This window comes from Ylistrum balloti, unplaced genomic scaffold, assembly GCF_031769215.1.
Source record: "Ylistrum balloti isolate Yb309-2 unplaced genomic scaffold, AGI_CSIRO_Ybal_v1 Utg370662, whole genome shotgun sequence".
NCBI lineage: Eukaryota > Metazoa > Mollusca > Bivalvia > Pectinida > Pectinidae > Ylistrum > Ylistrum balloti.
In genome coordinates, this window is record NW_026782401.1 from 218,085 (window position 1) to 290,173 (window position 72,089).

At 33.3% G+C, this 72,089-nt stretch overlaps 1 protein-coding gene across 1 annotated transcript; it reads right to left on the reverse strand.

Annotated features, from left to right (window-relative positions):
* Positions 1-561: 561 nt before the first annotated feature.
* On the reverse strand, positions 562-60,448 carry LOC132557355 (homeobox protein Hox-D9-like). The gene is made up of 2 exons (XM_060221846.1): positions 59,694-60,448; positions 562-3,443 (listed from the first exon to the last, which is right to left on the reverse strand). The coding sequence occupies exons 1-2, from the start codon at positions 60,163-60,165 to the stop codon at positions 3,148-3,150; spliced, it is 768 nt and encodes a 255-aa protein (XP_060077829.1). The 5' UTR covers positions 60,166-60,448; the 3' UTR covers positions 562-3,147.
* Between the last annotated feature and the right edge of the window lie 11,641 nt (positions 60,449-72,089).

A 72,089-nucleotide genomic window follows, 5' to 3' on the forward strand; every position in this document is an offset into this window, starting at 1 on the left:
TCGCGGTATAAGAGATCCCAGATATGGCTTTTCGTCCACACGTCTGTTTTTACTTAAAAAAATGTCACAGTTGTGTTTTCATCTGTCCACCTATCCATCTTGGATTTGTTCAATAATACCAAGAAATGTGTCCTCTTGAAAAAAACAGTCTTTAGGTTTAGGAAAACGAATACAAATTTTTTCTGATATGAGAGATATCGTGTGAAGCATGTTTGCAATCGAATAATTTTACAGAGCAATGTTCCAGATCTATGAATTCTGATGAGTTATATAATTAGCATGTTGCCAGTATGTCGCTGTCGTTTCAGTCAGGTAATACCACAGAGTGCCGCTTATACACGGAGTTATCATATCAATGATACTTTGGAGATCACCGGAATTTATCACTTTTTCTTTGGTGTCGCTGTGTGGTAGGATCAAAAGATTAAACATCATTTGTTGTCGAGTAATCTTCGAAATTGAAATATTTTTTCTTCGTCTGGAATTTGAATTCCTGTGAGGTAATAAACCTTGCTTCATTACGAGTTGTCTAGAACGTTAAGTGTCAACAAACAAAACAGCCATAGTATATATGCTTTATTTTTCATTTGAAATGTTTCGTATTTAATACACAAATGACGTCACATCTCTACTTGGAGATGTAAGATAGCACTTTAAAGGATACATAACTTACTCTACAGTACACACTGTCATTCATACACCCATAATTAGGAATCACTTAGCTACTCACAAAACTAGGAACATCACATGAACGAGTGGTGTAATCCATGAAAGTGTGATGAGTTCATTTAGTACTGAGTTAATAATTCGTAGTTATATTTCAGTTCTTACTATCTAAAACATCGTATAACTGTTCCAATTTATATGAAGATATTAAAAAATTATCTTAAATGAAGTATTAGCCTAATATACTCTACAGCAGTTTTGGAATATTGAACCCCGCTGTTGAATTTACTCTTTAAACTTCCCGAGTCAATCACAAGAAGCCCATTTCATACATTAAGGTATCTTAAATTCCATTTATGATAGTTCGAACTGATATACATTTCTTTTAAAATTATTACAAATAAACCTAGATAAACATTATGGATCATGATTAAAAATACATATTTGACAAATTCTTGAATTTCTATCTTATGTTCTTTGATCGGGACTAATTTGTTGCTGACGACCTAATAACGAATTAAGTGGAATAAATAAATTGATGAACTATTTAACAATGTTAACATGACATATATATGTGGTTACAACACACTGACTTCCGTTTCAATGACCACCACGTGGTCGGAGATCTATAGCTGTCAATCAAGGTTTATATAATATATCAATTATTACAAGTCAAATGATTATTCATATCCCAAACTCGTGCGGAACCTTCAATCTCATGTTTTCTTTTATTTCCCATTTTTCTTTATATGTTTCAGATTAAGACGTTTCGTAATTCATGCATGGTTTCCATTCAACATGGTAATTGCAGTTTCAATTAAAGTTTGTGGAACTGATAAGTTTGATTTAGAGCGACTAAACCGCTTTTAAATTAATAAATATTACGAAATTGAGGAGCGGGATAGAAAATCTATAGTAATTAATGCAACAGATTAAAGATTTGAATTAAGATTTTATTGATTAGGAAAATATAGGTGTTCAGAAAAAAAAATGTGTCACATAGATAATTTGATAATGGGTCATGTAAGTTTGCATCAAACATATACGTCCATGATTATTTCCAATACGTAATACTGTGACTTTCATTTTCTATCGATATCACCAGTGAGAAAACACCAATTCTGACTTCTAGAAGATAAAGGTTACAAAACATGTACGTGTCTGGCTTCAGATGTTTCTATCGATTTATGATTTAACTAGCGACCTCTATCAAAAGATCGCCATTGAAGAAAAGATAACTCGTTCACCAGTCTGCCTTCAATTTAAAAAAAACAGACTGGTATCGCTGGACATTGGCCTAAAGGGTAATACCATTTAGATATTATCTTTCATAACCAACAAACTGTGAACAAAGAGAGTCTACTTAGTCATATCGTACTACAGAAAATACACACTACTATAACCTCGGCAGAATAGTATACTTTCAATGTAGTATAAAAAAGTCTGAATTTTACTACTGTTATTTAAGATATTTTTGTGATATGTTATTTTACTGATATTCAAATTTTCATATGTTTTATTACACATAACATATAAGTTTGAAGTTCTGTAGTTTGTTTTCCTGTATGCAGTATTAGCGGTATAAGTATTACCACAGATTAAAGCTGAAAATCGCCATTGTAGTCCTAACACAACTTAATCTAGAAAAAAAATATTCTAAGAGATATACTAAATAATGAACGATAATCTCTGTACGTTATACAGAAAGTAAACAAATAAACATACAATACATTGACAAGACAGACAATCAGGCTATCGAACAGATCGGGAACATCTAATCAGAACACTGACGTCATTTCCGGGAGAAATATATACTTTACTCCACAGTGACGTCATCAAATACCTAGTCATGATAAACAAATACATGCGCATCTGAGGTAAAACAGCGTCCGTTATGTATAATCACGTGATCTAGGGAGATGAAGTTCATAATATGATGAATCTGTCCGTCAAATTATAACTTGTAGCGGAAATGCCTATCTACTCTACAAACCATGGCAACAGGCACAGTAGCAAACGTCTGTCATTGGTGACAACACAGTCAATACATAAGTTGTCATATAGTTACCGACCAGTCACGTAAGTTAAAGCTGGTTTCTTAAACATTTCAACCCCGTGACAGAAGCGTTTCCGCGCCTTATATTGGTCACGTGATCACCTCACAGAAGGAATTCTTCCCTCTAAATTTGCTTTTCAAGTTACTCCAATACTTATGAATTTTGGTGACAATTTCATTGTCCGGGGACAGTGCTGTAATGAGCACATTTCATGATTGTTTCTTTTTTGTCAATATGGGACCATTTTGTATGTAGATGTGCGAAAATGAGACATGTCCTCATGACGTCACGCTAGCACTAAGATTACGTCACATCTCACGTCGGATGTCTTTATGTCACGTGACAACACATCGATTGGTCACAGCTGAGAGACAAAAATTTTCATTGTTTGACGATGAAATGTTGTTTAATGTAAAGCGTAATTTCATTGGGGCATTTGCTGACCCATACATGGTCCTTGGGGTTTTCCCGGAGAGTCTTCTCTTTTTTGGACTTTCTTTGCTTTGATTCTTCTGTTCTGGAACCATATTTTGATCTGTCGTTCAGACAAGTTTATGAGTTGGGATAGTTCCCATCTTCTAGACTTTGAAATATATGTTGAGTTGTTGTATTCTCTTTCGAGTTCTGCTATTTGAAACTTTGAGTACGGTCTCCGTCGCTTCCTCAGTGTCACTGTTGTTGGAGCCAGTGTCGTAGATGGTAGGTGAATCTGCTGCATTTCTGAAAAATATAAAGGGAGGTATGTTTCGTGAATTGCTAAAATAGACTTTTCAGGGTATGATAACGTTTTAGGCAAACTGAACTGAATAACAAACGTTAGCTAAAGCGTATTGAAAGTAAATCAAACATTATACATGCACATGTGTGAGATCAAATGCGATTGCATTGAGAGTCAATTCAATTATATTTACAATAATTTGACCAAAACATGCAACACAGGGATAGAAGTTACATGGAAAAGAGAGTATTCTGGGTATTAAATATCGCGTACAATTGACTCGTCAACAATCCACACAATAATTCGGAGACGCAGTCTGAACGGACTGTCAAGCAGAGACCGGAGGGAGGTATGTGTTACAATTACGTTTGTATCTGAAATGTTACTCCTGTCCGATACAAACATTCTATAGACCTTGATCAACAGAAACATTGGCATGTAACCATATACATCGACGCCGGTTACACCAGTAAGACCTTTTAATTGAAAGTCGATCATCTCTTACTCCTGTTTCTCATCGTGCATCGGTTCAGTCATCAACGAGAACAAACGATTCACTTTCTGTGGGAAAACATTCTCTTTTACAGAGCGAGTGTATTTCATCATGTAGAAAAACATTATCAAAGACAGCAAATACGTGTGAGGAGTATTCCCGCGGGTGGGGCGGTCTACACGAGCAGTGCTCCCGAGGGAGGGGAGATCTGATGCCAGACGTAGATCTAGTGTCTGTCAACAAACGTTCCGCTACAATCCAATCCGGTCACGGTTCAGTAATCATCAGCAGGACCCCATTCATCCTCCCCCTCCCCTTAGTGCCGCTTTGGACTATCCCTCCCTTTGATGAAGATGGGTTCATTTAGAGACATTAAAATATTTTGTCTGAATATGATTCGTCTATCAGATTATAACTTTAAAATGACACTGGAAACGAATCTTTCATGCCTGCTTATCTAATTACTTGTATAGTGTATTTCTGCTTTTAATTTTTGAGTGGTTGTATTGTGGTAAGTGGCACTAGAACCGATCTCGTATAGTGATGCTCTAGTGTAACATTTGTATTCGATACACACACAAAAATATCACCGAGATCATCATGTTGATATTTCTAGTCCAAGGTCAAAAGTAGATTAAAATCATCAACGGACTATAACTTGCGTCTTTGATTTCGCCAATTTAATTAGTTCTATAGACAGAATACTTTAAAAAGTCATGGATAAATCCATTTTGACGAAAACTATTATCTTCTACTCTGTCTACCATTCCCTAGGTAGGTGTCCCGGAAGGGGCCCCCTAAGGTTGCATTATCCAGTTCAAGAAAAACAAAATCAGACGATCCTTATCTTTATCGAAAAAAAACCCAAATATTTTCAAATTAGACTTTTGTGAAACAAACGTGACTAATACTTTGTGGAGTAGGAAAGAAATGAATACAGGTAACGATCTCATTAAAAAATTTTTTTTTTATGATTCGGAGGTCCTTGACTGTTGTTTGGTTCTGCCGATTTCCTTTCCTCATTTCTAATTGTTTCAAATGTCGGTGTGAAGAGCCGACCCCTAACGTGGGCCTCAATCACGTTCCGCTATTCACATTAGTCATGAAACAATTGTATTTAACCCAATTGGAAAAAAAAGCCCGATTGTGTGTATGTGCTTTTTTCTCTTGAAATTTTGAAACACGAATTGTTTGTGTATTTCATTCAAAGAAATAAGATCATAGGAAGATGGACGTACACATTGAAGGAAATTGTTACATTTCTAAAACATTTAATTAAGGGATTTTAATTGAAATATTGCGTTATCCCTAGCTGTTGACCACAAATGCCCATGCATATGTTCTTAGTTCGGACCCTATCTTTGCAATGAATTAATTTGATTGAGGAGATACGGAGATCGTTCCCCGATACTAACACCCAACAACTCTAAAACAATCAGTTTTGACAGAAAAACGCGACTGTATCCGTAAAAATCTACATAAATATATAATGAAGTGTATCTTACAGTTAACAGGTTCATTGGTATTATCTGAATCCTACGATCGAATACATTCTGTATAAATCTAATTTACTTTTGGTAACATGCTCACTAAGGCGTTGTGCCTTCGTTTTGAGTGTTGTTGAGATACTTCTATATTCAACTTTTATTTATTCTAAGTTTTCTTTATTTTTTAGTCTTATCGTGGTGTAAATCTCTGCAGTCCAGTCAATGTAAGTATCGCTTAGCCTTCGATACGTAAAGTATTACCATTCGGAAAATCTCTTCTGTCAATCTTTTAAGTTTGTCAATCTCGTCTAGTGGAAGACTCAAACTAATAATCACCGCCCTTATCCTCATTTGTTCGGGATAACGTTCATATGCGTCGCAATCACCTTTAGTTTTAGGAGTAGTCTTATGTTCAGCTTTGGTTTCTGTATCTAATTCGTTTGCCGAAATCTCGGATTTGGTTATGAGGTTAGTGGACGTATGCATCGCCATTCAAATCACACCTGGTTAGTTATTGTAGGCGAGTTAAATGTACAGGACTACCTCTAACATGTTGTAGTCTAAATGCAAAAAAGTTTAATACACATCAGAAAAGAGAATGTTCTTAAATTATTTATCACAACTGCTTTAGATCGTGTTCGACACATTTAGATGACGGGGTTTTTTTCCTCGCGTAAAAATAAACAAAAAAAAAAGGTTCACTTGTGAAACGGAAACAGAAAAAATATATAATCAGAAAGGAAACGCGGAGGGACCAAGAGCCGGAAAGTCTGCTGTTTGTAGCGTGACCACTGTGTAGAAGGGAGATCACGCTGAATTATTTATAATTTTCTATGTTAAATATTTGATGGCAGATATTGGTGTCCCTGTGGTAACTGGATATGGTCTGGGGTATGTAACTACGAACCGGATCCAGTCACGCAGATCAAATTCCGGAATTACACATATAACTGTTTATAGCAGAAGCCGTTGTTTTATTATTACATCAGTTACTTCCTTCCTTCCTAATGATGACACTTAATGACCTCTTGAACTCATTAAAACTGATTTAGGTGGATCATAGTAAACGCTCAAAATTAAGAGTAATAAAGGATATATAAATATAGTTTGCATACATTTTAGTTTGATGATAAAGCTATGGATATATCTTGCACAGAAAAAAAAACCCATTTTGCAAATAAATCGATACGCGGTACTATGGTTTTCAATTTGATATGGAACACAATTTTTCTTTTGTTATAAATCATTCTAAATGACCTGTAAAATGCAGAAAGTCTCGTAATTACTTTGTCCCCTCCTTCCCTCCACCTCTCACACAACTGTAAAATGCCCAGATCTGGTAAGATTACCTCCCTTTATGGATTAAGTATATGCAAAAGTTTCAATAAATCTAATTCGTTGAATTATGGAGTAAAACCAATTTTTATCTATGACCAGAATTATTTGTAGGAAGTTCATCATCAGGTATCAATATACATATAAGTTTCCCCTTTCTTTTCTAACCAATTCTATGACTGGACACAAAGACCGGTATTTTCGCACGAGAAAATGGAAGACATGAATTTGTATAAATCTACGAAAAAATATAAAGCTTTCAGTACAATATGACCTCTGAATGGTCTTCCACACATATCTACCTTTCATATGTATCTTTATTCTTCAACCAATCATCCATCAGTAACAGCTGTATTGCGAGTTTTATATCCTATCCTATGTCACATTTTACAATTAGATATATACAATATATTTAAATTATCTTGTTATTATTCATAAAACTATGCATTTACTGTATTTCTGTACTGGAATAATCCGCTGTTCAAAAGTAAATATTTAAAAACCTGTGTAGATTCTGATTTGTTTTGATACGGATTTTAGATTTCTGTCTCTATTTGTCGCGTTTTATCTAAAGAGAATTTGCCTGCAAGGTTCGTTTGTCGTACTTCAGAATAAAAATAAAGCCAGATACATCTTATTGATTCGAGATATTTTTTTACCTGGCACCTTGTGTGGTCCGAACGTTTATCAAGATACCGAGATTTTTTTTCTTCTCTGTTTAAGTATTTAGCAATAAAATATTTAGTGAGCCAATGTACAGCCAGCTGTAGACCTAGGTACAGGTATAGTGCATAGAAGTCTCTGTGGGTATATTACTATTGGGTATAGATAACATATTTAAACGTGGTACTTTGTCAGGTGCGCTGTAAATATCGTTATACTGCCATTATTTCTATCATGATATGATGGCAAAGATATGAAAAAATGTCAAAAGAAACCATGGAAATAATCTGACTTGAAATATATTGTCGTTAAGCGAGGGGCATGATAACAAAGGTATAGTTTTGTAAATGTCAGAAATTATCCTTAGTAAGGATTTTTTTCTGTATATAAGTGACAATAAAACGAATGTGCATCGTATATGGAGATATGGTGTTGAGGGATTTTACTTTATGTATGGACAAAGGACATTTTCACGGGCTTTTTCGGTATATAACCGTTGTTTTATTATAAGATACAAGGTTTCGTGTACTGTATACAAAAATGGATCTTATGCAATATTTCATGAAAATCATGCTTAACAATGTAATTCCCGTCATAAACCTCTCTGTATACTGATTTTTAAAATTTATTATTATTTTACTTATTTTAAGATTTCAAGAATTTCACATTGTTCTATTTTTCTCAGATTAGAGAGGAAAAAAATATTCAGCTCAGCATAAGAGATGATATGTATTAGCTTGAGTCAATACTACTGAACAATAGTTGTACTGGGAGTGCGGGGGTGGGGAGGGGGCAATTTTGCGAACGTACCGATTCAAGAAGCATAACCCATGTAAAACGCCTGTAGAAGATATTTATGATACTGCCCATGATCTCCCTGCTGAGTGAGTAAACACAATTTGACGTGCCCACAGAGAAATGGGGTGATGTAAGCGAGAGACTTGATGAAGAAGATGACATTTCTTTTCATTACGAGTATTTAAAATGCACAGTTTTGAATTAAAATTCGTTGTGTTAGTCTTACGGAGAACGTATGACAGTAATCCGTACGTAACACATACCTGGATATTACCAGTCTGTTACATTTTTTTAGGTCCGAGAAATTAATAAATTAATTTTGTGTCCTAATGTAGATTTTGTTTTGATTGTGAAAGAACCACATCACTATATTTTTACGAAGTTACTAAAAATATTAAGATGGAAAACACCCCAAATATTTTGCTCAGATGCTCAAAAATGGTTCAGAAATTTCTTTTGGAAATAATCAGCAATGATTCTTTCAAGGTTCATCAGATGGTCCTGGAGAAAGATAATATGTTTGGCCTATTGTGTAAGGCTTGTTTAAGTCAGAAACAAGTATTAGGGGAGTGGGCCATTGTGCTGTGACCGATGAAGAATATTTCCAACAACTACATATCATTTGAGATCCAAACACGCAAATCTTACAAATTCGTTATGTGGCAGGCGCCTGATGTTGGCCAGTGTCCATCTTAAACTGACCTACCTGTACAATTATATTGCGACGCGTTGAGTAAGGAATGAAGGTCCCATTCAAATTGATATTTATCTTTTGTCCTTAAATTTCTCATATCCAGCATACCTTTGTTAGTAACCTGTGAATACGTTATACATATAGGGTGTGAAAACGCCAAACGTATTCTGAAGATAAAATAAGTTTACTTTTCCTATGAAAGTAGACACACGATTGATACCAATTTTCGGGATGACCATAAAATTATATTTACTTTCTTCTCTCATTGAATAAGGAATAGATTGATATGCGGGCTAATTTCACGGCAAGCTTGATCACAGAGGAGAACCGAAATGTGAACTGCCGTAAAACTAGGCCCATAAATTCTTGGGGCTTTCTCGGAGCATTAAGTTAGCGTGCTGTTAAATTAGAAGATCAAATCCTGACAAATCAGAGACGAGCTATCTTAGACATTTTAGTGTTTGTTTATAAACTTCTTCGTCATGCTCAGATATTTTTCCTTTCACTTAAATCGAGATTTATCTGTAAATCAAACGATTTTTCTAAAGTATGGCGATACTTTTCGTTATATGACGTCAAATTAGTCATGTCAGCTGTGGTTTCGTTCAGATCACCCAGGTGACGAGCAACCGCGCAAGTTTATGGGCGCAACATGGAACAGCACACCCTTGTGATGAAAGAAAGCGAGATTGGTCGATGTCAATCGAAACTCCCTGAACAAACAACATAAAATCTACTACATTATGTTAGGCTGTAGGTCAGCTTTTCATATCTTTGAAATATTTTGGAAGAAATAAAGAGTAGTCGCGTTATTGCTATACTAAACATTTTATGCCTCCTTCGAAAAGATTTGTTTACCATTCGGAATTAATTCAGATTTTGTCTTCGGTGCGATGTAATAAATCAATTTTTATTTATCCTTCATTCAAAAGATTACTCGACAAATAAATAAACATGGTTGTGTGGTGACAATCTATCGCGGCTTTCATTAGTTATAAATTATGTTATGCTTGTATTTACATATGTCATTTATCCTATTTCTTTATTTGTATCAGTCTTGAGAATAGATGGTAGGATAATATGCGTAGATGAAACAACATTTTTGTTTTACTCTATTCTAAAAATGTTTTGTTGTATCATTTTAAGATAAAGATTAAAACATTCATAACTAATTATCTCCTCTACATCAAATGTAAGACATTTAATAAAAATATTTACTATACATAAATAGCATAATATATGTGGATGTAAACGTTAAAAAAGTCTTTTTGTTCTAGTCGAAAATATACCAATTTAATTTCTAGGTAATTAAAATCAAGTGAAGAGCTATCAACGTATTAACGTTAAAAAGGATATGATAAATGAGCTTCATCAGATGTTATAATCACAGTGTTTTAATTAATATCCCATAAGGTTACAGTTATAAGGTTTGTAAAAAGTTAACGATGATATGAAATATTCAAGAAAATCTAAGATCTGTTTTTTTCTTTCTTTTATTAATATATGATTATTGAAAACACAATTATATCTAAATTGGCATTAGCCTTGCGTGGTTGAGTCTGTAATCATAAAGAATAAAGGAAACTTTTGATTTGAGCATTAAAACCAAAGTTTATAGTCTAGTTTAAACGTTTAGTTATATTTATTTTTAAAAATTAGAAAAAAAATAAAAATATGAATCGCTGTTATTATTTCACGCAAAAAGCAACAATAGAATTAAATATAAATAGATCGGATGACATTTCATAATCAGCATATCGTCTTCACAACTAATTAATAAATCATGGTAAATTTCTCCATAAGGTAAGTTTCAACGAATAACATGTGTGATGATTGTTATCTCCCGATAACGATACAAAACAGCACCAGATGTCGCCCTGCGCTACTGAATCGTTTCAAACGTTGTTAGGATCTAACAATTGCTGTTATTTCATGCACATGAGCAATCAAACAAAAGCATATCTATGATTAAACATTAATCTTACATGTATCTTTTTTTTTAAAGATTTAGACGTCGTAAACTTCACTGATTTAACATCTTGGCTCAATCAACTTAAAAGCTTACGTCTAGAATATGTATCTTTTTTGTTTTAGTCAACGACTTTGAAACCAAGAATTCACATAATATAATGCCGGGTATCTATTGTTTAAAATATTTGTATGGAGACGTCCTTGGAATAAATTTTATTCAAATTGCTGTTTTGCGAGAAGAGAAAGATAGTATCGTTGCTCTTATCGGGCCTTATCTGATTGATCTATATGCAAATATGTAATGAATCATTGATAATCAGTTCCCCGTGTGCTTGTAAATAAAATTAGTTTAACCTGCATATGTATCATGTTCACTTGTCAGAAATACAACCCAGGCATGTTTCTGCATCCTGACCTACAAGTTAATCCACTCTCAAGGATTCCTAAGGCAAATAATATATACTGCTTCTTAAACACTAATATCTATGCTTTTTTGACCATGAATTTATCTGAAATTAATTATCAAATTGTAATTCAATATGAAAATAAATAAAAATAATAATAATCTACACTGGCTATCGATGATTTCTAGGACATAGCCTTAATTCTGATTAACCCTAGTTTATATAAACTACACATATATATGTATCATACTGTGTCACTTATATTAGCATTATTGATACAGAGATGCTGGAAAACAATTTATACAAATCCGATTTAAATCCATGACTTTTATCACTGTGATTTTTGCAAGCATTTTAAAAGTTTGATCTCATAAGTTATTCATCAAAACGTAATTTCATGATCATAAAAAAATATCTCCATATAGTTTAATACTGATATAAATAAGACATAAATCCGATTTAATGCATGAGTACTTTTTTTAAAATCTATTTATTTCTTTTATTTGATATAGTGAAAAAAATTTAAATAGTGTAAAACCAGACAAATCTATTTAAATGACAGATTTATTTTGCATGAGAAATTGAATTTTATGTGATAATGGTCTTGTCCTGTTTCATTTTTATACATTATCTTAAAAGTTTTAAATTTAACTATGCATTACCATAAAAACAGTGTATGGCATATATGCGTTTGAATCCACTGTATATCTAACGTGTATATGAACTTATGTCATCCTACAAATAGTATGGACATCAGGGCACCAAATGTTCCAATAATGTCCGGGTACTGGTCATGACCTTTCCGGTCAGTGATGCGCTGTAATGGTAACTATTAGGTATATAGAAAACTTTGTGAAAGATTCGTATAAACACACCCTACAGGCTATACGAAAATCAATTTATTGGTTGGTGCTAAAACGTTTTGTCATCTGCTCCAATCCAAGGCTAGACACATATACACACAACTGGTTATGTAATTTTAATACTGGGTTAATTTATGCTTCTCCAGAATAATATCACTTTCCCTCTATTGTTCCTTACCGATGTTTCCTCAATTTTAGCCGACGACTTCCCGTCCTTTTTACCCACTTCCCTGTCCCTTTTATCGTCTGTCAATCCTTCCCTTACTCTTGTTGGTAATGATTTCTTCAATTTGTCAACCTGACTAACCGTGACGATAAATGTCCCCATGTTAATTCATTCGTCTTACACACTGGTCGCTCTGTAAACATACCTGTTTCGATCGATACGAAACTGTTGTTCTAGCTCTATCAAACTGTCATAAAGTAAAGCTAATTTTATTTCATTAGCCACCTTTTCTATTATCAGTAGTTTGTTCGCGGCTGTAGGAATTTTAGCATCGGATTGATTTCGGATCAAATGACTTCCAAGTCTGGTGGATTGAAACACTTCCTTAAACCAGAAATATCGTCTTACACGAGATAAACGTACTCACGTCGTAAAATGGCGATATAAAGGATTGGACCTGGTAAATCACTGGCGTTTACTATTTGTAACGATAGTCCAAGTCGTCAGATGTTTAGCTGGTACACGTCAGAAGTGCTGACATCACAAACATATAGTCAACTAATCAAACGACCAACACAACATGATCAAGGTCAATATCAAATACGAAAGGCTAATTTTGAATATTGAGGTTTCTTAACAAAAGCAATTGAATGATTTGATAAAAGTAATTAGTAATCTATGTAAATTATAAAGACGCCTTATACAAAGAAAACTGAAACTCAGCTTTATTTTTCTCTCCCTGTTCCTTAAAAATTTCTGTACAACATTGATTGAACTTTCAATTAATTTTTGTCCCATGTAAGGGGTTTCGACCATTCTCTCTCTGTCTCTCTCCCTGTCTCCGAAAAATTTCTGTTAAACAAAAAAAATTAACTAATATTTGTTCCAAATTTTTGTTTTCTCTCTCTGTCTTTGAACATTTTCCTTACAACAAACATTGAACTTTCAGTTGATTTTTGTTTTAGATCAGGATTCTGTTTATCTTATTTGAAAAATACCCCCTTAAGTACTTGATCCAATTTTAAATACTTGGACAAATTTTCACCCAACTTCTTTTCAATTGTGTTCCCCGTGACAGATCTACTCTTAGCAGTCCAGTGTTAATGTCTTATGTGAGCGGCCTTGTTGCGTGTCTTGTTTGTATCATGTCACAGTCGCCTTATTATGTACAACTCTACCCTATAATAGATCGGGAGTGATGTTAACATTATTTATGTATCAAAAAGACATGTCTGATATGTATATCTATATCATGATTACGGGTACAGGAAGAAACATGTTTATTTGTGAAGTAATTTCTGCCCATCCCATTCATAAATTTAATTCCCATGAGATTTAACAAATCTTGATACAAGAAAAATCAAATATGTTTTAAATATGTTCATGCTTAAGTAAACATTTAACAGTTAACCTGTCAGCCTTAAGATGTCTGTTATTTTCGCGATACTTCACCTAATTACCACTAGCAAGACACTTGTTCTTATCTTAATAAGTACAATACAAGTTTTTAAGTATATTTCACTAAATGAAAACAATTTAATTGTTTGTCCCGTCAAGACTTGTAGCCATACGCCGATGAATAAGTACAGTTAAGATGTTTGTCCTTATCTCAATAAATAAAATTAAGACTTTAGACATATGCCTATGAGTAAGCAATTAAGACGTGCAACAGAATATCCTTAGCACAAATGGGATACTTTACTATATAGTAATGTTACATTGTTAGACGATTGTTTTTATCTCAGTAAGAACGGTGTCTTTTCTTCCCTCATCCAGTAAAGACAATGAAGACACCTCTGTCTATCACTGCACTGCCAATAAGTACAACTTAAACGTCTATCTTGACTTTAGTACAGCTTGAAAACTACCTGTGTCAAGAAAACATGTCTTAAGTAAAATTGGGTCGAAAACCCATTGTGACTAATATTTGGATTCGATTGTTAAGTGTCTGGACTCCTTTTTTACTGGTTAATGTGGACTTGACCTTCAGTCATTTTGGTGATAGATATTCTTGACTATTTAATGCTATACACCAAAGAAATAGCGAATATCTGAGCGTCTTCTCATTAATCTTAAATATTATTTTATATCTAGATTTCATCTATTGAGCCGGAAATCGCTAGGAAAAAACTCTCATTGATTGTAAAATAATTATAACTTAAAGTGAAAATTACAGGTATATGTCTAATTTACAAAAGAGAGTCGGGTTGACGGATGAGTCACAAAGGGGGATAACACCGTCTCTAATTAACGAGAAATACAACTGTTTTCTGCACGAAATAAATTAAGATGAAATATGAGATAAATCGTTACGGTAATGACTTTGGTCACGAATTACAAATTGTCTATACTTCCTTTCACATGTCATCGAATCGCTTCATCAACTCCCACAATCATATGTATTAATACATCTTATATTTTTTTCGATGCAAATATGTGCATAATGAGCTATTTGAATATTCAAATATTCATTGCTATGTACTGATATGATACAAAGATCACTCACAACCAAACTTCATTTTTTTCTACGTGAATGTCATTATGAATTAAGATTTTTAAAAGTTTGTCATCAACACACTTTAATCTGATAGTGAAGCAGCGATCGCAAAATCCAATTAAGCAAGACATTCACATTTTTTTTTATCTTTGTGGGAGAACTACAATCAATTCATCAGCGGTTTCTTTGCAAATTGGCAATTTGTACATTTATGACATTTTTGTATATTTATCAAGTCTCTCGGAAATATGATATTTCAATGCAATCCATATTTATTGGTTCAATTAAGAAGACAATTTACAAAGGAAAAAAAGGTTCAGTGAGACGTCTCAGACAGCGACTTTTATTTAAAGATATCATGTCTGATTTTCCATTGGGATTAGAATGATGAATGTTTTTTTTAAAACTTCAATTTAACACGGGAACGTAAAATTTGTGTAGTTCATACAGATGTAGGTGTAACTACATGATGTTATCTCTAAGATAAACACCTTTCGATAATAGAACTTATCCCGGGACCATTCATAAACACCACCTCTCACATCTTTTATTAGAACTATTTCAACCCCTTGAAACTGTATCCAGTATTCCGAAAAAATTAAAACTATTATGAAATTTCAGTTTCTAAAATTCCATTTAAAATTAACAACACCGAAATATAACCAATTAATGTATTTTTTTAGATAAGTTTCCATTTCGAATACGAAAATAACTTTCATTTCATACAACATATACTATTTAACGAGCGAGAAACTAAAATTTCATTGTTGATGCCTATATAATGCATTGCATCCAGTTTCCGATGTCAGCTATTATGTGCAGAAATAGCAAACTATGGACGGATAAAATACCACAAATATATAGTGTATAAAACTTTCACTGCAATCTGTATTCCGCAAAATATTTTATGACAAAAGGTTTACAGGAGGATCTCAATCTGAATCGTAGTGGCGCTTGTCCCAGCTAACTGCACCTGCACCAAGCAGAAAACTATTCGTATCGTAAGTATCAGCATATCTCTGATTTGTTACTGTCGTGCAAAGCGTGTCGTAGATCTAGCATCTGTCATGGACATTCGTCCACATTTAGTGACTTTGGAGGTAAGAGTTTATGGGGAGTCCCACATGGCGACTGTCAGATCGCTGATTTGATTTCAGTATCGTTTTTTTCAGCATTCCGGAAAGCATGAAAGAAACCTTTCAAAGTAAAGTACATACTGAATGGATATCATTAGTGTGAGAAACCATCTTCGAAGTATAAAGTACTCTTAGAACCGGGTTCGATTTTTCTGTCCTACAACATATAATACACACTATGTATTTACCTATATGTGAAATGAGACAATTCGAGATATGATATTACCCGTGAAATCAATTCTAAACGATAATTCAAATTAGTTTATATTTTTGAAACTCGATCCCTTGGGGAGCCTCAGTCATCACTGTCATGTGACATGAGGACCACACCGACGAATCATTAGTTGAGTAGTATTATGCCTGTGATCAGCATGACAACTTCATAACGTCTTTGTAACCCCACGTGGGCTAACTGTATTATATTGAAAACATTGACTGTAACATTGTACAACATAATAACGTTTTGAAATACACCTTTTCAGTGTAAAACAGCGGCTTCTAAAACTTTCGATAACGCAGTGGCGTCAAACTGAAAGTACGAAACAGCGGCTCTGAACCCAATGCTGAATTGGCTTCAAAACGTAAAAACGATAAAGTACGAAACTTACGCCAAGAAAAAGAAAATACACGGTTACACAGTGATTCAATCACAACTTTGATCGTTAAAACAACAATTTCGGGCTATACTTCATCAACACGACAAAGAAACAATTTTCATTGCCTTTCTGCTTCATAAAGCAGTTGTTTTAAAGTCCATCCGTGTGAAAAGCTAAATATGGCTTCATCTTTCTGAAAAGTCTGTCGTTTTCCATTGCATGATCGTACGACGCCCTAAATCCCTGTTCGGATTCAGAGCTTTCTTCCGTTCTTCCATGTCTTCAACTAAGGGGGCATTGAAAAAAACAAATTAGAACTGGTGCCCCCCAACCCCACTATTGCAACATTCGGTTTCTGTAATTACTAGTTTTTCTTTCCTGTCAGCACATTCATTCTTTGCACTATTATTTTCACTCTTGCTGCCCACCTTGTCCTAATATGACCCTGGCTGTTGCGAGAAAACAAAATAAAAAACTTCCTATTTTTCTATCAATTCTTCAATAATATTGGTGCGACTCTATTTTTCCCGCGCATTTTGATATTAATGGAAGTCGTTTGTCGTTTTGGACGTCATTAAAATGGCGTGCGTGTTCTGCTACAGCATGGATTTGGTTTATCACAATTATGGATTCAATGCAGTTAAAACAACAGCTTTTCATTTCCTTTATTAAATTACAATGTTTCAAATACAAGATCATCTCCGTGAGAACTTTCCAATATGATGTCATAAATGACATTTATAGTGATTAATTCGTCATAGGATATCATGTCGTTCCGGTTACATGATAAAAGGTACGAGAATTACTCGATATCGGTATTGTTTGTCAACGTCTGGTGAATTTGATAAAGAAACACGACTACTTAGAAGTTATTGAAACTTAATGATAGTCGTAGACTTATCGGGTCGGAACAATATGGCTATCTATTGATTACAACTAAAACACGAGAAACACGGAATCATACCTGATTACATTCGTCAGCACGCGCCTGTCCGTCACGTGAGTGTGGAATGCCGGGTAGACATGGGAGGTAATTAACTTGATGCATTTCACTGCTTTTACAAATATGAAACATTAAAATCCATTATCGCAAATACAATAATCTAGTAAGGATTTCTCGTGTGTTACAACACCACTTAGTGAAAAAAGAAAAAGAAAAAAGAAGACACCAAGCAGTGTAGACTAACTACATGCATGTTATATATGTGCAAGACCTTTACAAGTTCATCGTTGACTTGCATTACATGTGACGATAACGTGTGACGTAATTCGTAATGCAATCGACATTTGCAATCACAATCGATAAGGCAGTGTAAAAGATAGCAGAAGAAAGTAAATAAACCTTGCTTATACAAATAAACACCAAACTAGTATGTCTCAAATTTTGCATGACTATCTTAATACGACATTTTATAACTTTTTTTCCCAGTAAAAAAATCGTTGGTTAACTTAAAGTCATTAGTGATATTCAACAGTACTGTAAAAAATAACCCTAACCCATGGTAAATGTAAATATCGGCCAATCAAAACGACAGCACTGATAACCCTGAAATGCAGTTTTATTTTCGAGGCGAGGTCTAGCAATAGGTAGAAAAACTGCGACAGGAAAACCAGTCAAAGCGGAAATTAGAATACCCATGGTAGATTGACTGATTATTTTTGTCGGCGTTACTTTTAGGACGTCACAGACAGAAAACGATGTTATTTTAACGACACCAAAGACTGGCATTCCGACTTCTAATCATTTTCCATGTGTTTAATTGGTATAATTTACATCCTTTTTTCCTCAACTTAAAAGTTGACTGGAAATAAACCAATCACCGGGAACAAGAAGGTGGAATTTTTACTCTCAATAATTCTTGGATTATCCTCGAAGTTAAAGCTCTCGATTATCCCCGGATTCGCGTTAGTTATAAACTTACAGGAAGAGATAGTATTATTCTATAACATAGATATCCAAGTAAAGTGGTCATGTGACCCAATGGTATAAGATAGCGCAACTATCTCTCGTCAAATTTACCAGTATTAAGCCCTCACGATCAAACATTAAAGTGTAAGTGTGTGTGAAGCTATTGCTATGATTAAAATTATTGCTTTTAAATAGATCAAATTTCAGCTTATTAATGCTGCAAAAATTTGTCACGCGACAATTTTATATAAGTAATACATTCAGTTTTACTGATATTTTCATTATGAAATTTAAGACTCATATAATTGACAAATATCTTTCTTTAAGACAGCTAAAATTATATTTTCCTGGGGTCATTGCTCTATAACTTCAATTTTGACAACTGTTTAACATAATTGCTGCAAAATGTAACACAAATGTAAAGTCAAAGAAAGATTTGTGGATAAAACAATAACGATAAAAGACATGTGATTATATAAACATGTGAAGTTAGCCAGGTATGTAAATGTAGATATATGTAGATAAAGCTGTTAATTTTAACACCATAGTGCTTAAGTTGATCGCATTAAGTATTCAAAACGTTATAAATGTAGATATTTCGGCTCGTAGCCATCAAGGTAACTTATGTGCGCTCGGCCGTTATAAATTTATAGACCACGCCGTTACGTTTGTCTACGGAAGTAATACTCGTAGTATAATTTACGAAACAGAGCCTGAGGCTGAAATGTATGCAAATATTGCCACCCAAGCCAAAGCGACAATTTATTCCAAGATTCTAGCTATAAATCACAAATAATTCTAGAGAGAGGCACTCTCGCTATTATAATGCACAAGACAGAAGAGGCGACATAATGACTCCAATCCGGAATATGTTAATTGTTTGCCACCCATGTTGTAATCTGAAGAAACAATAAACTGATTTAGCTATCACTGATGATTTAAGTATCCGGATATTTTTTCACCGGTACCCATTTTAAAACTATTTGTAACTTTATATAGATACACTGTTACAAGACAAAGAAGACCAGGCAAAATTTATCTAGCTTTTACATTGGCTCCAGACGTCTTACGAATAAATGAAAAATTATACAAAAAGAAGACAAGATTTATGAATTAGAATAAATCACACTCTAATTAAAAATAACCATCGAGATGAGACTTTACAAAACAGTGAAAAAGTATCCGTCTGTTCCGCTACTGTATCTGAACTTCTGGTCAAACAGGTAGTAACCTTTTCCACACGAGAGTATAGAACTTCACGCCCGCGCCGGAATGTTTGTCACCGAGTCCGTATATTTATTTAGAATGTGCCCAATAGATCATGGACTGCCACGTCAAATGGTTGGTGTTTATTGTTTAACAAAAGACCGGCGTAACGTTGTTTCACAGAGGTAATAAGAGCCATTAATTTTCTTCATGGTCCCAGCCCCACTAAAGATCCGAGCCGTCAACACCGTGTGGCGCTATTCAAGCTAATGGGAAGGAGGTTTGACAGGACCCAGATAGACTTTCTGTTTATGACGTTCCGCATACAGAATGGCTCCACACAGTATAGGAATGATCCGGACAGGCACAGAGTGGTGTTTTTTGTTAGAATATTTACAAAGCTGTCACGACCGAGTGAATACCATATTAAATCAAGTAAAATACTTAATGGTTAGAATATTCTAAGTGTAATGGCAGGTTAAAAGTTTTAACCTGTTTTTTAAATTAAATCTTATAAAAGATGATTTAAAATCGTGGTTAATTTTTTTTCGCATTGAAGCTTTACCTTGTTTTATAGTATTGCGCAATGTTTATGTTCGTTTAAGAATAATATTTAAAGAGACATTAAAAACTCTTTTGTGTTTAACAAATTTCAAAGAAAGCACCAATTATATATGGTGTCAGCAATATTTTTAAAATCAGCTTTTGAAGCGTTGAAGCGAACATTGTTTGTCGTTCACACTATAATCTCTTCCATTGACTATCATGTTTCCACCCTTACCAGGATAGGCAGGTGCAAAATGCGGTACTCATGATATACATTTTAATAATCAAATTTAAATCTACTTTGAAACTATCAAAACCACTTTCCCATTGCCTAAGTCACCAGAGCCTACGTGACGACGTTTCTATAGGCAAAATTGATATCGTTGTCACATTTGTTGTTGATTGGTCACGCTAAAACATCAAAATATCGGCGAAATTCAATGATTTGTATACTAATACAACTAAATCATATGTTCAGAGTACATCACCAGTAATCAGAAGTAGTGAGTACACGGTATCACACCACTGTTCTGTCATGTAACAGTAGTGAGTACGGGCTACGTGGTCTTCACAGCCAGACCCTCACGTGACCACATCCAGTAACGAGTACAACCCGCGTGCTCTACTAAAACCAAACGCTATTATATAATGTATTGAGTATCGCCATGCGGTTTCGTCATTCGACCACATCGTGTATTCACAAGAGAATACGCCCCGAGTTTTTTTTCACTACCACTTCGTACATTCAGTCAGTTGTGAGTACGTCCACGTGTTTCTCACACTACCATGCTTACTCCAACAGTGAGTATGTCCACGTGCTCCCAATACTACCACCCACTACACACATCTGTTTGGCAAACACTGCATGCTGTATTATCACCTCTCAACTAAATTATCGTTCAAGTGGATCAACAGTGGAACAACATCCGTCTAATTCCGAACTCCATAGAACACCGTCATCCGATCCCAAAAATTTGATTTAGTTTCTTTTACCTACTTCCGTTGATAGTTGGTTGATGTAACAGACACTGATGACGATGACCTAAAGGCCAACAATTCAATTTGCATGTTGTTGTGAATGTATGATAATAGCCTATCAGTAACGCGCGACTCATTAACGCTTCCGTGTCCCTGCCCTTGTAATACTGAGGTACTTGAGAGCGTCTTCTTTGCGTTTGATGCTGTTAAATAGACGCTTGATTTCATGAGGTGCCGAGCTAACAGCGATATACTTGTCTCGTCAAGTTTTTTCATCACATAATGTAACCGCGACTTTATGTTTAACGGAGCGTTTTTATTTGGATGTATGTTTGCAATTTATTGCAGAGTACGTATACATATTGTAACTATGATAACACTCTGTATACTAAATCGAATATCAAATAGAATCCGAATAGATTTACTATGATAACGACAAAGTATTCCGAATATTAAATACCGTTGCCTGTAAATTAAGACTATAGAAAGAAACGCACGATATTTCTCTAAAACATTTGTACTTTACATACTGGAATACATATACTGCTTAAGAAAAAAGATTACGTGCAGAACATTGTCACTTTGGAACACATTATCTTATTTCATTTATTAAAACCCGATGCTAATATGTAACGGTTTTTGGTAAATTTATCCCATGTCGAATTGTAACAATAACTGTATATTTGTATTGTCTGTATTGTAATGCCATTTAAAATGTATATTGGGAGAAGGCGTTGATAAGCAATGACTTGTGCCTAATCCCTTGTCTATCTTTTGGCAATAAACATGTTTAAACTAAACTATATTCTTTGTTAGATAATACATCGCAATTTCCGCTTCACCTGAATGTTTGAAACCTGAGTATCCTATCAAATTATTCATACGAAGGGGGGCTATTAATGTATCGTATGCTTACTAGACCTGGCGAAGTAATACAGACACAGTGTGATCTAGTAAAACATTTCTTATAACATATCAAGAAGACGTATATATATCTCTCTTTTAAATTAAAAAAAAAATCAGAATACATACATTCCCATCATTTGACTCTACTTCCGCATGGCTGTATAACACAACGCATTATTCTCCCCGGCTTATTGATGTAATGAAAATGTCCATAACGAGTTAATTTACAAAATAGTAGTAAAAGTCAGATTTAATATCTGAAATGTTTTTGATGTTCTTTAAAACGATGGCTCATTTACATATACTAACCAACGGGGATCAATGACAAATGAGTATTTTTTCGTACCGAAAATGTCACGTGTAGTTGTTAGAAGGATAGACCCCTATGCCCTTGTCAAATATGTCTTAGTACCTGGGTTTTACCTGAAGGGACAGGTAGACAATCGATACAACCCACCTTTGTACCTTTATAATCATCGCAGTTACTTTGCATAGAAAATTAATCAATTTATTTTGACTACACGTGTTGTATGCAAAAGCTATCATCTTTATATGGAAACGTCTGGGATATAATTTTGAAATAAATGCATTTCATTTCAGGCTCTCTTCTTCGTAATCTAACATTATCATATATCTATGCTCCATGTGAAAAGTAAGTTAACAGACCAAAATCGAGACAAAATGGGGCTCCACGGCCTATTAAATGATCCGACCCGCATAATACGTTTTGATATATTCCCATTTCCGTCGAAATGACACAAGCCAAGCCGATCTTTGTCAGTGAGGAAAAAAAACTGAAACCAAAACCTCTTATCATTATTAAAATTTACCGTATTTTCAGTCGTTGCTTGAATCAACCCATTCGACCTTTCTATCCTTATGTCTCTCCCTCTCTATTTATTTCTCTCTACCTTGCTACAGTTGTAATTTCGTCGTTCTCTCATGACACATTATCAATGTCCTCTACTTCATTTTCCTTTCCCTCCTTTATACAGTACATATAAAAAACTATATTGCTTGTCCTCTACACTTATCGTTCATTTCAGAAAACATATTCTATTTAACACTTGCGGGCGCATCTCGTTATCAGACGTTCATTTAAATACACGAAATAACTCTGGAATACTTGCAAGACGATAAATGGATACTGTATGTAAATTCTGTAATCTCTGGATAGAAGTTGAAGCCGTCCTGTCTGGAGAGAAACGGATGTCTTCATAATTACACTTAAGTAGTTAGGTGACATTTCAAATTTATGAAAGCAACCTTACCCTTGCGTGGTCCATTCGTCCGTCTGTCTGTATCATGGTTGGCGGTAAACCATTAATACTGGGATGAATTTCACATTAAATTCATAGCCTTTAACACCGGTAAAATTCATATTATATGTAAGATAGCGTAGCGTTAATTTCTCCTGTTACATTAGAGTTATATATTATTTAGCCATGGAAAATATAATTGGTATGGAAATCAGGCTCGAGACTCTATGCATATATGTTGCATTACCTATGCTTATAACATTTGAAAAACCTCCCGAGTAATAGATGTTCTAAGGGTTATTATCAATATATTGATTCGTAGATTGTAAATTTAACCAAATGTATTTATTTTTTCATATGTATTTTTGATCAAAAGGCACAGTTTTGATTATGTATTTCGGCTTCCAAAAAGAAACGTATGCCGGAAAAAAGAAAATCTTTTGTGCAACGTCAGCTCATGTATCTAACACTTACAAAAATGGCGGGGAAGTCATATTTTAGGGCAATAACCAAAATGGTTTAAAGGTATACATCTTTATATAAGAGGTTTTCAAAACACGAATGTATCCTTACTAATCAGTAGTCCCATATATCCACTTTGACTTTTTATATAAATATGGTCGGTATCCAAGAAAAGTCTGATCGTCATAGAGGCCATGAAGACAGGCGATACTATATTGATAGATCATATAACAAGTTTTGCTTGGTTCGGCAATTATCATTGAACTGATTATGAATACACGTGCGGAATTAATATTCAGTTATCGTCAAATATCTGCATAAATTGCTCATTATATTAATCTTTTTAAACGTTCAACATAGTTTTAGATGTATCAATCGATAGTCACTGTTTTGAAGCATATAACAAATAAATAGCTACAATCACGTCTAATTTGAATATGTATATGTATAAATCTTGTAATATTCAACATAGATGCGTCGTATGTGCAAATTCTAAACAGCTGTATAGTGTCAATTTAACAATGAATTTCGGAATAATTTAACATTTAAAATATGTAAATATATAAGATATGTGTCAAAAAGGAATTCATTATAGAAGCACTTCGTTTGTCAGTTTGTGCTTTTTGGCACAATTCAAATTATTTTATTGCTTAATAATGATGCGATTCAATGGGGGAAAAGACAAAAATTTACAATTTACAACTAAAAGAAGAAGAAGGAATTATAATGTGTTTGATAAAATGAAACACACACTTAAAGTTGTCATAGGACAGAAATAGCAGCCACATTGTTCTGAATTATGTGACATGTATTTGATGTAATAGACGAGGCTTGATATGTTACTATCAATGTATTACGTTGAGTGTTAACTTACCGGACTCATTTTATACTCACAACCTAACAGGCGGCGGATAAATACCAAACTTTTATTTGATGTAGATCTAAGACGTTTTATGGACAAAAATAAAAGTTAAATTGTCGGTTTTAGCGAGTGTATTTCCGTACTGGTCTCACCGTAGTCGGCGCCGTATAGAATAGAATAGACTCCCCTATGGATTCTAGTGCACAGTTAACGATATTTTTATGTCTTAATGGCGGGGTTTCAACAACAAAAACTTTCAAAGTGTTAAAATGATCAGACTGTTTGCCCTTAAATCTGAATGGTGATTTTATTGGCGGTGAGTTCTGTATGCTTAGGTGTAAACTGGTGACTTCAAAGTCCCTGCCCCGTGCTGACTCCCAGTACGAAATAGTGTTGCCTTTTCTCTGTTTTATATGTATTGGTTTTTTATATTCCTCGCCTCATTTTATGAAGACTTTGAACCTAAATCGACATATATCATGTTTTAAACAAGCTGGACAATCCGGCAAATGAATTCGAATTTTATCTTCCTGGGATAACCTTTTACTCTTTGTGGGGATTAAATATCAAGCATGGTGTGTTTCGTTTTATTTTGAATCTAATCCTAGGATATTGGAATTGTGTCGACCCACAAGGTCAAGTCTGTCAGACCGGAAGTACGACTTGATACTGGGGTTTCTCTTGTGAATGCTCGCCAGCTATGGGAAAAACACAATGATATACACCAAATACTAGAAATAATAATTATTCTTTGACTAAATCAAACATCTTCATCTACATTTTAAAAAAATCCCTTTGAATATGCCAATTCATTCCTTACGGCAAAATCAGACCTTCAAGAACAATGCGCAAAATTCACACTGCTCTGGTCGCACAAGTCATTTGGCAATGTTTCATTGTACAACCAGTTATTAAGAAGAGTCAGTAGGAATAAGGTATAAGGCCATGCTATGATACAGTGGTATCAATGTCAGAACTTCACGGAGACAGTCCATATAGTACGTACTAGAAGTCTCATTTTTTGTACTTTACAGTACTACACTAACATCCATGTCAAAACACACGACTAAAAAAAAAAAAAAAAATCCCAACTAGAAATATTCGACTTGCTACCGTGATTGTATAAAAATGTATTTTTTTTTTTACCTGAAAAGATGATCTTGTTATAAATGATTTCCAATTTCTATTATGATATGTTTATTTCGGTCAGATTCGGAACAGGATTGGGATTCATTGAAGTGGTAAATAACCCAGGGTGATTGATCAATATATGAAATAAGACAAGTAGTCTGTGTTTAATTAAATGATCATATCATTTCTACATTCCGAGTTACATGAATTGCACAGACGATATATGCTATTCCGGATCATTGAATAGTCATCCCATTTGAAATTTAGAAATATTTCAAAAAAGAAAAGCAATTAACTAAGGGACATTTTGAATTAACTGTGTGTGTCTGGTTTTTTTTTCAAAAATTCATTATATCAAAAAATGTGAGAGCGTTTCACAGAATGATCTGGCTATTAATTGCGTGACTAATTCAAAAATGAAAAAAAAAATCAGAATATGTATTTTTCTCAATTTGTAAAAAAAAAAAGATAAATAAATGAATAAAAAATGGAATTAAAGATACTATCACTGAAGACGTTTTATATCATACTTGTCTGGTATCGTAAAGAAATCTGCCCCAGAACGCCCGGGAATGTAAAGGAAGATAGGAGAATGTTTCCATCTTTCATGATAAACACGAATCTACATGTAATATAAAACTCCTTCTTCACAACATCTGTTTTCAGATTGTCGTGTATGAACAAAGTTTCCCAAAGACATTTCAATTTTGCAAGTAAGAATCAGCATTTTGAGTATTCCTGTTTATGATAAAAATTTTCATGGATGTGAAAAATGGAAACAGGACGATTGGGATTTTTAGCGTTGAGCATATTTACTCTTTAATTGATTGAGAACTTTTCGCTAAAACATCAATTACATCGACAATTAGACTAACTACAACATATGTATATAATAACGCGCATCTATATTGTTTCCATGACCACAAGAGATAGGGAGTAAACAAGCAAGCGTTTTTATGAATTAGACAATGACAAAATTAGTGACAATCAAGCATCGTCGTGAATTAAGCACTGACAAAATTAGTTACATATCTTATGAAATTGTTGGATTTGTTAAAAATACAACCCTCTTGAAATTATACGTTTGAAATAATTATATGCAAAGATTTTGTTTCTATTTGGAATTAAATCAGATAAAACACGCAAATATAGAATCACGTATACTTAATTTCTGCAATTAAATCTTTTAATGACAGGAATTGAATATATAATCGATTCAGGGATATACATGTCGGGTACTTGGACAAATTGGGTATAATTTTGTGTGAGTTAATGTCGACTGAGTGACTATAAAATGTAATTGATCTGTGTGGTACCTAGTGATGGTAGCGAATGGTTCAGTCCAGACAATGGACACGATAGAAGACATGATATATCATGCAAAACAAATCAAATATCAGCTCTGTTCGATAATTTTCTCTGAATTAAAATTGCATTTGCGAGAGCTTGTAAATTTCGTCAAACAGCCAGGTATCTTTCCTTTGAAGTTATTGAACACACAACACCGGATTTTCACAGAAAAAAAACACCAATGTAGCTCCGGTCGTTAGTATCTACCCGCTTGTCACGTGATTGGAATCCCTACAGACCGGAACAAGAAACAAATGCCTCATGAACACACACCGGAGCCTTTTCCCTAGGGAGTCTACTGTTAGATTGAAATACTTTTCATTAAAATAAATAACATAATTCATGTAATATCGAATGGCTTGGGTGGTATAGCTGATTGCCAGAGGACAAAGGCAGGTAGAGATCTTAATGGGGAATATCTAACACGTAACATAGCATCATGAAATGAATTAGGGATGAGCAATCTATCTCATAATAGACCTGCATTAAAAATGCTTTGATTTATAAGAATGTTCGAACTTCACCTTGAATAGTTATTAAAGATTATACATTGGAATTAAGAATCATTCGCAGATCATTCGACCGCACATTCGCCATACATTTATCAAACCCCGACTCTGATATGGGTTTTCCTTTTATAATTCGCCTTTCTCGGTTTCATGGACGGGAGGGAATTGTGTGACTAGGTGGCCTTCGTCAAAGTTGTTCTCATTTGTCCTCTAAAAGACAAGGACGTGAGATATCGCCCATTGACGACAGTCCGTTTTTTGTGAAGATGACAAGCTGATTATTTGTTTACAGATGACTGTGGGGGTTATATGGGGACGACTTGTGTATAACATACAAAACCAGCAGACGGACACTGTCACACAGGTCGCTCAGGGCCATCAGCCCTTCACGCCACCGTCATTGTCAAGGCTCGTCAAAACCTGGTTGATGCGCCTTCCCATGTTTACATTGTAACTAGCGCGTCTTTCCGGGTTTTATTGAAATATTTCAGTATGTTTTGTTCGTTTTTTTATTAGACATAAGTGAAATAGATAAAAGATTAGCGATTTATAAATTGAATTATTTTGGGAAAATACAGCTGTGTCTTTTGTATGAAAGTAATTAAGGTTCTGAACCGGAAATGTACTGTACAAAAGTAAAAGTAGGTCCGGAGCAGGTCGCCACCTCCCACGTCATGGTAATCGATCACTGGCTGCCTGTAATTGATAGATTTTGTACCTTTATCAGCAATGCTAGTTTTTATGCTGGTGACAAGCTATAAAGTGATCGGGGGTGAGGTAGGGACGATCCATCAATCTACAAGTATGTATGACCAAAACACCATCGTTACTTAAACACAGAAATCTTTGGGAAATCTCACTCACTAATTTCGTCGATCATTGATGTGAGCATGTTACATTAAAATACTCGCACATAGGTCTACAGATATTCAACATTAGTATTGATTCTGCTAATTATACTTATGTGTTAAAAACAACAGCTCAATTTTCGGAGTTTTTTGAAAACCGAACTTTTAATTGCCAAAATCAACAAACTACATTAGTCGATCAATGACAATAAGTCATTATTTGAAACACATGTATGGTTTTATAACGCGATAATTTCGTTCTTTTTTATCATTAAAATTTGTCATTGTACGTACAAAGACTGGGACGAGGTCCAACATCTCTGTGAAAAGATTAAAATCATCATTGATCTTTCAGCGCCTGACTACAAAACGCACTTTGCAGATAATGACTAACGGCTATTAAAGATCCCTTGATTTGCTATGAACGGACCAACAATATCAGAGAATCAACAACATTCTGAAGGCTCTCTTAATCTTAATTCATCCGTGCTACAGCGAGGAAAATTGTGTGATGATGGTTCCGTATATTAGTGCCCGTGTGAGCGACGGAAGCATTGCGAGTTTTTTTTTTATGTAATTATTGTTTAGTTGAAAAATTGCTTCGCCTCAAGATTCGGCTACCAAACCACAACTGGTAAAACAAAGGTAGACCACACACGACACAATCATAAAACAGTTATTAATTTCAAATATAATTTATGCAAGCGTTAATATGTACTTTAAACCAAACCTACGTGTGAACTTTGACCTTCTGTTATTGTCAAACTTACGGTCGTTTGACCTAACAAGATATAACTTTTTATTTACTTTTAAATGGAATATACCTTGCCTAGTCTGTTTTGACAGCTATATATTTGTGGACAGGGATTGATGACGCGTCAGCTCATGGGTTCAAGGTTCAATGACGTTATACACACAAACTGTTTTAAGTCTATTAACATTTTTATATAGAAGTTGTTACTATTATGGTAATTAGTAACGTTAAAGATATGTTGGTATTTATATTTCTGATCGTGTATAAATTCATTTTCATGTTGATTACGTCAACGCGAAAGAATTATTTAGAAATTCAATTATTGTGGTCACAATGGTAGACATTGCTTAAGTTTGCAGAATCAGTCTCCCATTAATTTGCTATGCTTATCATATTTTGAAAACAAGTTTCTAGTCTGCTGTTTCATAACATTTACATATTTATCATAAAATACCTATAATTTACGAAAATCGACCAAAAATATGCATGCAATGTCAAAGTAGACAACCAATCGTCTTCATAATTCAAGTGAAGCAGAATATGACCTTTGACCCACCGCGTTGCTAAGATGTACATTATGACGGTGACCCTCTCTTAATGACAGGAGGGCATGACAGTCTATGTCACCACAAGGCGCCATCACTGATGAGTAGCTCCACCACTCACTTCATAATGAATCGTTCTCATTAAGAATTTTTTGTTTCACTTCAAAATAGATAAGTAAAAAATAATTAGACGTTGTTCGATAGGTGATTTGCTGTACCTACCGCAAGGGACCTGTCGTGGTATGGTAACCGTCAGAAGTTGACTGATACGTCACAACAAAGATGTCTTTACTGTCAGTCTGATCAACCATCAGGTTGTTTTTCGTGAGCTTCGTTATCAGTAAAGCACCAAATTATACGTTCGTCCAGGGTTCAAATCCAAGCGAAAGACCTTAGACATAGATTTTTATCTAAAATAGTGGAAACTGTCTGATGTTTAGCTTCTCTAAATAATCAGTTTGTCAGTACGAACATGGTAATTCGTGATTGTAACTGGTTCATTTGGATAAATTGAAACCTTTTTGAAACATGGCGATTTGTGTTTCTCAGAAATGAACTAGTCTGCGATGTCCTATTGTATCTTACTATCGTTGGATAAAGTTGCGGGCGCAAACCTTTTGCGTTCTTCATTCAAAAGCCTGAATAACCCCTGATAAGTAATCAATATAATGGCAAAGTAGACTGTGGTTAATTGTCTTTACATTGATCGAAACAAAGAGCATAGGATTTCCTTCCTTTATACATCTATAAACATCCATGGCTATACAATATATGATACAAGGTAATGACGGCTATGATATCAATCCATGTCTTGTCAGTTGACAGAAACATCGACAACATTCTACGATAACGATACCAAGATATCTTCAACAATTTTCAATGGAACTGTTCTATATTTAATGAAATGTCATATAAAAAATATTTTTCATTTATAATGAGAAATACGACAGCATGGTTGCCGCTATTTGTCGCCATTGATACACGCACGGGGTGATTAGTATAGCATTGCCGACTTTTACGATCGTTGCAATACTATCATGGAAATAAATTTCATAAAAACCTGTTACCCATTGTGACATGTTTTTATGTCTCTACTCAGTTTCTGATTTTCCAACCGTTTTGATTAAGAAATTGAAATATTATACTTTTTTTTGAAACCCGAACACGGTCTGTGTCGTAATGATCATTGATGTTTGAAATGAGAACAGGCTTATATCTTACCTAGAGTGACAAAGCAATATCGATTTTTCACAAAAAGCTATTTCAATTAATTTTCGTAATTTACAATATTTCGATTTTTCCCCGTCGACGTTACTGCACGTGTATGTTACAGGCAGAGCAACGGTCCTTAGTTTAAGGTGTCTCAGTGCTAGTTGTCATCTAAAGAGAATATGAAAGTGGACACCTTCAATTGAATAACAGATAAACGTCTATGTGTATTTAATTCTAAACGTAAACTTGATGTCTGTTGTGGCAGGAAACACACATTGCACATCTTGAACAAAAGTCTATAATGTATTAACACAGGATTCTGCTATATCATTCTTTCAAACGTGATTCACATTCCTATGACAGGTAAGTTTGCGACTGTGCGCAATTTTTCTCGCCCAACGTTCTTTTTATTTTCATTGGCCACTCTGGAATATCACGTGACTTTGAAATATAAAGAATAGAGCTGCAGTGCTATTTGATTCTTTGAATGTCGTCAAGATTTTGATGAAAATGGATATTCTTTATTCAGGTTAGGTTGTAAGGATGGTTGTATTTTATTCATACACAAATCTAGAGGCGGAGCCTACCTTTACTCAAATATATCTATTTAGTGTTACATGTGGATCTACCCAACCATCAGACACTCAGTTCTGTTCTTTTATTCAAGTTGCTCTATCTAAAACCCATTAACTGCGAACGGGATCGATTCTCTGTAGTAAGTGTGTGCGCATCAGTGACAATCACCGTGTTCGTCAGACAGCCTTATTTCTTATCCCTGTGTATCTTTCATTCAAACGCTTATTATACTTCCATTGCCGTTTACCTCGACGTCGTCTCTGTGTAAATTATCCCAACAAAGAAAATGTCAACATTAAAAAAAAAAAAAAGATACAAAAAAAAAATTGAAAGAAAAAGAAATACACGTGTTCAATGAAATTGAATAAAATCTAAAATACATTGATTTGTACCCTGGCATCGTTACGCCACACGTGAAGCTTCAGTTACTCTTTCATCTGCTACCACATCACGCGCTTGCATCCGTAATAATATGTCATATGATCAGTATGCGCAACCGCAATTACCGTGTAACGCTACCCATCATGCCACAAGTTCAGGAAGTTCCGGAAGTAACCCCTAAAGGACAACCCCTATAAGTGATTGACATGCCAGTGAAATGCAACCGTCCGTTATGCGATATTTTAACCTGATGACTCTTTTTATAAATCATTTTGAGAGAAGAAGGTGATTTTGATAAACTTGACTCTTAATTCGTAACATTCTTTCATAGAAAAATACTTGTTCGCTAAAAGATTTGTTTTGTTTTGTTTTTTTTCATAATGTTATTATCGAGAAAATATTTTGTTTTAACTTTATTGTAATTTCATAAGAAATTGCATCTTACAACCGTATTATCTTATTCCATATGAGTTCGTGAAATTTAAAAACCGCTGATTCTTACCCTATTTCAGAAAAAAAAGTTTTACATAATTATCATGTGAATTTGATTTAAATATTTTAGCTGCTCTGCCTTATGCAATGGGTAATCTGCTAATGGTTTTACATAATTCATAAATCCAAAATGTCATTTGCGGTTTGGAGAGATCAAATTTATCTTCTTCGATGGAAATATGATTGATTAGCTGATAGGGTTATGCTCGACTTTGAATTGGATCAAAGGTCATCATTCCTATTATCAAAAGACTCCAACCTAGGGAATTTTTGAGAGAAGCAGTATATACCCTCAAAATGTATTCATGAATTTATTGAAGTGGAAAAGAGTATTTTATAAGTCAATAAATAAAATACAATTTAGATCGATATCAGGGTATACTCCGATACAGTCATCATACTCCTGACTGATTGATAAAATAGTCAAGATGAAAAATAGTGCGTCATTGAACGGTACCATCTTGATTCAAATACCGATCGGAGTCAAGGATGCGCTTAACTGTCCCGGAAGCATAGATATACCAAGAGAAGAAGTGTAGTGACTATGATCAGCCAGGGAGTCAGACCCCGGGGCCATCACATCAAACAATTGCATTTAACGCGCCATTAATTACATGATATCGTACTTGGTGGTCCACAAACTCTACATGTGTATCGGGGCAATTGAACAACGTTTTTTACTTGTGAATTGTACGTAGACTGTAACGTATTTTAAGTAGATTTATGGGAAATCTATACACACGGTCAGAATGCGATCAAAACACACTTGAATATAGTTACACCGGTCGACTTAGGGCTGAAACAGCATCATTAGGAAATTATCAGTTTATATAATAGAAAAAATAGGATACGAAAAATAAAGAAATGCATGGAAGTCGGATAGATATGGTGAATTTTACCTACATGTGTATCATGAGAAATGTGTATCATTTGATTGTTGACAACAAATTGTTTTGTTATATAACCTGGATATTTAAAAGGTTAACATTTCATCTATTATCTATAGGTATATATTTATCCTGCAACTGTCATTGTCGGAATACACCTGCCACATATAGTTTTGCTGTATTCGGAAGTGACGGAAAACACCTGTATTTTAGCACGTGCGTTAATTCGAAAGAATTACTTTCTGAATTTACTTAATTTGACGTTTATCAATAATAAGAACTGTTGAAATAAGCGATTTTATATGTTGTTATGCACAATTTATTTACGAAAATTCATAAAAACACTGTCATATCTATTGAAGCGTGGAAATATATTTCTGCGCGGAGCAATTATTTTGGCGTACGTCATCAGGCAAAATTCAGCGTAACGTAAATGTCAGGCAAATAAAGATTGCACAACAAAACTGTTGGAGTTGAGAAAGATCTGACTTTCTATCAGTGTTCCAGGATAGATAGAACACGTGGTCAGTGTCTTAAAATAGAAGCTGCATTAAGGCTCGGAGAGAATGAGTTGTTCGCCACCTTTGTTTTTCTTCACCCTCGCCAAAATACAGCGTATATTTTAAGACACTAACCATGCATTCTCAATATATCTATTGCTGGTAATGAATGAAAGTGCACGCACATCCGTAACACACACAAGTAGTTTATGGTAATCAATCAGTTATCAATGACTTCAGTATAACTTAATATAGAACATGTTTGCATCATCTTCCAAATAGATATTTCCATTCCTCACAAATCTACAATTAGCCTTCCAGAGAGTTATATCCCCGGAACAAAACCTTTACAATTACAGTGTAGCATCTATGGAGAGCCTTTGCGACACTTGATAAACAAACACTTATGAAAATGTCGCCACAATATCATATTTCATCAGACTTTTTCTTTAAGTGTGGCTGAGCTGTTTGATTCGGTCTGTTATAAAGTCTCACAAATGCTATTGCTTAAAGGTCGAGGTCAGTGGTCATTGTGGTGTATTGTGCACAGAAAAATGGATGAACAATCACAAAAACGCTCAAACAAATGTTTGGAAAAAATGGGAAAAAAAGAGAAAAAATTATTGATGCTATCATTACGAGTTAAGAGAATGAGAAATAGTGTTATGTCACAAAAATGGAGAGCGGAAATACCTGCAGTCAGGAATGAACAACAGTTTGTCAACATGTATATGAATGTAATATGTTGAAGGTTTTAACATTATCTTGGATCTAACAAGGCAATATCGCTCCTAAACATCAATTTAAAAACATCTTGTATCATTCCTATCTAAATTTGTATACAACTCCAAACTGCATGCTGTGATGAATTATAACCCCCTTTCCACCCCATTCTATCAAAAATATAAATATACTGGCTTGAGTTAATAAGTTCATGCAACTGCAAAAATAAAAACTACATGATACATTTATGTCATACTTAAAGATATGTAAATGTGCTTTTAGGAGATACAATCGTTGATAATGCTGACATGTTTGTTTTGTTAAGAAATGTTTTAATTTCACGTGAGGGGTGTCGTATTTCTGTCATCTGGTGATGGCCAATGTCACAAGACTGGCTGTCATTGAGCTGCCAAAAAGCACTCTGTAGTTTTTGTCGTTTCTAGGATCGTACCAATAATAATATGCATTATATATCATAAACAACCATTCATACCTATTGATAAAACAGATATTAGAATGATTCAAAATGTGTTATATCATATGAAATATTCTTGGTGGTAATATATGAACTGCAGAAAACCCCAAAAAACCTATTAGCCTAATCCTTTGGTTTACATATTTCCTGATTAAAGTTGACATTTTTCACGTATGAAAATTTGAGTTATCAAAAAAATTGGTAGAGCCAGATAGAAATCTGTCACCTATTGTTGAATGACACTCTATCTATATATCGAGAAAAAGCGTTTCAGATTTTTTTTTTTTTGCATGTGGATGTGTAAACATACATGCTGACGGCAATGAAATTATCAATACCACCACAAGTCCGAGGCAGCACACCTAACGAGCTAGCACCCACTTCACCTTGTATCGCCAAAGCCTCTACCTCGATTTACCAACTTGCATAGTTTCTGGTACCAAATTAAGATAATCATCTCTCTAAAATGTGACATCGCTAAATGAAACTGTACTTCATCTGTTATCAGCGATTATAGTACATCAAATACATTCGATGTCTGCATCACAGACAGGCTGTCATAAAACGATCAAAGGACATGCACGTGTACATGTAAGCATGTAGATATATTTGCATAAAACTGAAATTGGATACCAACAAACATCGTTTATTGTAATGATCTTCTGGGGCCGATAATCTCTATATATTGGACGGGAATTACATTTCAGATGGGAAATCCGAAACTGTTCTTAATTTTTTTAAGATGACGCACGTTGTTAATGCATTTCGAGATATTCTGGTATTGTTTCAATTACTTACTGGTGAAATCGCTTTGTGGGTGGCAGAATATCTATGCTTTAATATCAAAGACCTGTTAATATCACATTCTAGACGAATGCTTTAACAGCGGATCTCGCTTACAGTACTGCTCTCACTGAAAGATGAAAGGCATCGTCGCCATAGTTATGATAGTTTTGGTGTATCGGGTCAGCTCTGTAACCCTTTCCACCATCTTAATGACGTCATGATGGCAAATTATGTCCGATCAGTACGGTCGTGCTATGATAAACTAAGCATATTTACGTCGTATAAGAAGAAGTGAGGGCGATAAGGACGATGGAATAATGGAGCGATGACAGACTTGAGGAGAAAATAGAGGACAAACCAATGATCTAATTCATGCCTTTTAGACAAGTACCACTTGTCATTTCGAACATGATCGCTTCTGATATCATATTAACATACACTATTATTGATATTTATCAATGCTGTTTTGCAGCGCAACCTATTTGTCGTTATCAGAATTAAGTGGCGTATATTATGTACAATACGAACTTTACAAGATATAATTTAAAGTTAAAATTAGATTTTAGCGCTACCCCAACGATGTCTAAGGTAATTGAAACGTGTTATCTTATATATCAATCACTAGACAATAACCCAACCCTATAAAATATTAACGAGATGAAGAAGGGTTAACCAGTGCATAAAGAAATCCTCCCAACGCAAGAAATAAAATAAAATTTTACATCACATTTTTTCCCCAGCTAAATGATGTTTGCCTATCCTGAATTGGTCCTTTGACAATTGATAACGATCTTATTTATATTTTCAGATAAAAATGTCATACATGTGACTAATTTGATTTTAATTATTTGTAAGTTAACGATTGAAATCCATTATCAACAATCAACATCATCCACCCATTAACCGTTCCGCGAGTCATTGACACTCGAAGCCAAGACCCACGGAAGTAGACATTAGAATAAAATGCCACCTAAATACGTTTACTCAATATATCTTTTGCCAACAATACACAGAGAAAGGCTGTTTTACGTTTAATATAGTAACAGTTAAGACTTTCCTTAGAAAGTGGCGATTTTTTATTTCAAACCCTAACGACTGCTTACCGAAGCTAGTGACCAGATCCTGCAAAAGTTCCTTTTTTAATACAGTTTTTTTTTATAAACGGTTGTACAGATATATATGTATTTATGTTCACATTATTTACCCCAATATGAAGAAGTGAGGTCTTTATAGGGGTAGCGAGGCCAGATAAAATTGTGATAAAATCGTCGTTGACACATCGCCTATTGTAACGTATCTGAAAGGAACCGGAAGTTATAAAGAAATATCAAATGAAGATATCACCAGTTTAGATATCGTGCGAATAATAGACTTTAAATAACGTGCCACAATAACGATTTGCCAAACACATCTGCATACAAAGTGGTTATTTCACTTTTGCTGACTAAAAAAATTCAGTGTCGACATTTTGTTTCGTTATATATTACGAACGAAGGGATGTACATGATAAAAAGTTTAGATGTAAAATGTGCAGTTCAAGATTATATGTATCCTTCAGGTCGCATATATTTAAACTTAAATTTCCATTAGAAAAACATTAAATACTTTTTTCTTTATTTTCGTCATTTTAACCTGTACAAGTATCACTTTACTTCATCGGCTAGAACGTCACAAACACGGTGGTACAAGCGTCAATGTGATCGAGTCACACAGAAAATCGTAATCTTTTCATCGCTTAATTTTACGCATGGATCTACCAGCTACATACACTGCGATATAGACAAACTTGTTTAAAAAGATACGGTATCTGGCCTAAGGCAATCACAATTTGACTAAACTGACAAAGAAGAACTATTGAACCGTGAGAAAAAAAGGGTTTTAAGTACATTTATACTTCAGGACAAATCTTAAACGAAGTAAAAAAACGGAATGAATATTTTCATCGAAATATAATTGTTATTGACATATTGAACCAGGTTTAACCAGTAATCGGCATACAACACGTATATCTGGATGAAATTTAGTTATTTTTTTTACATTTGAAAGCTTTCATCAAAAGTTAAAACATATCGGTCCACAATGACCTTGGGTATCTTAATATAGCATATATCATTAAAAACTGAATCCATTTCACATCCACACCATTACAGTACATATGAAGACAACTTCAACTAGAGAATAAAAAAGATTACCTAAAATCAGAAACAGCAATAAAATTTCCCGAAATATTTCAGATGATATGATAATAATGTTTACTTATGGGTTAATTCCCATGATACGCTATATTGTATGGATTTGTAAGTATAGTCGTGTTACTTCTCAAGTCAATAACCATTTCTAACAAAGACTACATACATTATTTATGTTTAGAATATAAAGTGTTTTATTTGTTTATTCCGCCATGACTCCCAGTCGTGAACCGAATATGCACGAAACAGCTCGCACAGACGTGTTGGTCTCACTCTAAAAATTTTTCACAAGGTCGGTTTAAATAATTTAAGAGTACAAGACACCGCCTTATCTATGCAATAAATGTAATTTGGAGCTTTTTCAGCGTAATAAAATTAAATTCAGTGTCAACGACATGAGATTTTATTCGTGTTTTCATTAGATGAAAAAGCGATAAATCATTTCTTAATTAGATAGTATCAAATCAACACCTTTTCGTAAAAAAAGATTGATTTTGCCGATATCTTGTTGTATATATGTAATTAGATTGGTAACTTCAAAAAAGTGTCCGACATTTTAGTGATTTTTCTACTGATTTCATTCCTTTAATGCATTACAACTATTTCAGGTTATATGAAATGACACTGGATAGGTACATATACTGTTTAGTTAGGTGTAAGAACCAATCATTTGATTTCATTCTTGAGGTCTTATTTTTTTCTATTAAAAGGTTAGAATTGACATTGATCAAGGAGTGACGGCATTTATAATGTAAATGGACTACATAATACTTCAGAAAAATGATTACACTATGTCCACTTGGGGAATACTTTCGAACACTGACCAGATTCGACAGCGGTCACCGCCGTGGACAAAGATCAATGGGCAATGGTTATAAGCTGTGGTCAAGGATTATGCTGTCCAGAGATGTTAAGTGACGATTTAATATCCAGTGGGCCTGAGGATGTTTATGAAGTCGAGACGATGACCAGACATAAATGGAGATTTATAGACACTCTTGATAACGAGGAGAAAAAGTCCCTTCACATGAGATCTGATAACACCAAATAAGAAAGGAACCCCCGGAAGTATGCACTGATATCGTCAAGGTCAAAGGTTACAGAACTACAGAGCGAAGCTACATATGAGGTCACCATCTTACAAAGATGTCAGCCTGTGTGCATTAGTTTCAGGGTGTGTTGGGGCGATAAACGTGAGAAAAGCTTTTCTACCCCAAACAATGACAATCGGTTTGAGGGTAAATCTTACCGATATATTCACATGTTTACACATATTCTATGTGTAGAATCTTTCAGTAAACGGGTTTCCCTTTCAAATGAGATATATGAAACGAGTTTTAAAACGAAAGTCTTTAGAAGGCTCCGAACGAGATAAAATGAAAAAAAAGTTATGATAACTTTCATCAAATACATATGAAAAGATCCATTTAATTATTTTTTTTGCGTTATAATGTTAAGTTATTTTGGCAAATATTGCAGAAAATATTCTTTCCCTTGTCAATAAGGATATCAGTTTTGACGTCACAATAGATCAGCATATACGGGTTCATACGTAAAAAATCCCAGGTATATTTATCGACATGACAGGCAAGTGGAAAAGGATTTATATTCAACATAGAATGACATTCACTAACACAAATTACGATATTTTTTTCTTCCTTGTCAAATTTTATATTTGGATTAAATTTACTGTCTCTCAAAAAAAAAAAAAAAAACGGTATTCACAAAACGTGGTCAATTCTCGTGTAACAAACTGCCTACACGACTAGCAAATAAAAATAGATACTCTTTGTAGCATCTAATGACCAATAGGAACAGCTTTAAGTCATTCAAAACAGAATAATTTTCTATTCTGTCCTCATATTCCACTGCTAAACATCATGGAATAATGGAGTTGTGATATACGATTAAATATGCACCTTCTTCTCAAACGAGCCACATAGCGCTGACACGGGACTGCACAACGAATGCTGGCACCTCAGGGTAAATTTGTTTGTTCATTCACACAGGACGTGTCAAAGCATTAAATATGCATGTTAAACACTGCCAACTCTCTATTTTCGTATGACTAAATTATACATCAGGTCTTAATCTAAGAGCTAATCAGAGAAAGGCGACTTCGAATCTCTGACAACCAGGCAAAAACTTTCATCAGAGTTCGGAAACACTGAAAGGAAACGTCGCAATCAGTTTCATAAATGAAAAAGATTAAAGGGCTGTCAATCAATACATTTATTTATTTATCTGTTTTATCTATTTCACTTTCAAGCAACGTTAATGAAATTAAGCGATGTAAATTAAAAAAAGGCCTTTTATGTATGATGTTTTTATTTTCAAGGACTACAAAATGTAGGTATTCAAACTATTCTTATTCTTTCCAAATTCACAGGTTAAAAATCCAACGAGGCAAACTTTGCCGTGATAAAAAAAAAGTTTATTGTCAACTTAGAAACAATTAGAAGCTATAACCGTTTACATTTAAACTGTATAAGATGGAGCTATTCTATTAAATGCGAATAAATACAACCCGTTTAGCTATATCCCAGAGCGATATATTTAAACTCGCTTCGGTGATTCTGTAATATATAGTCAGGTCGAAACGGCGGTCTAGCATTAAAGTGGCCTTGTTGTCATAAGATTCTGATCTTTATCTCAAGTGTGATGAAATAAATAGGTAACAAAGCGCCCAGGTAGGTATCAACATCACGAAGAATAGCTGTGGTCAGGCATCCGTCAATAGATACATTTATATAGTAATATAAGTTCCTTAAGTACAGGTCTGTCATCCTTATAGTCAGCGTTTGGTTGTCGTAAAATAGACTTCGGTGTTAGACTGTCGTTAAATAGCAATTCCCTTTAGTGTGCGGTTGTCGCAAAATATTAGCATCATTTATTGATAGAACGTCATGAAATAGTAACCATTTTCCGTTTTGTATTGTTTTGAAATCAGAATATTATAAAATAAATGTTAAGTTGTCGTGTAATAGAAGTGCCGATAGTGAGTTCGTAGTGTCGTTAAATTGTACTGTTTTAGTGTCGGGTTGTCGTTATAGTTGCCTTAATAGTAAGGGTGTAGTAAAGTGGAAGTGTCGTCAGTAAGAATTCGGTTGTTAGGATGCAAATTGTTAATGTCGTTAGTAAATACGTGTGTTGTATCGAAAATTAGCGGTGTCCTCAATGAGTGTATGTCGTAAAATGGCAGCGCCTTTGTGGTTGCGGTTGTAAAAGAAAGGATCTCGTACAATGGGAACAACAGGTGTAATGATTAAAAGCTGTAAGGCAAATGTGTGGCAAAATAGATATACATTGGTAGTTATCTTAAAAACAAACCCGACAACCGTGTATTCATTAAACAAAAAATGTAAATTATCAGCTCTAAGCATTTATCAGGATATTGGCAAAGTGAGTGAGGTTAAAACACTAAGTGTTTTATACCTCATATTCGTAGGATTTCGTCAGCAATCTGTTAGGTAAATCGTCACTACGTTAATGTCATACGTACTCACGTCGTGGCTTTTAAACTATTGAATATCACAAAAGAAACTATAACTACAACTTATGTGTATGACTTGTTGAACATGATTTAAATGTTTTATACACTTTCAGGAAAAGGATTTGATACGTTACCTTATAAATTACTACCACAAGGATAAGTAAAATTTTTATCTGGTTTTTAAAGCAAGTAAGTGAAGAACAGAGCGTCTAATGACAAAGCTACATGATTATTTATTTTCTGTCCTTGTTGATGCTTGCCTGTTTTTGGGAAGCCCTTAATTATGTAACAATAATTGTTTGTCATCTAACATGTAATGGTTTGTTGAGAGTTTCGCGTCCTCCCAACAGCTAGCAGTTCACGCTTTACTTATTAGTATATAATAAATTACAGATATTAGTGAGACAGTTTTTGTGATGGATAGCTATGTCAGAAATTCTACATCTCTGTGGCTAGCATTAGCATGATCAACACCAGGTTGTTTGTTTTTTCATGGACTATACCTTAATAATCAATTAAATGTCTACTACCATTATGCAAACATAGCATTTATCATATTTCATACTGTGGTAGATCGCTGTGTTCTTAATAGCTTTCGTGTATTAAAGGCGGTGTTGTTTGCATGTTTTTCCATGTATTGTTGAATTTTCTACAATTACGTTATACGTTTGTATTGCTAAGTCCCCTAACACAATAATAGACGAAACTACCCTATCCTCAGAACTCATGTTAAATGCGTCAGCTGTATGAAATATCATTGATGTCATAACTATGAAACCTTATTGAATTATTGTTGATAAAATAATTTCTTTTTAATTTGTCAATACTGTACTTAGGTAGATTTTTTCTTCAGTAAAGATATTTTAATATTTAAGCCTTCGACATATACATGATTAAATCACATACAGAAAAAGGAACGACAAATTTTAACTTACGAAAATTAACGTGACATTCATACACCTAATATAATGATTTTCCAAAGTAAAGACATTTTGTAAACATTTTACATTTATGTCTGTATTGTAGATAAATTAGAATAAAAAGTAGGAACATATCGTGGGACATTCGTTTAAATGGTGTTATTGTGCTTATTTAAATTATAAGGTTTCATCTAAATAATTATGCGTTTTGAGGCATGTCTGACCTTTGACCCCGATACAAATACCAATGAAACTGAACACGCGCAGTTTTGACGTACCCTCTTATAGTAACAGCAGACGACATCGCACGGCTTACATGATACAGACGACACTCCATAAAATATTTCATTAACATTCATCTGAAACATAAGTTTTCTTAAACATCATTATAATTCAAGCTGTGTTGATATCTGACAATCCATCACTGCGTTCTAGCTTTGACAAGCTGAGGATAACATAGAACCCAGAAAACATTTATCTCCCTGGATAGAAGCCATACACTATTGTATCCACGTGTACTACAAACAGAACTTAACCCTTGCAATATGGATCTATGGACACTTTGACTGTGACTAGTAACTTTCTTTATGGAAGCTAACTATGACTAGTACATTGTTTCTATGGACGCTGAGAGTGACTAGTACCTCGTCTCTATGGACGCTGAGAGTGACTAATACCTTGATAGTGACTAGTACCTTGTCTCTATCTATAGTGACTAGTACCTTGAGACGCTGCTAGTGACTAATACCTTGTGTCTGAGAGTGACTAGTACCTTGTCTCTATGGACGCTGATAGTGACTAGTACCTTGCCTCTATGTACGCTGAGAGTGACTAGTACCTTGTCTCTATGGACGCTGAAAGTGATTAGTACCTTGTCTCTATGGACGCTGATAGTGACTAGTACCTTGTCTGTATGGACGCTGATAGTGACTAGTACCTTGTCCCTATGAACGCTTGTACTGACTATCGACCCTATCACTTTTTCTCTATGAATACTAGGTCTAGTTACCCTTCCATGGTAGCTATAGGCACTGATTAGAAATAGTAACACTACAAACTTGTCTGTATAGAGTCACACTTGATCGAGTAACATTGTTACATTTGTGTGTATGGGCACTGGTACTGTGACAAGTAAAACTATTACGTTGTATCTTTGTTGGCAGGAGCACTGCAACTTGAGCTTTCTTAATCCTAAAAATTATTTCTGGACACAGCCGTCAATAAAACCGTATGCAACTCTCTTTTGACGTCATAGTTGATGCAGAATAAAAACTGTCTCATTTAAGCTTGATAAACATGTTTTTTCATGGCAAATGCAAGAAACACATTGCTAAATGTTATATAAATCATACCCATACGTCTCATTATTATGTTAATTTCCTTCTTCGTACTGACGATAGAACATCACAGCAACATAACAGCTTGTATAAATGTTACAAATCTGCACATGGAAGATAATCTTACAATTGTGTAATCTGTTAAACAGACTATAAAGGAAACTAAAATCCTGGTAGAATTCTATCCCAGACACCATGTGCTACCTGTAAACACTCTAGTTACAGTTCCCGCCATCTTGTCTCATTAGTTACAAATGAAAGAGACAATTTCAAATAATCATCTCTGCAGTAAATGGCACCCTAGGGCTTAGAAGGGATCAGATAGGAGAAACTACAAACGGAGCCCGTTCTGTCCTACATCATATTAGGGTAGGCCATTAACACTAGTTATAAACTATACGAATTGAGCATATGGCAGAGACATGTATCCAACTGCTTGTAAAGAAGCAGCACAGATAGGGAGCCGTTCTCTGTTTCCTATCGTAACTGATAGTGTCCGATCTAGTGACGAGAAGTTTTATCTTATACTTCTATTTCTACATGTACGTTGACGTTAAAAATGCATTATAATTGTACTTCTACATTTGGATGTCTGTACATGTTTAACACGGGTAATTAAAACTAGCCTAGGGGGACCCTCCATTTGGTACTCGTAGAGATTCCTTACTAATTCAGTACTTAGACACGAACACTAATACAGTACTGTCAGTAGTACAGAGTTATCAATACAACTCTGTGGCACAAACACATTCATTAATACAGTATGTCAGTGATACTGAGACACATTCATTAATAAAGTAATGTCAGTATTACAGACAGTGTCACCAATACAACTCTGTCTGTGGCACATTCACTAATACAATACTGTCAGTGATACTGATAGACACGATCACTCTGGGTGTACTGTCACTGATACTGATAGACACGATCACTCTGGGTATACTGTCAGTGATACAGATAGACACGATCACTATGGGTATACTGTCAGAGATACAGAAAGACACGATCACTATGGGTGTACTGTCAGTGATACAGAAAGACACGATCACTATCGGTGTACTGTCAGTGATACAGATAGACAGGATCAGTATGGGTGTATTGTCAGTAATACAGATAGACACGATCACTATGGGTGTATTGTCAGTGATACAGATAGACACGGTCACTATGTATACTGTCAGTGATACAGATAGACACGGTCACTATGTATACTGACAGTGATACAGATAGACACGATCACTATGTATACTGACAGTGATACAGATAGACACGATCACTATGTATACTGACAGTGATACAGATAGACACGATCACCATGGATGTACTGTCAGTGATACAGATAGACACGATCACTATGGGTGTACTGTCAGTGATACAGAAAGACACGATCACTATGGGTGTACTGTCAGTGATACAGAAAGACACGATCACTATGGGTGTACTGTCAGTGATACAGAAAGACACGATCACTATGGGTGTACTGTCAGTGATACAGAAAGACACGATCACTATCGGTGTACTGTCAGTGATACAGAAAGACACAATCACTATCGGTGTACTGTCAGTGATACAGAAAGACACGATCACTATCGGTGTACTGTCAGTGATACAGATAGACAGGATCAGTATGGGTGTACTGTCAGTGATACAGATAGACACGATCACTATCGGTGTATTGTCATTGATACAGATAGACACGATCACTATGGGTGTACTGTCATTGATACAGATAGACACGATCACCATGGGTGTACTGTCAGTGATACAGATAGACACGATCACTATGGGTGTACTGTCAGTGATACAGATAGACACGATCACTATGGGTGTATTGTCATTGATACAGATAGACACGATCACTATCGGTGTACTGTCAGTGATACAGATAGACACGGTCACTATGGGTGTACTGTCAGTGATACAGATAGACACGATCACTATGGGTGTACTGTCAGTGATACAGATAGACACGATGGGGTACTGTCAGTGATACAGATAGACACGATCACCATGGGTGTACTGTCAGTGATACAGATAGACAGGATCAGTATGGGTATACTGTCAGTGATACAGATAGACACGATCACTATGGGTGTACTGTCAGTGATACAGAAAGACACGATCACTATGGGTGTACTGACAGTGATACAGAAAGACACGATCACTATGGGTGTACTGTCAGTGATACAGATAGACAGGATCAGTATGGGTGTACTGTCAGTGATACAGATAGACACGATCACTATCGGTGTATTGTCATTGATACAGATAGACACGATCACTATGGGTGTACTGTCATTGATACAGATAGACACGATCACCATGGGTGTACTGTCAGTGATACAGATAGACACGATCACCATGGATGTACTGTCAGTGATACAGATAGACACGATCACTATGGGTGTACTGTCAGTGATACAGATAGACACGATCACTATGGGTGTATTGTCAGTGATACAGATAGACACGATCACCATGGGTGTACTGTCAGTGATACAGATAGACACGATCACTATGGGTGTACTGTCAGTGATACAGATAGACACGATCACTATGGGTGTACTGTCAGTGATACAGATAGACACGATCACTATGGGTGTATTGTCATTGATACAGATAGACACGATCACTATGGGTGTACTGTCAGTGATACAGATAGACACGATCACTATGGGTGTACTGTCAGTGATACAGAAAGACACGATCACTATGGGTGTACTGTCAGTGATACAGATAGACAGGATCAGTATGGGTGTACTGTCAGTGATACAGATAGACACGGTCACTATGTATACTGACAGTGATACAGATAGACACGATCACCATGGGTGTACTGTCAGTGATACAGATAGACACGATCACTATGGGTGTACTGTCAGTGATACAGATAGACACGATCACTATGGGTGTACTGTCAGTGATACAGATAGACACGATCACTATGGGTGTATTGTCATTGATACAGATAGACACGATCACTATGGGTGTACTGTCAGTGATACAGATAGACACGATCACCATGGATGTACTGTCAGTGATACAGATAGACACGATCACTATGGGTGTACTATACTGTCAGTGATACAGATAGACACGATCACTATGGGTGTATTGTCATTGATACAAATAGACACGATCACTATGGGTGTACTGTCAGTGATACAGATAGACACGATCACTATGGGTGTACTGTCAGTGATACAGATAGACACGATCACTATGGGTGTACTGTCAGTGATACAGATAGACACGATCACTATGGGTGTACTGTCAGTGATACAGATAGACACGATCACTATGGGTGTATTGTCATTGATACAGATAGACACGATCACTCTGGGTGTACTGTCAGTGATACAGATAGACACGATCACTATGGGTGTACTGTCAGTGATACAGAAAGACACGATCACTATGGGTGTACTGTCAGTGATACAGATAGACACGATAGCTATGGGTGTACTGTCAGTGATACAGATAGACACGATCACTATGGGTGTACTGTCATTGATACAGATAGACACGATCACTATGGATGTACTATCAGTGATACAGATAGACACGGTCTTTATGGGTGTACTGTCAGTGAGACAGATAGACACGATCACTATGGGTGTACTGTCAGTGATACAGATAGACACGATCACTATGGGTGTTTTTTTCCAGCAATATTCCCAAGCGATATCTATAGATAAAAATTAATGATTATACTTAATTACGAATACACAAAAACAAATAATAATTATATACCAAAATTCAACTAAAGCATGTATCGATATCAGTACCCTTTTGAGAGATGTGGAATTAAACGGTTTATATAATCGAGATATTTATCGTTAAGACTACTTGATTTTGTTCTTTCGATATAAGTATCATTATTCCTTGTTTTAACACTCATAAATTATTATTCTTAAATACTAGGACTTCTCCCTATTATTTCAAACATAGATGCAATATTTTGTTAATAAGATAAACGAAATTCAATCTCAGGTATCATGCATATATGTTTTAAGATTAATTATTTTATCTTATTCATAGATCAGGTACTTACTGAATATTGCAATTAGTTAGACATTACCATTTATATTTGCTCATGAAAAAGATTGTACAAAAAATCACAAATGAATAACACCTCAATTCTTGCTTGGCTGATGCAATGATTTTATAATCATGGAGATAAGGAAAGGCTAAAAGCATTAACAAAGTAATCCTACACAGGGTTAGTTAATTGTGAAAGCTTGATGGGAGAAGGATGTAATCCACCTGACGTAAAGCACTATCATTTTCATTACCGTTAATAAATAAATGTCCCTATTAAATATTCTTTATATGTATTCTTTGCTTTCATTTTTGATGAATAATTAAATAAATATACCATGAAGAATGCACTTTATAACTCTCAAAATAGTCCTAAATTAAAGGAAAAAGCTTCACGAAGAATTCGAAATGCAAATATATTTCACTTTTGCAATTAATTACGTTGTTGATTACCGTTGCCGGATTCATTTCAATCGGCCATCGACAGGAAGTTTAAAGTATTGTATTGTTTCAGAACGTATAAAATAAACACCATTAAAACCGTTAATGCATTTCAATGCTTTTGATTAAGAGATCAATGGACATAGCAGTAAGGTTTTCAAAACATGTTTTCAACTAAAATTGGTTTCTTCCTTTTTTTGGTGGCATATCCTGATTATACTTCAAAGTGCTGAAACGAAAACATAATTTAAGATAATTCAGGCAACAGGGATTGGACAGCCAATAACTCACGTACACACCTGATTTGTGAGCGTCACGTGAGTAATACTGTATATATTTGGATCAGAGATGAGCACCATTACACTGTCATTATCTATGACGAATCCTTGAACTGGAAAAGGATTCAATGCGATACATCATAACCGCTGTTACTGTTTGTGATTAAATGAATTCCATTCCAGTCTTACTATATACAAAAGATCTTCCAACAAGAAAATACTATTGAGTTAATCTATGTCAATTTTATTCAGTGATTGTGCATATTACAAATATATATTGTATTGTGTATGTATTGCTAGACTAAGATACAAACTTCATCATTAATGTATACTTATTCATATCGAGCAACAGTATATACATTGTATACTAGCATAATAAGATTAGAGAATATCTCACTATTGTACATTGGTAACAATAAAGATGAATTGAAACATATGGAATGTTTCAAATGCAGTTTAGACAAAGTACGTAAACTCCCTGATCGAACCACGTTTCAAAGACATCTACGTTCTTTCTCATATCTGGTCTGTTTTAAAGTGTTTGAAATTGTGATTGCTATCAGGAGGCATATTGCATGTACTTCAGAAATTTCTGATCGAACTGCATAGCTATGTATTTGATGTACGGGAAGCTCTCAATCTTCGTATTATTTGATTTATATATTTTTAACTCACTTTCAACGAGACGGTTTTTATACTCTTTGGATAATGACTATTGCGTTATATGTAATATACAAATAAAACACTTTGTCGTTAGACAACTGAATTAACTGGATCATACCCATATCGCTAATGTAATTGACTGTTAAAATCAGTTATTGTTTTAGAGATTATAGAGTTACTAATAGCTTGGTGTACGATGGATGGAAATCTATCGAGTTCAGTTGGAGCAGCCATATATAATGTTCTACGAGCTGTTAAGTTCGATTTAAGCAGCTATATATGATGTTCTAAGAGCTATTAAGTTCGGTTTGAGCAGCTATATATGATGTATGTGACAGTATTTAATTGAACATCGTTATTTCCATAATAAATACTGCGACTGCCATATATTCATTTAGTACTATTGAGATTTATATTTAGAATTATCGAGTTGAATGATCTAGATTATTATCTAAAATGTTAGTCCCTTGTTATTAGATATAAATATAACATGCCTAGTACTTTTGAGCTACTTAAAACTGTTGGATCTGAGAAACGTTAATTAAACGGTGTATTTAAAAGTGGTATGTTTGTCAGCTCCATATTTGTTATACTATCATCAATAAGCACTGTTGAGTTTCTATCTAGCAACTACACAATGAGACTAAACATACTACATAGAATTTGTCTTTAAATAACAATATATGATATATTTAGAAATTTATAGCATTGTCTTAAGGCTTTGTTAGTTTTAAGTTGGTATGTACTTATGACGTATTTTTAACTTCTATTTGAACATCAATATATGATATATTTACATCTGTGGAGAACTATAAGATACATATATATATTTGTTAGTTTTGATGAGGATAATGAAGATAGCTCAGTATTTGATGTAACTTCAGCCTGTTATATGTGTGATGACCCCTATATTGTGTTAATTTATAACGCTATTTCTGTGAAGTCAACATTTCCATATATATATGCACATGACTGCTATGTTGGATCTATCCATCAAGGACTTCATTAGAAGAAAATACATCTAAATATAGTTGTATTTCAAGAATTAATGGACCAATTTTACGCCATAAACTGAAGATAATGAATTTCTTATCTTTATTACTTCCATTTTTTTCAGTTAGATTTAGGATTCTTCATCTACAAACTTTTAATTAAATAATGTTGTCTTACATATGATTTATCAGAAAGATAAAACTGAAAAACAGTTTTCCATGTTTAGTGAAGACATGTTTCTAGTTAAATCTTATCTGCTTCTGATACAATTAATGTACGGCTTATATAAGAAAAAAACCACTGAGTGGTTTGTTGTTTTGTAATCCTCTGATGTATTGATATTTACTTGAAAAAGCCGACTTTACCGGTGTCTTAAGGTCTTAGTGTTAAACAAAGAGATAGGTGTGATTTTATATCACTGTAGATTGAAAAGAATTAGTTTGGTGTTATACAACAACATATATCTATAATATAGAACCAGGAACCAGCAGCTGTAGTTATTATATCCGAATCCGAATTCATTAATATATCTTCTATAACAATTATATGTTTGTCGATCAGTCGTTTGGATATTTGAAGTCGTTGCATTATCTCTCGGTTTGTTACAATTAACTAATTAGTTATAAACAAATTATAATATTGGAAATAATTCTTATACTAGAATAGGTCATAAACAATAAGAAATAGATTGGATTCATTGTGTTTATGCTAATTCCTTATATGGATATAAAAGAAAACCTGCAAATCACATTGTAACAAAAATATCTTTAACAAAATGGGTTTTCCTGTGTAATACAATTCAATATCATGGGTGTCACATATGGGTAAAATATCGGATTTGATATTCATTTATGAAATAAATGATTTTTCTTGTAACATTTCGTTTTGTTATTTCTAATATTGCAAATATCTCAGTTCACTAAAAATTGAATGATGCCTATCTAGTATCATATGGAAAATACGTGCTTGGCTGAACATGATTTTTTACCGCAATTATTTTAGAACGATTACTTTTAACTCGGCAATTTCAAACAAGGACAAAGTAAAGAACAGCAGTGTTAGTCGTTAAACGAAGAAGTATGGTTGTTGATCTTAAATAAAATTTTCATACTGCATAGCAAGAGAAGCAAAAGTAACATAAACATTCATTAGATTTTTTTAATCGGTGACCTACTTTCAGTTATACAAACTATCTAAACTGATAAGTGCCTATGATAACGAAATGATCGGCTCATCTTGTTCAAACAAGTTAGCATGAAATATAAGTCAACAGACGAAAATGCATTCAATCCTTGGAGTATATATATATAAAGAAATTGAAATCACTTTTAGAAGCATTATTATCACGTATTGAAATGATTTACGTTTGCATATTTATAATCGCTATTCCGCTAATATATGCATATTTAAATTCACTCTAATTTGCGATTAAGAATTTGTTCTTATTCATAAATACAGAAAAAAAAAACATAAAAAAAACAAACAAAAAAAAAATAAAACAGTCAAATGATATTTACATGTCATCGATTCTCAAGTGAAGAAGGTTTGCAAAAATATCACTTGAAAAAGACGTGGAATCATATGTTTTAAATAAGTGTATTTGTTTCTGTATCAAACATAATGCTGTTATTTTCTTTTATGAAAATAACAAATAATATCTTAAAAATGTTTTGAAGAAAAATGGAATCTATTTTAATCAGACAAGTATTATTGATTAATTGTCATCTGTGACTGAGACTGTATTCATTAAGACAACGAACGAGGTGTTATTTACTGAACTCATTTACAACAGGAAATATAGGATTTCAACTTAAGTACTTGATTTAATAAGATTGGGAATGATTATTGGCTTGAAGAAATTACAATAAAATATTAATGTATCTTTTTTTAGCGATATAGTTAGTGAAATCGTGAGTAACAGGCATTCAACGATATATCTCGAAAGAGATTTGTATGGAGACCGTTCGACGCCATGTGCGAATTTACACAGTATTGTGAAATTACAGCAAATACAAAGTCAGTTATTCTCATAATCGAGCGTGTTTGAGGAAAAAGACATTTAACTGATTCCGATGAAAAAGAATTTATTATCAATAGAAGTCTAAATCATCACATGCTCGATTTCTGTGAAATTGATTCATAGTGATTTCTATACGAACTGGTTATACAAGCTAAGAACAGTGGAAAGATAAGAAGAAATTAGGAGTCAAATGTTTTTTTTAAAAAAAAATGTGATAATATGTCTTGGTGAAAAATGTTAGTATATACTTGCTCTGAGATTTTCAAATATAAATAGTATTGATAGATAAATAATGATGTGATATTTTTTCCGCTTCAATATCACAATCATGCAAATACTTAGGAACGTGTAGGAAAATAGGAAAAATTAAAAATGAAGCTTGAATCAGAAAATTTGAATGCAGATACTAAAATATATGTTTTTTTACTGAGCTAAATTCAGTCGATGTCAATAACAATATAAAAGACGTATGGATAATGACAAAAATACCTCCTGTGTTAACAACTTGAGTAAATAGCTACTCAGTGTTTCCATATTCTCTGGGTCGATTTATTTGTAATCCTTGTCAATAATTTCCGCGGGAAAACGATCAAAGCTGCGTCGTCTTTAAGTGTCTAGTATGATAAACAAGATACATTGATTAAATCCCTTACACAGGCGACATAATGTTCTGATAAGATTCCAAAAGAGTTTACATCTTGTGCAATATTTGTAAAATCAGTGTCCATGAATGCGTGTGTGGCCTTTCAGAGACCCACCTTGATAAAATGCGCGTTCAATACACACATTCTCTAGGGTAGAAGGATGGATAGTTAAAGAATGACGCCATATAACATCAAACCTATTGGGTTCTTTTTGATTAGCTTCAACATTAAATCTATAGTAATGATCACAAAAATATCAATTTCGATTATATTTGTTACAAGAATAATGACTTTCCTTCAGATAATAAATTGCAAAAGAATGTTATGTATCAAATTTCGAAAGCAGCAATAACATTTCTTTTAGATTACAACCAACTGCAAATGAATTTTTTGTCAAAATATTGTATTCGAATTTTAATCGAATCAAATCAGACTTAAGCTTTTTTTTATGATAAGTAATGTCTTAGTTTATTATATAGGATCTAGATAATATGGGTTTGATGGCTGATTGCGATAATACTATTCAGGTTATTTCACCTGCCTTGTCTGCAGGACAGGTTTAAATATTTGCTTTGTGATTTTACTTTCATAGCCATACATTATATTGTTTGGTTTCTGATTTTAGTATTATACCAAACCTCCGTATTAAGCAACATGGGGATTGTATGTAAATAAAAATATATAAAGATTTTCGGAAGAAAGTCAATCGGATAAATAGTATTTATTTTTGTACGTTTTTGTAAATTCATATTTAGAACTTAATGTGCATTTTCATAATCATGTCAAAATTTTGACAGAGATTGATTGAGTTTTTTATAGTCGCATTTTCATAACGTTCTAATTATTTTGTTTCAGTATGCAAAGAATTCAAACTTTTATCGATGGGATGCCTGTTTAAGTATGTTCATGTGTTGATATGTGTATTAGTATTACTTACGATTGTTACATGAGATGATCTTACTTTTCTTCCGTTTGTAATTGTACCTATTATATGATATATATATATATACATATACAATAAAAGATAATAGCTACATAACTACATCTCATGAAACACGCTTTTGATATCAGCGGTTGATAAAACATATTCATTCCCACTGGTCGTAAAACATTAGCTGACCACACAGTATGTGTATCACGGATAATAATAAATGTTATCGTAATTCTGCTTTATGATGGTTTTTCTTATTTCGCTAGGTGTAAATACATTTTATGTAGAAATGATATAAACAAAAAAATGTCGGATTTTAAAAATCTCAAAAGTACTTCCTTTTCAATAAAAATTTAAGTTTCTGTTTTCGTTTAAATTTTCAGCAAATTAGTAATGTTAGGATTCAGTATTTACATTTATATAGTGGAAAACAGATTAAAAAGTTTTCAATCAGCATTCCTTTTGATCGAAGATGTGAATAAGATGAAAACAATAATTCCTATGTAATTCAAAGATTGAATCCACGGAAAATTGACCTTATAATAATGAATTTATGATGAGGAACATCTTACCTCGTTGTTTTATGATCTAACGTGAATATCTGAAGTGATGCGTGGTGATATCAACAACTGTATTAGTTACATGATGATTGAGGAGAAGATGGTTTAAAAGTTTAGATTAACGAACCAATATCAAAATATGATAATTTTTAAACGTTAAAAATATTATCGTAAATGACGCCAATGATCAAACGAATAAAAGCTGAAGTCATGTACTGTTGACGAAGGGAAAAATCGATAGCGCGGAGGAGCTTAAAAGAAGTCATGGTTGTTTATAGTCCCGGTATCACTGTATAACGATATCTACTCAGGGGAACCCTGGTGACGATCGGGGATACTATAAAACGACTATTTTGTCGTAAAAAAGTCAGTGATTTTACATGAGAATGCGTGTGGTATGAAGAGAACCAAACACATACACACATGCCTAGTAAGGCTTGGTCTCCGGTATGTGTGTGGCATCCAGTTACTCTAGAGATTACCAACAGACAACGGTTAATGCTAATTACATTTAGAGCTGGTTAAATTCATATTCAATGCATGTGATTCGATTGCCGTATTATAACTTGAGGCTAGGGGAAGTTACGTAAATCAATCATATAGCTTTGTTTGGTACGGAAATGTTTCTTGCCGTAGGATGTTAGTATCATGTTTGATATTATAGAAAATACACACGACATTTTACTAACGAGCTTTGAATTATTTCGAAGTAATTTTTCTCTAATATTTATATGATCGAAGAAATACGTATTGTCGCATTGATTTACCATAACTGAGACAAGAGATAAGTATAGATTCGATAGAAAATGCATACAGTTTAGGCTGATATGAAACAAATAAATAACTTTGTGTATACATAAATTATTCAGGTTTTATCTACTTCTTTAAAAAGTTTTGTCTAGAAAATGCATAACTTCCAATTCTTTTCATTCCTAATAAGATACCGCTATATACGGCACCAATAGGGAGGCTTGTATTCGTTTCATAATGTAAGTGATTGAACCATTTGCTTGATAAATATGTTAATAATATATAATCAAGTATATTTTAAATATGACGATACTATAGAAATTTCATGCGGTCTTTATTTCTATAAAAAGGAACAATAATCCTTCGACGGTATTTTTTTTATTAAAGTTATTTTTTTTGTAACTATAATTTTTTAACCACCACAACATTTTTTGGTAAATCAATCTTTTTATGAGATATGAGATTAAGTAATAATTAAACTTTCTCATCTACGGAATTTTCATTTTTTTAATGATATAAGTTCTGTATTTATGTCTAAGACATATTTTTGTTATTAAAAACTCCAAATATAATTAAATAACGAGACTGACTGACTTTATCTTACAAATTGGCATACGTAGATATTTTTGTAAGTAAAGTCTTATTATAATTGTATTCAGTATGATAATAAAATAGCACACGTGGGTGGTCCGGCCGTCAAGTCTTACCTGGGAAATTCATACCAGGTATAAAGGCCGGTCGAGACGCTGTTGTCATCAAGCTAATATTTATACTTTACTTTATATGAAACAGGAATACGTATTCTAAGAAACATATCTATCAGATGTAGTCACTTCCTCGCTGATTATAAATACGTGTGTGCAATGTTGATATTGATATATATTCTGTAATGTTGCATACAGTGTGTAGTAAGTCCTTTGTATGTAAGTACTTATATAAATATATGTATATATCCATCATAAATAGTACTTAAGACAGGCAGAATTTTGTTATTTCTAATGCTAAACACATCCTAGATTAAGGCGACCTTTGACATTAGACATATCTATAACTAAGATTTATAGGGAAATTAATGTACATTTATCATTGCTAGTCTTTGTTTTTATACACACTAAACAGACACGTGTCATCGATAAATTAGCGCAAGGAATTAGGACCCACGATATTGCGGTTATCACCACTGGGAAACAACTTATTAACGAACAGGATCATATTTATAAAACATGCTAATTCTATTGTTCAAACGGAGAAAATTCCAAATCTGTAAACTAACAACCCGTGAATTGAATCCATACATCTTACATTAGGCTATATCGTACTTTTACAGTAACAAAGAGAGTGCAACATCAGACAACAAAATATGTAATATTTAGTTTTTTGTTTCAAAAACATTATAAGCTCAGGTAAGATAAACTCCTACCATTTCGAATTTTGCTTTGTTTATTTTGTTTTAAGTTATATCCTAACCGTACGATTTTCTTCCGAATAGCAAATGCAGTAAATATTTGTAATGTATTAAGTTAGATTAAATTCAATACAGTACAGATTAACAAATTTCTTTTACAGCAGTATTCTTTTTTGTTCCATGTAAACTTACAAAATGTTATTTGAGTGTATGGCTATTTTGTCACTTTGACTGACCAACTATTATGTTTAACATTTTTACTGATAACATGAAGTATGAATCGTGATTGTTCTGCACACGCGACGTCTAAACTTAAAAATAAAAATAAAATAAAAACGAAATAATACGATTATTTTGACACTTCAATACTTCAGTTTTGAGTATTATTAAATGGAAATAAAGATCAGATTTAGATGATATAATTACCGTTCCTAAGTATATTTCCTATAATTTCCTGTCTGCAGATTAAAAATATTAAACGCAAAACTACCGATTGATGCATGTACGACGACATACTTTGACCATTCTTGTTCGCGTAGTATAAACAGCTTCCTCATATCTCTTAAAATTCTCTAAAATCGACATGTGTCCAAGATCAAACACATTAATCGAGAGCGCAGACTTGTTGTCGCCTTTCGGGAAAATATGCATTTGTATATTATAATATAAACATGGAATGTAAAAGCTAATCAAGGTGTTACTTTGTAACAGATGTAAGTGCTTGAAACATACACGAAGCATCACGTTCTTTTGAGAATGTAACATTAAAACAAATTATTATGCAATTGTTGGTTTTACATTAAAAATTATATAACTTTTTCTGTTAATAGATAATAATGTATGAATTTAACTGTATAGTTATATACCAATTGTGTAATACTTTTTGCGACTACCCGACAAATTAAAAGTTTCATCTTGATGAATTTTTCAAACGATAGTTTAGACTTCAAAACAACAGCATATTTTAATGCTTCCCTCCAGTTATAAGCAACGTCCTATTTATTTATCGATTTTATTTATCTAAGAATAATTTTAGTAATTTTTTTTTTCATAAGTTTATTTGTAATAATTCTGATCTTCAAATATACAGATGAAACATCATGATTCGCCAACGAAGAAGGAAGTAACAAATTACCCCCCTTTGACTGGTCGAGAGTGTTCGGATAATTAAGTATATATCTTAAATTGCCTCTCATAATGAAGTAATGTTTTTGTTGTAAATCCTTTTAGTTATTCCAATGATAGTTGATCATGATGTCATAAGATACATTCCTTTAATGCAAGTAAACAGTTATGCTGATACTTTGAATAAACCGCAATTAATACTATAACTGCGAATTATAAAACTGTGGTTTAATATAAGTTTAATAGCTTTACCAACCTTCATGTTTGGTATATTAAAATCTATACAAATGTCACATATAAAATTAAGAGCCAAATTTTTCGCTATCAGCTTTGCAATTATTAGTATTTCTCGCTACCTTTACTATTCAAACATTAATGTTACTACTTCTAGATAACTATTTATGCGTTCATGTTTCAGGTGGGAATAATTGTATCAATGGTCCCCCTTTTTTTACTTTACTCAAAATGGTATGAATTACCATTCATGTGGTCTAATTTTTCCATAAATCATTATTATCTGGAATAAGTTTAAACATCTTACATCCCCTGCTTGTTAAAGCGTAAAGAAAGAGAGGCTAAGTGAAATGTTCCCAGTTTGATTTACCTTTAAAGTAGCGGGGAAACATTTCTACCTATGGGCTTTGACAATTAACTGTTATCTTCCCCTCAGATGAATGTCGCGACACTCAATCAGAGAAATCTCTAAATACGTCTACTTCAAACTTATCAGATATTACAAATCCCCGTACTTCGCTGTTCAGACATTACATTCAGAGGACATTATAACTTAAATGATAAAACAGCCTAAGAGTTTACCCACATATCCTGTTTATTTCAGACTACTTTCTTTATTCATTTATGCAACATCAATAATCGCCAAGCTTGAAATAAAAAAAAATGACATTAGCTTTTAAATAGAAAAAACGGTAATTTTGTTTTTTTTTTAACTCATAATGAAAAGAAGTGTTATTGTACTACAACGTCCATGTTTAAACGGAAACAGAAATACATTTAACGAAACAGAATTAGTGTTGTGATATCATTCAATGTATCACTCAAGGGTACAAACCTTCAAAGAGTTTACATTCTTTATCATTACTGAGAAGCTATCAAAATGCTTGCCTGCCTTAGATAACACATTTATTTATATATATTTGTCAAAAAATGATCTTTGAAAATATAAAATTTACATACAAAACGAATTAAAAAACTGCAATTAATACCCTCATAAGTAGATATGTCGAGATTTTTGTTTATTCATGAGAGCTCAATTCTTTCCAGTAGAAATAATGATCTAGATTTTCAATACGAATTTTATCTTTGGCATCATTTAAAAGAAATGTCTTTCGTGTTCTTGGCAGCTCCATCATCAATACTCGATGAAGTCTTACCTTACTATGTTGCGTGATAGCAGATTTTACCTGGTTATATATTATCGATATAATTTAAGGGAATCCATTTCTGTATTGAAATGTTGAAACACAAGACTCGGTATCAGGACTAATCACGAATAGATTTAGATATAAGAAAGGTTTAAATGTTCCATGAAATTTATTTGTAATTTCTATCACCATTATAAAAGGATCAATATCTAAGTTATGAGTATTCAATATGAAAACAGATATGGATTATTTTAATCTATTTTAAACTTTAAATGCATATCATAGGTATATAGTAGTCAGAATATTTATGGGTTAAGTGAGGTGTAATCTTATCTTAATGCTTATGATATAAAGTGTCGAGTGGAAAGAAGGAGACTTGAATATTACCTTATCAACAAGCAAATTATGTCCTAGTCCATTATACACGTATTATGAATGTTATTAAATCAATATTACAATACTTTTTTTAACCTTTAATTACCAACTAGTGACGAATTTCGTTAGAATTTAGTATTTTAGAAACTTTAGCAACTTTAGGAAGTATATCTGTCATTTAAAAGTTAGTTTGATGCATTTGTTATTGTTTTTTGTTACTAAAGCTGATTTGTTTACTGTCGACGAAAGTGTTTAAAGACAGGTAATAGGTCTACAAGATTACCTGTCATCAGTTTATCCCTTACCTCTTTGGCAAAACGAGGGGTATGCTGTTACTGATGACGCTTTGTTAAGGTCCAAAGCTGAGGGCACCTCGGAGCCCCGCCAGGTATTGTCTAGCACGTTCAAACGCTGATGACTGTTGCACGTGCACGATATTGCACAACAACTCCTTTGAGGGTCTTCACGACATGAATTTTCACATTCATTCCTGTTACTCGAAGCTTTATAAATCAAACTTTCATAGCCAGACTTCATTATCGATGGGTCACGAGGAGACGTACCTTCCGATGATGAGGTGCAGATAGATTGTAGTTTCCAGTCGGTATTTCCATGCTGTTTGGGTGTGTCTGTCTGTAGGGAGTACATAGACCCGGGTGGAAAGTACCCCGAGTGGGGCCAGGATCCATACATGTGGTAGTTACGGTCACAGTTTGCCCCGTCCGCATATGAAGGCAAGTGCCACCCACGAAAAGCATATGGGTTCATCGCTGCCATAGTTCGTCCACACTTACTGTGAAAACTCCGTGTGATTATATATAGTTGTGATAGTCTTAATATCAGTATTGTAGAATATTACGTGGTCTACACTTAATGCTGCCACTACAATGTAACGGCGTAAGAGATATCTGTGACGTCTGATGGCTCTTTCACTACCAACCGTAAAATTCTATTGCTTTTCTCAATTCCCCTTCTGCTTGCTTGTCTCACACAACTACTAACAGTGTGCTCACTACATCAACAGTAACCACCAATGTAACCTTCCCTCCTCAGTATCCTGTGATCGCACTGCGACTGAGGTTTTCCACCAGCCAACCGTGTGGACGACATAGATAGTGCCTATCGGTCTGTTTCTTTTTGTCAAACCAACTCATTAAAATAATAACTACACATCGATAGCAGGCGATCAATTGATTGGTTCCTATGAATGCGGAGTAGTGGCGTATGTCGACTGTGCTCTACGTAGGCCCAGTCAGGTCACCGTGCGGCTCCCGCTGTCTTCACGCAACACTGATTCGCTAGCTTGCTCGTGCATAAAACTAGGAAAAAACAACCATACAGTTGAAGATATAACAAACTGAATAGCTAAATTGCTTTTGTTTTTTTCTAGTATAAATCTATTTGAGCGGCTAATTTAAAATTCGATCCATCAGCTTCGAGGCAGACCACCTACTGCCAATGAAAAAATATACTGTAGAGATGTACGGAAACTCAAGTATTCTTTCAATTTGATAATTTTCTACAAGTGCTTCTGAACAACCACAGTAACGTCCTGGACCTAAGTTATTGATGTAGTTGTTGTACTAACGGCGGTGGAGGTGAGAACTACTGCTTAAGATTTACCGATGTTTCATTTATTGAGCGTAAGGCACAGGAAGTGTTTCTTTTCGATGTAGAAGAAATTAATTTTTGTGGAAAAAAGAAAATGCTGTTTTATCTTCAAAGGAACTTGTCGGATCATTACTATTTTAATCACTGACTTTTACTCAGGATGACAGAGGGATATTTCTTATTTAGATTTTATGTACTAGTAAAGGCAGCTTAAGTATTATACATTACTACAAAATTCCTGTATTGTAGACATTTTATGAAGGTTCTGAGATATGTTTTCATGCCAGCCGGTGCCCAGATAAGAGGGAACCATGCTAATTGCTACTGACTAGTGTTATAAACTCTCCTTTATTTAAGTAAATACTAGCAGACTACGTTTGTTTACAGGATCACGAGATATGAAAAGAACTTCATAGACTTTGCATGCTGAATTTTATTTTGTGACTAATAAAAAGTCATTGAGTGGCAATTCGATACAATACTGTTTGTCATCAATGTCGACATTCGATGGATTATAGGGAACAGATTTGTAGTAGTTTTTATCGCAAAATAACTGGTACGCCTTCACTACATACATTCTTACGAGGTTTGTATAGATCCATAACAAGGTTTGACGAGATATAAAGGCAGTATATATAGTCTGTATGTAAACATACAGGCGACAAGACAATGAAAAAGTTACCAATAGTTCCATGACAGAATTTTACAGATCATAAACAAGAGAAAAGGAATTTAAACAGAATATCACAAACACTTCCTTGGACAACGGCAATATGAAACGTTTTGTAATCATTTTAACGGTATTATTCGAAAGACTAACAATTTATGAAGAAACAGATATAGTTTTTCAATATGAAATATAAAGCTACATTATTAAAGTATTTAAGTATTCCAAATTCTGTTGAAATGCAAAGTTACTTTGTTCCGTCAAATCTATTTATGTTCTCATGAGAAATATTTGAACAATACAGCCTTACATCTACAGTTACATTGAATTTTATACAATAGTACTAAATCAATATGTTGATTTAAAAATGTCAAATAGGCAGGTATAGTTTTTAGATTTATCACTCATCAGTAAAATTGATCTTATAATAACAATTATACTTTAATGTATATCGCAAAAAGTTTTCTTTATCCCATCAAAGGAATAAGCATTCCAATAGATTCGGTTACTATCGACAAACAAAACATGTCAAAACCAATTAAGGATTCGCATCTATACTAATCTATTTTGTTTTAATATTAAATTATTTGTTTCTTACAAATGGTATTGGATCACGGGTGGTCCGTTTTATATCACAGTGCATTGTTTTTTTTCTGGATTGATATTACAAACATAACTACACAAATAAAACTTTGATGTTAAATTAATATCGTTTTAATAAATCCGCGTTGAAAGCTATACATAGGAAGTTATACAATTTTATCGATTGTAAAAATTCAAAACTTTTAGGTTAGCATATCATTCCTTTTTTACTGCAATTTTGATTATTACTGAGCATAACCAAGAAGTGGTAGAGTTAAAGATAACAACCTACGATAATATATTTCAAAGTTTGTACTCGGTGTGACATACTTGTCGTTTTACATCCAAATTTAGGACATTGATTTTAGTAATAAACACTAAGGTACTAAACCAATCATTTATAAGGATATATTGTAATTGTTCCCTTTTTCTTATTCTATATTACTTTTCCTGAGTGTCATCGATCTGACAATGATTTGTATCTGTAGGTAAAGGAATACAAACAATAATAATTATAAACTGATATTAAACGGTCACTTAGTTGACGTTAAGTGTTTTTTATATATGTTAGTCTAAGTATCTTTGGTTCGTTTAGTCTGTAGAGAAACGGAAGATTACATGTTGCTTTTATTGTGACTAATCTTACATTGGTTTACATAAGCCCAGTGAGCATTGCCCTCAGCTATATACGTTACTTTTAGTATACTACTCTGTGTAGGGTAATCTATAGATAATTTATATAGAGGGCTCGTTTCATATCTACAGAATGTTTCTTGATCAGTCTAACAAGGGTTAATTAATTGCAGAATAACAAAAAATAGTCATAAAGCGTAATTTAAACGAAGTAAACAATTAACAACATAGGTAATAAGTCTTTGGTTTCTTTTCATATTATCGTTGATAATAGTGTGTTAAATCAGAACACAATTCTTATTACTAGTTGTCCATGTCATGTCTATCATTAAAAGCGTCAGCTGTCAGTTTTCCATATTACCTACATTGTACAAATATGCTTTCTCCAATAAAATCTGCACTGTGTTACCAGCTTATTGACAATTACAATAACATGAAAGTTTTATTTAAAAGAAATACAAAAACATATTTAGCATTACATGAGCTTTCTCCATAAAGGAAGCCAATAAAATACTGAAGTCGTAACTAATTAATCGCCTTAATATCTCACAATTATGAATTTTATCGACCTATAAGATATACCATATTATTACATAATGGCACAGTGGCTTACGTGGGCATTTGCTATGTCATGAATTGTTTGTTTATGAGATGAACATAATATATACATATACATATATATATATATATATATATGTGTGTGTGAACATTGAATAAGCTTTGTTAAATGATCTCTGCAGGAAAATATAACATAAATGAACTAAAGATAAATAGATTCTTTTTGATGAAGAAATAAATTAGGAGAAATTATATACCAAAACACAACCATTACTTGTATGAGAATATTTAGTTTATTAATTATCATGATAATATTGAAACAAATATTTGTTTACCAAATATTTAGCTCTCTAATGTGTTTCCATTTTATGATGGAATATTTAATAATAGAAAAAATATACTCGAGGGGAAAGGTGGTTGATAAGAAAAATAGAAACAGGGAAATTACCCAATGCATGCATTTTTTTTTATCAAAGTTAGTAAAGTATCCAAAATTCTGAATACATAGACGAAAGTAAGAGTGCAATTTTAACACAAATAAGGCACTTTATAGTTTAACCTGAAAAGATGCATATGTGTGATATGCCATTGAACATTGGAACATCTCCTCCTTTTATTGTGTAAAGTGGCTTACACTTGGGTGGCCATACAGAAACAAACCATGATATTATCAAAACAAGATATCCAATACAAATATCTAGAAAAATGGAAATACTAGAAGGACATTAAATGTGAATGTATTAAAATTATCTCTTCTACACGCACACTACCTTAAATGGATTTTAATCCACATACATCGTGTGAATTTTGCTCAATGTTTGTCGGTTTATGAACAGTAGTAATATTTTACTTGTCTGTTGAAAGTCAGAAAGGTCGTAATAGTAGACGTTAAACCCGTTAAATAAATAATAAAAAGTAAATAAATAAAAAATTAATACAGAAAAGTAACAACTGTAGAAACGAACCTGACGACAGTATTCAAAATGTGACGCATTTCAATAACATTATAAAAGTATATTCCACTTGGGTTTCTATTTTACCGTTGACCATAGCAACACTACCATAAAAAAGATTATAAACGTACTATATATTTTCATGCTAATCCTGTGAAGTGACATAAATCTAAAGGGATATGATTTAATTATATCTTGGCTTTTTATCTTGCTTTATATTGTAAACAAATACTTGCAAATGTAATTCACGTGTACTAACATCTTTCTTTACAGACCTTTTATTGGAATGACATTGCTATACTATCTTATCAGTTTTTATTATTGACGGATATAACAGACCACATTTAATTGATATTATATTCAGATTTATAAAACAAGTGAAAACGTTAATATGCAAATGTAATTCACGTCGGATCAGTTGTCATATTCAAATTACAATAGTTTGCCAATTCTAATAATATTTTAATGTTACTTTTACTAAATGTGTAAATGTAATCAATGGTGTAGTTTTACATTGATATGCATATAAATATATATTATATATCTTGTCTTTATTAATCATTTTTGAGTGGAATTATAGCGGCTTATTTGTATTCATGTCTGAAAGAATTTGCATAAATAGTAATATTTACATTCATATCCCCCGAAATTTATAGTGCACAAAGATAAATAGGGAATATAATTAAATGTAAGATATGTAAAATTCAATAGTAGACGTCTGTTAAATTCCTGACAATTAAGACATATTCGTATATGATTTAATAGCAAAAGGACATTTCATAATACTTGATTTTTCCAGAAATGTTGCGTCGTTGATACTAATTGTTATGTCATTATAACTTTCATAACAGCTTTATTTAGCAGGATATTAAATTATTGTTAACACGAGGAATGGCCAATTTTCAAGAGTTTGGCACTATTTCCTTTTTATAAGTCTTCACTATCATAGGTTTTCGAATGCTATTTATTCAAATATTGCGCCGAATATATTTCCCATTAAATAAAATTATGGAAACCCGACCGCAACCCTGAACGTTCGAATATGAATTCTTTCATATCGATTCCAGGTGATCCCTTGAAATGTATTCTTAAAAAGTATTTGTATTTATTGATACCGCTTTCTGTTACAAGAAACCCTCATTTGAGCTAAGTGTTGCAAAGTGATATCCTGCAATGCTTTTTTTATGTTGTACTCAAATGTGATCAAATGTGTATATTATCAATTTTGAATTTCATGTAGGACGTTTTATCTTAATGTTTGTATTTAATGTTTGGCTACAATCATCTAGATCACGCCTGCACCCGGTCTTTGTCTCTTGCATCCAATAGTGTCTTTGCAGTTTTATTAGGATTAAGTTTTTAGAAAAGGATCCCAAACCACACACGACGAAATTATAAAAAATACAATAAAATCTTAAAGAAAATGAAATCATGTACATTGATTTTGAAAAATTGAAACTGATCACATCTTTTCTATCTTATTCCTGTTGGTTTTCAAAATGGTGTCGATTTATACTATCCGGACTTGTATATAAGGTGAGTGATAAGAGAGACAATTACAAATATGCAAGATTAGTGCTTATCAAGCTAACACAGTTTAGAAAGAATGTGCTTATACCTTCATAATTACGTCTAACAAACATAAAACATCCTTTTATAATGGTTGAAAATAAGAGTATTGTTTTCTTGAAATGATATTCAAACATAATTTATGTTTCTGACCTAACCGATACAAATTGTAGCAAACTAACGTATTTCCTTCTGTCTGCAGACGATACTTCATCAACGACAGGATTACTAATTAACACATTTTGTAATTAGCTTGGTAACCTGTGAAGAAACAAAGTAATATGAGTCCACAACAAAGTAATACTATTCCGCACCAGAAATCTATTGAAGTAACTGTTGATTTTCTCTGTAGTGTTGTAAAACATTTCTATTTCTGATATACTCTTACATTACATTTTGTTAAACATTAATGAAATTAAAATGAAACGAAAGGGTATGCAGTATTCAAACGAGGTTGATAAAGAAATATAAAAGAAGTTAACAAAAAGTAGATGTAAAATGACTTTTCTTATGATCAATGGAAGTCCATTTCAATTTGTAGGTATTTTTAGTAGAAGATGAACTTTATCGTAAATATAATACAAAATAAATATGTCAATAAAAAGGTTAAAAGATAATATCATGTTATTGATGTCGAATCTTATAAATTTATCCATAATTCTGTAATACCTAATCATCATTTTACTCTCCATTACCATTAGATAAAAAATCATTTCCTATGATGTCATTCACCGTGATAGCGAAAGTAAGTAAACAAAAAAGTAAGGTTCAATTAGTTAACATTCACTAAATAAGATTTATTTCATACGAAGTGGTTAATAACTAGTTTTAATATTTAAACGATTTTACTTGACATGTTGTATGGTATTTTAGTTGTTTGGTTGACGACAGTCGTGAACTATATGTATAACAAATAGTTGCAAATTAGAAATCGCTGGTCAATTAATTGATTCATGGGAATTAGATTATTGAAAGTTGATTTGACGTGCTGTCTTATAACATATCAATGTTTCCATTATAGTGTTACGAATCATCCCAGGGATAAATCCTCGCCTGTCACATTGAACATTTTTTTCTTCTAAGATAAATAAAATATGTATTGCAAAATATGTTAAACGATTAATTAGTGTCATCGGTTCTTTTTCTGTACATATTTTCGCCTCATTTACTGTCTTAGAGATGTATGTTCTTGAGCTAAATTTATGAAGTGATTCTAATATTGCAAAATATATTTTTTTTATTGCAGTAAATTATCATACTAAAAATAGAAACACAGGAAGCGGGGAATCTGATATCATGACAACGTATAATGAATATGCAAATAGGTTTCCATTTCTGTATTATATGCAGTTCAGAATATTATTTAATCTTATCAATTTAAATTACGTTAAAACACATTCAGCGGTATCTAAGAATATATCTCACTTAATACTTTATTGCAAATACATAACATGGAATGAATCTTTCAATATAACCTGACACTATAGCAGCATCAAGTTGTTCGGGAACCCTAGCTTAGAATCATATTATGTCAAAGACTGACTGATTATTCATCCATTCCTGCTGCCAGGAGCAAAAGCGAATTTATATTATCGAGAGATATTGAAAATACCGATGAAATTATATGTAAAAGTTGATTCCGTGCAATGATAATTTGGATCATTTAACGGAGTTATGAATTATCATAAAATATTATACACGAAACTATTATTGATATCATATTTTTGTTATGCACTCATTATTTCAAAATGAACAAAACTATGAAAACCTAATAATTAGAGTATATTTATCAAAATTTGTTTCTTGACCTGCTGTTATAGACCATTTTATGAGACATTATAAATAACACTGCCCCATTCTCGTGATTATTCCTAAGTAATGCTTAATGGAATCAAGTCATTTGGATAACAACCATCGTTCAAACCATGTAAAGATATAGAATGTTATGAAAATAGAAGTAAAGAAATGCTTTTGACTTGAAGAAACAATATAGAAAAAGAAGACATTAACAGTAAGAAGTAACAGCATGTAAACAAAATGTACATTTAAATTAAGAATTGATGCAACGAGCGCAAAATATGCGCAAAACAAGGATTTACACAGAAATCATTGAAAATGTACAGTCAGAAACGTATACAGTAAATCAATAGTCATTCTTATTTATTGAAATTAAAGGATATATTTATCATTGTTAATATAAATACAAAGCAGACAATGGTTCCTGCAGGTAATAGGTTATAGCGGTTAAGTAATATTCTTTTATTTTACAATCACAAATGTCACTATTATTTACGAATATAGCGATGTTCTTGAATAATTGTTTCTTTAAAGTAAACTGATTGTGTTAATTATATTATTTCTTCCGTAATTTTGGACTAAATTTATTGAAAGTTTTCAAGCGCCTCACCAAAATGACTTTGATCTGTTTTATAGCTAATAAGGTTCGAACGAACGAACAACGACAGAGCCTTCTATTATTCCAAACCCTATTTATCTACTTGCATGTGTCGAACGTCAGACTGTTGCAGGCAATTGTATAGAATTTTGTCGATAGGGAAGTATAAAAACTCTTGAAAAATGGCTTAGAATCCTAGTACTTTCAGAATACACTTTATTGATACAAAACCTCTTAAACGATCAAACTAATTTACAATAGGGTGAGGCTGATGGACTGTCGCAAGGGGTATAAAAGGATTTCAACTTTATTTTGGAAATCGTCAAATGCATTCGCAAATATCATAAGCAGCTACTCACACAGAGAATATCATGTTTCATTAAGATTTGAAATTCACTCTAATGTCTGAAACATTTTGAAAGTATTTTCACCTTGTGCTGGTTATTTCTTATGTTTTTTTTATTAGGGGAAAGAGTAATCTTTATCTTTCATTAAAATGTTTAAAGGATATATTTTTCATAAAACCTATGAATTCAGTCTATTGATCTGACAAATAAATAAGGTACAAAACTTCCGATGTGCTATATAAGAAAATTACACACAGATATAACGTCATACGACGTTCTTTTTCAATATCATAGTTGTCTATGTGATGCAACGTGCCGATATGTCGCAGTTGTATCAACATTTATTAGCCGAATCTGAAGTGAATTTTTGAATAGATAGCAAATATCTTTCCAAAAGGCGCTATCTTTTTATAAACGATAACTAACGGGAGTAAAAACAAGACCAAGCTCAATGTTTGTGTAAAAACTAGTAGAATTTATGTATCAGAGGTAAATGAACTAATAAATCTTCATAAGAGTATAGAAAAAATGTAGTAATTACAAATTCTTATACGTATATTTCTTATTAAGATATCGTATTTCCGTGGTTAATATAGTTCGCTGGTTTTACTTCTCAAATACGTTGCTTGATGTAGAGCTGTTAAGCTCCACTAGTAATACAATATAAAGTATATAAACCCGTGATATTGAGATTTTCAATTAAGTTTACATTGTACTCAAGATAAGAAACTTATCACATGATAAAGCATAAATCCAGCCTAAAAATAATAAAGAAAATTAAATTATTTATTTACTCCGTATTTTATCTACAATCAGTTTGGTCTAGATACATCTTTATTCTTTGAGTTTAATAGATAGATACTTATACAATTTACGTCACAGAAACACAGGGCAGTTTAAGGATTATGTTGGGGGAAAATTGAGAAAATAAAGAGCATTCGTTGAAGTTTGTAAATCATTAATCTGTTTGAGAGGTTTTTGAATGAGGTTCACGGATATATTATTTAATTTGCCTCAAAATATGAAAATAATACCCTATCCAAGGTCAGCGAACTTATCAAACATTTGGTATCCCAAAGGTCCGTAAAGCAGGTGATAAATTATTTATTTTATTCGGATCGAATTTCTCTCTAGGTTTTCTCGTGAGATTGCCTCTAGTAGACTTAATTATTAATGAAATTTTAGCCTTGGTATAGTTAAACGACTTTCAAAAATCCAAAGCATAATGCATTCCGAATTGTGCAATTGCATGAATGATCCAGTTCGGGACTAACTACTATTTTAGCATTTGTTTATATACTAATCAATTGCTAATTTAAAAGCAGATAATAATGACATTTATATATACATTTTCTTTTAACGTTACGTAAACACTTATGTACGTAAAAAGACATACGACAATGTAATGTGGTTAGCTGAATTCCTCAAAAATGTTTATAACAGGACACATGTATTATCAACGAAAAATATTTACAGTAACACCAATGGGCAAATTAGACCATAACAATTAAAAAAAAAATCTCAAAGACATGTCAAAACTTAAGAACATATAACGGACTGATTTTAGAACATCAACTATAAAACTGGTTTACCCTCTATAGGGGCAGACATTCAAACGAACGTAATGTAGTGTCAGTTTTCATGGAACAAAACCTTTTCATGTATAGAAAATATAATTTCTCATTAACATTTACATTTATCTGGAGGAAATTCCAGTGATGCATCTTGACATCTAGAATATATCAAATACTGTACAACAGAAATATATGTGAACGGTACTTTTTAATACAACTTTTAAAGTAGATGCAATCGATGAAAAAAATGCGTACTGTGCCATACATATGTTTCGTCCGCCCTTATTCTAACAGTATACATTTCGAAAATAAGGAGATGACTGAAGAAAATTCATCGATCGAAAGATATGTCACAATTTAGAGGGGGGAGTGAACAAGTCCCATAATTCCATCAATTTCGAAATTTTCATACATCTGATGAACGACAAGTACATATGTATATTCTGAAATATACAATATTCGAATGAATTAAAACGCCATGAAACACAGATACAATTGTTTACGAGAAAACCTGCGATGTTGATGTCCGAAGATACATAAGTCGATAGATATCTAACATTGAAATTAATAAGTGAAATAATTACTTCCATACTCTGTATTTTTATAAAACATCTCAAAGTATCAACAGTGTAATGTAACGTTGGGCTTTGCATTCCATACTCTATATTGTTGGTTGCAATAAGTAGTATATCTTGCTTGGCACTGGCACTGCCTGCCACTGTGTTAGCCTAATCTTTTTCTTTTGTTCTACGAATTTGGCTTTAAAAAGTGATCTAACAATTAATAAAAAGACAATACTGATAGTTGTATAAAGCGATATATATATATAATGACCTTCCTCTACGCATTATGTAGCAAAGTGATATCCTTTTGACACCAATTTTAACATCACCTTGGTATTAAATGCATTTACGTCACGTTACATGGACGTGCATCCAAAAATGTAACCAATATCATCATTCTTACATGGTATATGAAATAATTATATATATTTCATAACGGTAATGGTCAAAAAGCAAACATAGATGTGTGTACGCTTTTCATTGTCAGACAGCGGGCAAATGTGCTGTAATTCGATGTAACATGATTAAGCAAACTCACCATCATTTCTCAGAACTATATGATTTGAGGTGCATTTTTAATTTACACAATTAGATAAAACGGAGTTCATCAACGTTGATAAGTCATTTTAATTGAAATTAAAGCTAAATTTGGTGAAATACCATGATTAAAATCACGGTGAAATGTAATGCTTGGAGGACCAAAACGAGGAATCGTTCCCTGTATTCAATTATCTAAACCATATATCATATATTGGGTTATTTCAAATACCATTGCACCCAGTTAATTAAGAAGAAATAATGGTGTAAGTGTTCAATACATGCCTTTTTCCTGATTAAATATAGTTAAGGCACGGACATCAAAGAGGCAGAAAATTTCAGGAAATCATATATAGGATTGTCTGGTTGCATCTAAGCAAAAGATTTGTTAGTATAGAAATATTTAACATGGGATATTACCGATTACATAATATTCAACTCAAGAATTTTTTATCAGAAGCCGTGACACTATATGATATAATTGATTTTATAGAGACATTTTCAGTGAATATCAATTATCTGAATGCTTTGATGCAGCAGTAAACGTTGTGTTGCAGCTTTTCAAGTTGATAAGACTTTGCAGGATAAAAAGCAATGTCGTCACACTGTGTGCTGAGTCTGTTGTATGGTGTAGACCCTACCGGAAATAAAACTTTTCTTATATTCAGCTTGCATGTGTGTGGTATTTCGAAAAGAACATTAAATACGACAT

What these genes read in the sequence shown, in the direction of transcription:
- LOC132557355 (XM_060221846.1), bottom strand. Translation starts at nt 60,165, where the DNA reads ATGGCAGCGATGAACCCATATGCTTTTCGTGGGTGGCACTTGCCTTCA. An exon ending in CCCCTCGTTTTGCCAAAGAG is followed by an intron (nt 3,444 to 59,693) that starts GTAAGGGATAAA and finishes TATATTTTTCAG; the next exon opens with AAATGCAGCAGATTCACCTA.